Source organism: Rutilus rutilus (genome assembly GCF_951802725.1).
Source record: "Rutilus rutilus genome assembly, chromosome: 3".
NCBI classification, from domain to species: domain Eukaryota; kingdom Metazoa; phylum Chordata; class Actinopteri; order Cypriniformes; family Leuciscidae; genus Rutilus; species Rutilus rutilus.
Window position 1 is genome coordinate 6,894,894 of NC_140211.1, and position 72,089 is coordinate 6,966,982.

General features: G+C 37.9%; 4 protein-coding genes across 6 annotated transcripts in view; 2 read left to right on the forward strand and 2 right to left on the reverse strand.

The window, feature by feature from the left end:
- Window positions 1-297: 297 nt before the first annotated feature.
- On the forward strand, window positions 298-6,582 carry LOC311287078 (B-cell receptor CD22). 3 transcript variants are annotated; one of them, XM_084403668.1, is made up of 12 exons: window positions 298-369; window positions 1,415-1,450; window positions 1,640-1,894; window positions 2,195-2,485; window positions 2,522-2,623; window positions 2,993-3,244; window positions 3,351-3,623; window positions 4,726-4,830; window positions 4,974-5,042; window positions 5,405-5,497; window positions 5,635-5,694; window positions 5,798-6,582. In XM_084403668.1, the coding sequence occupies exons 1-11, from the start codon at window positions 339-341 to the stop codon at window positions 5,691-5,693; spliced, it is 1,566 nt and encodes a 521-aa protein (XP_084259794.1). In that variant the 5' UTR covers window positions 298-338; the 3' UTR covers window position 5,694; window positions 5,798-6,582. The 3 variants fall into 3 exon arrangements, with proteins under 3 accessions (XP_084259794.1, XP_084259792.1, XP_084259793.1); XM_084403666.1 differs by having other exon boundaries at window positions 2,195-2,623; XM_084403667.1 differs by having other exon boundaries at window positions 2,195-2,623; window positions 5,635-5,697; window positions 5,796-5,922.
- A 2,822-nt stretch (window positions 6,583-9,404) lies between these two features.
- On the reverse strand, window positions 9,405-17,869 carry LOC311287079 (uncharacterized protein). The gene is made up of 7 exons (XM_084403669.1): window positions 17,815-17,869; window positions 16,924-17,020; window positions 15,826-16,113; window positions 15,327-15,587; window positions 10,155-10,303; window positions 9,927-10,076; window positions 9,405-9,787 (listed from the first exon to the last, which is right to left on the reverse strand). Exons 2-7 carry the CDS (start codon window positions 16,961-16,963, stop codon window positions 9,623-9,625), a joined length of 1,053 nt encoding a protein of 350 aa, XP_084259795.1. The 5' UTR covers window positions 16,964-17,020; window positions 17,815-17,869; the 3' UTR covers window positions 9,405-9,622.
- A 7,104-nt stretch (window positions 17,870-24,973) lies between these two features.
- kcnj10a (potassium inwardly rectifying channel subfamily J member 10a) lies at window positions 24,974-51,112 on the reverse strand. Its single transcript, XM_084404682.1, has 6 exons — window positions 50,330-51,112; window positions 40,995-41,354; window positions 40,680-40,891; window positions 38,836-38,967; window positions 38,568-38,745; window positions 24,974-27,389 (listed from the first exon to the last, which is right to left on the reverse strand). Exons 2-6 carry the CDS (start codon window positions 41,350-41,352, stop codon window positions 26,995-26,997), a joined length of 1,275 nt encoding a protein of 424 aa, XP_084260808.1. The 5' UTR covers window positions 41,353-41,354; window positions 50,330-51,112; the 3' UTR covers window positions 24,974-26,994.
- Window positions 51,113-71,098: 19,986 nt separating this feature from the next.
- Window positions 71,099-72,089, forward strand: part of pnp5a (purine nucleoside phosphorylase 5a) — a 5,095-nt gene continuing 4,104 nt past the window's right edge. The window contains exon 1 of the mRNA XM_084404131.1: window positions 71,099-71,322. Within this exon, the coding sequence (XP_084260257.1) occupies window positions 71,300-71,322 (23 nt within the window). The 5' untranslated portion in view covers window positions 71,099-71,299. The remainder of the gene's footprint in view (window positions 71,323-72,089) is intronic.

Below are 72,089 nucleotides of genomic sequence, written 5' to 3' on the forward strand. Positions count from 1 at the left end.
GCCAAAATCAGATCCAGCATTGAAATTAATCACTTCTCATACAGTCTGATGTAGATTTGCATCCATTCCTAACAAACCATCGTTATAACATATATGAACATGCCTAATAAGACTTTTCTTAAAATTTATTCAAGGCTCTTTATGAGGAACTCTTTCACAATTTCTTAAAAGACGATATAGTTTTTGTTTCTCTCTTTTGTTCTAAATTCTTATTCGGTTCTGAAATCAGAGAAGTATAAGCAACTGAACTACGTTTTCTTCTGTGTTTGTTCAGGAAGTGTTGCGTCTATAAGACATATATAGCTGTGTGTTTGACAGCGTGTCATTAGTAGATCAGGATGGAGCTCAGTTCACTTCCTCTAATGATCTGTGAGTATTATTATCTCATTTATGGATAATTTTCACATTTTGTATAATGATCTAGTGAATCAGTGTTCATCTGTATTTCATCTTTTTATTGTGAATCTGTTTTTCATTTATGCTGCTAATAATTTGAGCATCAAATCAGTCTGTGGCTCATGATATCCACACTGTTGATTAAAATTCCTGGTGATTTTTTACTGTGTGTGTGTGTGTGTGTGTGTGTGTGTGTGTGTGTGTGTGTGTGTGTGCGTTTTATTTATATTACATTGTGGGAACCAAATGTCCCCACAAGGATAGTAAAACCTGAGATCACCTCCATTGTGGTCCCCACGAGGGAAATGGGTTAATAAAAATACTAAATTATATTTTTTTGAAAATGTAAAAATGTGTGTGTGTGTGTGTGTGTGTGTGTGTGTGTGTGTGTGTGTGTGTGTGTGTGTGTGTGTGTGTGTGTGTGTGTGTGTGTGTGTGTGTGTGTGTGTAAGTGAAAAACACTAGCTGAATGAGAGTGTATTGATCATTACTGTGATTCTTCAGTCGTTCAGTTTACGGTTTGTAATGGTTCATGTGTTGAATCACACATGCTGTCTTGTTCTGTAAAGTTACTTTGTTGTCTTCAGTAGACCTTCAGCATCTTATATCTTTAGCATAGTAGATCTTTAGTGTATCGTAGCATTTTTGTGATGTGCTGACTGACATCACCGACCAATGATGTCACTTCCTATATGAAGCACTGGTGGCACGCAAGATAAGATCTGCAGTCCAATGGCTTGAGCTTCTCTTCACTTTGTGGTTGTATCATGACAGAATCACGCAGATATTCTTAGCAATGAAGACGATTTCTTCACACTTCCTCTTTCATGCTCAATATCTCCAGTTATTATTGACTGCCTTATATAGATGTGAAAGACTACAGATCTCTTGCATCAAATCAACATTGTCACACCTTCTGTTTTTTTCTATTTTAAAAAAGTTTTCTGCATGTTTTAATTTATCTCGCCCACCTTTTAAGTGTGTGTGTGTGTGTGGTTTGTCTCTTTTTGCTTTTTAGTGCTGATTTCAAACATCCACCCTGGACAAACTCAAGGTGATTTATACATTTATATTTTATTCAAATCGTATATACAATAACACAGTGAAACAGAAAGCATGTATAGCAGCATCTCAAGTGTTCATGTCATTTATTGGGTCCTTATGATACAGCTGAGCTGTGTATGAAACAAATGTCTTGTATGATTAATGTTTAAACATCTGAATGTTTTGTGTGATGTTATAGAGAGACCAAAGGTTGTAGTGAAGACAGAGCCTGACAAACATGAAACCGTCACTGTCAGATGTGAAATACCAGGAACTGAAGACGACTGGTCATACAGCTGGTTTACAGACGGATCATCTCGGTCCTTCAGCTCTGACAGAGAATTCAGCTTCAAACCTGATGAATCTCACAGTAGCATCAACGTCACCTGTAGAGGAGAGAGAAGTGATGGACAGAAGTCAGAGATCAGTGACGCTGTTACACTGAATGTATCACGTGAGTCTGATCCTCTTCACTGCAGAAATAAGTTACACTGAGAAGTGATGACATGATAAGAAGGGCTTTTATTTGCACAGAAGAAAAGAAGTGGTTGTAAATAAAGTGAGGTTATCGTTCTCAGCGAGCAGGGCATGATGTTTCAAGAGGAACAGAGCGGTTAGATTTATTGATATTTTAATTGTATTGCACTATTACTGGACATAGACAAGAAATGCATACAATGCCATTTTCACTCTTCTTTTCAATCTTATTCACTTATCTTGGTTTATTTGTGTTTTATCACAACTTCTGTTGCAGTTACAGAGACACACAAGCCTGAGACACATAAACTTGACACACCTAAACCTGTTCTGACTGTTCAGCCTGAACCATCACAGATATTCAGAGGAGAGACTGTCACTCTCACATGTAACTTACAGGGAGAAGGATGGACATACAAATGGAAGTGTGGAGATAGAGAGCACGACTTTAAAGAGAACGGTGGAGATGATACACAGCACGACTATAAAGAGAACGGTGGAGATGATAAACAACACGACTCTAAAGAGAACGGTGGAGATGATAAACAACACGACTCTAAAGAGAACGGTGGAGATGATAAACAGCACGACTCTAAAGAGAAAGAGTTCAATATCACTGCAGAGATCAGACAGAAGTGCAGGTGTAGCGGCTGCAGACGATCAGGCTGCTCTGACTGGAGTGATGCAGTGACTCTGACTATGTCGGGTGAGTGATCATCACTGACTGACATCAGGATCTTGCTCAAATGATATATATGAACAATTAATAAGCTGCAACTAAAAAAAAAAAACAGTTCTAGTGAACATTTCTAGATGCTGCATGTTAGTCAGACTGAACTGTGAGTTACAGTAAGCATCTGATTTTACAAGCCATGTCTCTCAGGATCTGTATCTTTATACATCTTTATGAGAGCTCTCATTAGATCATAAAACAGCCATACAATTACATTACTCATAATGAGCTGAAGGGTGAGGTAAAATTAAGACGCATTAAGTATAAATGATAGAAGTCATAAGCAGTGATAGATGATGGCTGATGACTGTATATTAACACAAGATCATGAAATATTTACAGACAAACCCAGAGTAACTGTGAAGCCCCAGAGTTCAGTGTTCACTGGAGACACAGTTACTCTGAGATGTGACGTGACACTCTTAACTGGACAGAGGATTATCTGGTACAAAGACTTCCAGAGAATAAAATCTGGTAATGAGACAGTAACACTGAGAGATGTGAGAGTCTCTGATGGAGGAGAGTACTGGTGTGGTGTACTGAGAGAAAACAACTCCACAACACAAGGTCATAGAGTCACGCTAACAGTCAGAGGTAATGTGCAATCTGATTTAATAAGAGTAATATTATTCAGATTAATTTCATCCATCAACAGTATCATGTTCTGTCAGTTAAATGAAACACAGTTAATTTCTCACAGAGAGACCCAAAGCTGTATTGCGTGTTCAGCCTGATGGACGAGTGTTCAGAGGAGAGACGGTCACTCTCACATGTGACATACAGGAGACAGACGTCACTAGCTGGACCTACAGCTGGAATAAAGATGATTCAGAGATTCATGTCAGTCAATCACAGGAATACAGAATCAGTTCAGTTAGTGAATCTCACACAGGTAATTACAGCTGTAGTGGAAGAGAGACGCGAGGATCACGACACACACACACCAGTGATGAAGTTACACTGACGCTTTCAGGTGAGTGTGTTCAGATCAACTTCACATCACGAGTAAAAAACATCTGCAAATAAGAAACTGTACCAACATGTTGAAAAATAAAACAAGCAGTGAGTAATTTAACAGTAAATACAACAGAGAATAGATTGGGTGAATTAATGTTTAATGTATTGAGCTGCACTAGTTATTTAAAGGGATAGTTCACCCAAAAGTGAAAATTAGCCCATGATTTACTCGCCCTCAATTCATCATAGGTGTATATGACATTCTTCTTTCAGACGAATACAATCAGAGTTATATTAAAAAATGTCCTGGCTCTTCCAAGCTTTATAATGGCAGTGAATGGCTGTTTCTGTTTTGAAGCTCATAAAAGTGCATCTATCCGTGATTAAAGTGCTCCGCACGGCTCTGGCGGGTTAATAAAGGCCTTCTGAAGCGAAGCGATGCGTTTGTGTAAGAAAAATATCCATATTTATAAATATAAATATTTAATAAATAATTAATTATAATTATAAATATTTATTAACTTATAACAAGCTTCCGGCCAAACGGCCATTTGCAGTCTACTTGCGTATAAAGCGCAACTTCGCTTCAGAAGACCTTGATTAACCCCCGGAGTCGTGTGAAGCACTTTTATGATGGATAGATGCACTTTTATGATGGATATTTGCACTTTTATGATGGATAGATGCACTTTTTTGATGGATATTTGCACTTTTATGATGGATAGATGCACTTTTTTGATGGATATTTGCACTTTTATGATGGATAGATGCACTTTTATGAGCTTCAAAACAGAAACAGCCATTCACTGCCATTATAAAGCTTGGAAGAGCCAGCCCAGGACATTGTTTAATATAACTCTGATTGTATTCGTCTGAAAGAAGAAAGTCATATACACCTAGGATGATTTGAGGGTGAGTAAATCATGGGCTAATTGTCATTTTTGGGTGAACTATCCCTTTAATGGATAGGCCTATTAACTCTGCTGATAAGTAACGTCAACAACAGCAATTTTAATAAATACAAAAATATGATAATACTTTAAGTTAATAATAAAAATTGCAGATGATTAGCTACCCCAACCTTTTTTTATTTGACCTACTGACCTTTTATTTTAAAGCATCAGGATCTCGTGATCTGATCATTGGAGTGAGCGCAGGATTGAGCGTCTTGTTTCTGCTCATTTTCCTACTGGTCCTGCTGTGGCGCTGCAAACACAACAAAGGTTCCTCTCAACTCCTCAAAAATATACAGACAAAACTTCACTATTATGATCGATGGATTTAAAGATAATTTTATATAAATACCTGTGGGCAGGAAAGCCATTTTGCGTTTTGAAACTGCTAAAGTTTGTCTGTGTTTGAGCAGGAGGAGGATCTCCGTCTCCCTCGACTGAACATCAGCAGCAGAACATCAGAACAGAAGAGCAGAAGAAGAGTAGACATACCACAATATCTTCTGCAATTATCTATTTTGACATTTGAAATGACAATATACAGAATTATATACATCGACACTGACATGAACGGACTGATAGATAGATAGATAGATAGATAGATAGATAGATAGATAGATAGATAGATAGATAGATAGATAGATAGATAGATAGATAGATAGATAGATAGATAGATAGATAGATAGATAGATAGATTTAAACGTGATCTAACTAACCTATAAAGGGGTGTAGTTTATCAAAATTTGGTTTAATTGTATTTTCCATCATGGATAACAAAATAAGAACTCAATAAGTGAAAGAGTAAAACCAGAAAAAGACTCAATCTCACTCAATCTGTTTTCAGGTGCAGACTCGGTGAATGGCCCTTCTGATGTGACCTATGCTGAGATTGACCTGAAACCAGTGAAGGAAATGAAGAAAAAGAAAGGAAACAAAGGTATGGCCACACCGGACCTGCGGTGCGTGTTCTGCTTGTTTGATGTGATAATGCAGTAATAGAAACGCATACATAAATGATCGGTGTAAATAGTCATGTCATTTACATAGTGAAGACTCAACTCTTGTCATCTGTAGGAAAGACCAGTGAGAGTACTGACACTGTTTACTCCAAACTCAACATCAAAACAGTTTAAGGTGAGATAAGCGAAAAACAGCGCAAAATATCACAATATATCATATTATCATGCAATTACAAAAAAAAAAATCACATTTTATAGTTGTATTTGTATTATTTCAGGTGCTGGTAATGGATCTAGTCATATGACGAATGCTCAGATGAGACACAAAACTCAGTGTTGTGATCCAAAAGTTGGTGAATTGGAGATATTACCCTTATTATTAATCATATAGTTTAATTTAGTTAACATAATGAGTAAATATGCATAATCATGGCATCATATAAACATGTTTTGTGTGAGTTGAGGTCAGCACAACAGCACACGATTAACAACAAATCTGTAAAAGTCCGTAAAAGTTGCAAAAAAAAAAATCTCATCAATGCCATTTTTACTTAATAATGTGGTTGAAATGTTGTCAGTTTTTCCCTGTTAGTGGCATATAAAGTTAGAAAGTCTAGAGAACTGTAATGCTTACATATGCATTCATCTATTACTGTGGTTACTATAGTATTATGTATGTTATTACAGAATTCTGAATACTATAAGAAAAGAAAAAATAGCAAAACATTTGTAAATATTCTACAAGCTAACTCTGTATACCTATCATGTATTATGTATTAATATGTGTGAATCTATCCTCTCGTTGTCCACTAGATGTCCCCATAGAGACGATCTGGTTGTTTCATGTCATTGTGTGATAGTTTTTGCTTTGTACTTCTTTCTCTATTTACTATGTGATACTCATGCATTAATACCTGCATTACATTGTGCTTCAATCATGCATGTTAATTAAATAGTTTGATCTGCATAACAAATGATCACAAGTTGAGCTTTGGCTCCACAACAATGTAATTGAAGCGTAATTCTGAAAAGTAAAGAATAAACAGCGAATTTAATGACAATACTTTTCATTACAGTTTAGATTAAATTTTTAACAGATTTGTTGTCATAGTGTTTTGTAAACACTTTTTTTTATATATATATATTGCTGGCATAATGGTATTTAATTCAAATCATTAGCCTATATTTTAAATACGGCTTTTAAAAATAACAGATTTCTATAACATTTCTACGATTAAAATGTGCTGTTTAACTCGCTAACGCACGAGCCCCATCGTGGAACCATCATCAATAACTGAGTCAACTTAAACCAAAGAATAAGTGATGGACCCTGATCAATTCAAACTGTTTCTAACCAAGTAAATGCAAACACATAAAATTTAAATAAAACTAGTGTGTGATCAATATAATGGATGACAATTTTAATGCTGTGTAAGAACTGAACCAATCAATAATTTCACATGAAAGGTACAGACTAGTTCAATACAATATTATCAGTTCAATACAGAATGTGTGTGTGTGTGTGTGTGTGTGTGTGTGTGTGTGTGTGTGTGTGTGTGTGTGTGTGTGTGTGTGTGTGTGTGTGTGTGTGTGTGTGTGTGTGTGTGTGTGTGTGACATTAAAGCCTTTTTTTTATTATGAGTTGCACTCAAAAACAGAATGTTGGATTTATTCAAGACGCGCGTCAAGTGGTTCCACGCAAGTTGTAAGGACTAAATAAAGTACTATATCACTTGTGAAGTGAAACTAACCATGATGTAGGGACTATTTTACACCAGGGATACACCTCTATCTTTCTGAGAAAGACTCTGGGGTTTATATGAACCACACAGGTGCCTTTTACATTCCAGTTAAACATTATACTGGGCGTTATTTTAGTCGATCGGATCACAAGTAGACGAGGGAGACACACACACACGTTTACACCTGGTGTTGCAATCCGTCTCCATTGTCCAAAGAGAGCAGCTCTGACATCAGCAAGATCAGCCGAACGCTGAGAGTGTGTGTTAGAAATCAGGAATGGTGAGAAAACATTGTGTTTGGTACGTTTTTCATCTTCAAACCAAACTTGGGTCTCCAGCCGAAAAAGGCCCTGTCCCAAATGGCACCCTAATCACTCGCGGTCTTCCTACGAGTCCACACTCTGGTGACGTAACGCCGCTTTGACTGTAGGGAAGAAGTCTGCTTCAGTGAGTGCTTTAAAGTCACCATTATGGTGATCAGTGTTTACTTTAGTCCTTGACTTTTTAACATTAGTTTTTTTTTTTTTTTTTTTGGCTGCTGTAACTGTGTTTATAAGACACCTTTATTATCTGTCTATAGATGAATCATAATCATAACACTCAATGAATGTAAAACCAAACATTATTTGCTCTGAATTGTGTTTTAAAACCAAATTTAAGAACACCATCATTCACTTAGTAAAATAAAGATAAATGACTTAAATATAATCTGTAAGGCAAACTAAAGTACTTTTTTTTATTATTCCAACTCAACTTTTACTCACTTTTATATTTAAAAATTGAATATTTATTTATCTTTGAATTTTCTCTATGGCATTTTTTGAAGAAAAAAAAAAGTATCTTATTTCATTCTCCAAAAATAAATGTGAACTTCCTGTGTGTGTTGCCAGTGAAAACCACATCGTTTACATGCGGAAATCATTAATCATATGCCCTCATTCAGCTAAATACATCATAATCTGGATTCTACAGTTTTTTTTTTTTTTTTTTTTTAACTGATAGTGTAAGTTTTTATATATTTTATATCTTCCTTAAATGAAACAAGTGCAGCCAATAAATAACAAATAAACAAACAAAAGTAAAACCTTTATTTTACAAAAATAAAACCTTTGTACTGAGCAAATGAGACTCATTCAAACCGGAGCACCAAAGAAATATTAAACAAATCAAGCAGTGCGTTTGAGAGAATGTGTAACAGAGCAGACTCCATGATTCTCTTCAACATACTACCAATATTTTTGCAGTAGCCTATATACACTGTGCACTGTATGCAATTTTGTTTGCATTAAATACTTGGATGACCAACTGCATTTGCCAAAGATTAGCATAAGGTATCATCTGATCATTTCATTTCCTATTTGGAAAGGAATAACGAGAAATGAAAAGACGGATCGTTTATTTGTGTTTTCGTTTAGCTTAATAAGCGGAAAATGAGATTTCGGCTCGATTTCTCAATTTTCGTTTGTGGTTTACAAATCGGTTTATGGCTTTGATATTTCGTTCGCACACGGACCAGCTTAACTTTTCATTTCCAGTGTGATGAATGAACAAGATATTAACATTTGTTCCTTGACTCATCATTTGATAAAAAAATTCAAATATTTTTACATTTTTACACAAAATAGATAAACAATACAATACAATACAATAAAAAAATTTAAAAAATTGGCTGTATTAAACATGCTACACAATGAGGTCACTGGATAACGATATAGGATTGTTTTAAATGCATAATTAATCACTGAACACACTCTTAAAAATAACAGTTCTTTATTGGCCCTTTATTGGTTTCATAAAAAACCTTTAAAATCCATGGAATCTTTCCATTCCACAAAAGGTTCTTTAAATTGGAAAAGGTTCTTTAGATTTTTATAATATTCCTCACACTTAAACCAAAAATGGTTCTTCTATTGATAGTTTTTCACATGACATCACACCCTTATATAAATACCCATATGGAGGGCAAAACAAGGATTTATTAGATAAAATATTAATAAAATAATGATATTATGAGACCAAATTCAATATAGACCTTATTGATGATGCATAGGTAAAGAACACACGCAACCATTTAACACATTGCGTTCATATTCTGGATGTTTTGCCCTTCAGGTCTCCGTCACGTAACTGGAAACTTTGAATTGCATTGCTACAAAATTGTTTGGAACCTTTATTTTTAAGAGTGCAATGCATAATATTTCACAATCGTTTTAAATAAAAAGACAGGCAGCATACAGTGTATTTTGCACGGTATGCAGTAAGCATCATATTCAGTATTAAAAACACTCAAAATGTACAGTTTTTCCTTTTTCTGTGGTTTCTGTGGTTCTCCGTCTCTGACGTGTGCAGAATCTGTATGTGTCATATCTCTCCTAGTTTGCAGTAAACAGTGTTTATTTGTTCTGAATCGGGTTCTTCTGCCTTGTGTACTGTAGCTCTTACTTTAACAGTTCTGTCGTGTCCAGATTGCTGTTGCTCCGGACTCTCTATCATTAGCGTCACACTGTTTACTTGACAGGCCCTGGGCTGAGAAAGACACAAGCCACCAAATAAACAGTGTCAAACAGAGTTTCACTGCATCTAACCTGGTAATATCAGGCACAAAATAAACCTGTAAAAGGTCAAATCTCTCTATACAGTTATGATTCATCAAAACATAACATACATGTCGTGATGGAGTGTCATAGATGGTTGCTTCAGTGTTGTTTTCTGGAGGATTCTGGGATGCGCCTGGCTTTTCCACTGTGCTGTAGATCGTTTCATGATGCTGTTCAATCACGGTATTCATGCTACGGCCTGTCACAGCGTGACTGGACTGATACAGAGAAAGAACAGAGGTAAGAATGACAGTCACGACAAATAATTGCGTTCCGAGAGAGAATTTGACTGATACCTGCGGATGAACTTTTGAAGTCTTTCTTTTCTTGACAACTACTACAATCAAACCCATAAACAATCCCAACGCAACAGCGACGCCGGCGATGACGATCCAAGAGATGAGGTCTGGTGGAGAACGCGAATCACTTTGCAGTTTTTCATGGCCTAGAAACATTAAAACACATTTTAATGAAACAACAACAACAAACAGCTATTTATACAAGTATGGAGTGTCTATTTACACTAAGTGTGAAAAGCCCGGCTTGTCAGCAGAGGTTATTTACACTGACTCCGCCCACTGACGTCTGATTGGGCCACACAAGAACAGTAGCAAAAGTGTCGTGGTGAGGTGCGTGACATAAAGTTCAAATTGACCCGCGTTCGAATCTGCCTTTTGCTGAAATTTGTTTTACTCCCCTCACATATCAGATTAGAAAAGCATTTATTTCAAGAAAAAATTCGAGAATTGGAAATAAAGTGTTTAACGTGTGTTTAATAATAAAGTGTTTATCGGTTAATGGTAGGTGTATGGAGGGCTTTATTGTCACAATAACGCAGCATCTATTTAATCATTTTAATAAATATGAATAATAAATAAATAAAATAATTTTCACTATGTTATTGCATACTGTTTAATGTACAACAACAGTGAGGTATACAAGTGTAATTATAAGTATACATAGCATCTATTTTTTTACACTTATCTACACTTACAAAGAAAATACAATTTTAACATATTTTAAATAGTTGCTGCCTTATTATTAGGGGCCAAGCACTGAAAGTGTATGGAAGTCTATGGCAGCCCATAGAACCGCTTGCGGGAAAGTTATCAAATTTGGCACACTGATAAAGGACAGTCTAAACTCAATCCCTCTAGCGCCACCAACTGTCCAAGGTTTCACTCATGTTTATGCTAATAACTTTTGAACCATAAGGGCTAGAAACAAAATGTTAGATTTTGCATCAACATTGCATCATATGACGTAATTTCATGTAAATCTTGATTTCCGCTACTTTTTTTTAACTCGTCCTAGACGGTTGCTCCGATTTTCACAAAAACTGAACCAGATCATCTTCAGATCATGCCGACAAAACGTTATGGAATTCAAGTTGATTCGTCAAACCGTTCTCAAATACCGCGCAAACTAATTTTACGCAGCGCTTGCAAAAACAGACGTAAGGCTGTATCGTTGAAACACTTTATCGTATTCAGACCAAACTTGGTACATGTCATCACAAGCATGACCTGAGGCAACATGCTGCGTTTCGGCACAGCGCCACCTACTGGTCCGGAGATACGAAAGATGGCTATTTTTGATATAAATTTTGAACAGTTTGTCCAAAAATCATATAAGTCTTGTTAGATTTGGGGCGTAATGCAGAGTCAAATGATAACCAATTTTCCCAAATCGGCCACTTTGGGCATCGGCCATTTTGAATTTTGTACTAAAATGCTGTATTTTATGAACGCATGAACGTGTAGTTTCAAAACTTGGTATGGGTCATCGGCACGATGCTCTGAAAGAGACTGAGAAAAAATATTTACATGCTTATAACTTCGGATTTGGTTGACTTATTTTCACGGGAGTCATCTCCTTACATTCCTGAATCCTTGCCGAGTCCAACGATACCAAACATGCTAGATTTTGCCTTATGGTTAACGCAATGTTGTAAATTAGCAATTAAAAAACATTTGCCAGTATCTTCGAAACCATTAGACCGATGGAGACGAAACCACCGTAGGAAGTTCGAAAACATAGGTTATTGGCTAAACACTAATGCCCAAATGTCAAAATTGTTATAGTAAGTGGCAAAAAAAATCCAATCAAATTCGCTTTTTATGCTCTCATACATAAATGTATATAACTCTAAAACAAAATTAGATATAGTCACCAAATTTGGCACACATATATAGGCTCTGAGAACACATTAAAAAAAGGTTGAACTGCACCACTTGGTGGCACTATAATAGAACATAACAAGGACATTGCCATTATTTACAATATAATCTCATGATATTAAATGCTACATTTTACGAATGCATTGTGGCTCTTCATTAGGGGTGGCACGGTACATGAAAAAACATCCGAACCGTTCGGCTCGCTTGTCTCGGTTTGGTGCGTGTGTGCGTCGCACGGTTTGACTTCGACGCATGCGCAATGTAGCCTCATGCCCGTGCTAATACAATGCTAAATCATAAATCAGATGTATGTAGAATAACATTATGATGTCCAGCAATCGATTTAAATAGTACACTGGGTTTACTTAGACATTTAATGAGATCTACTCCACTATGTTGTTTTTTCACGTGAATAAATACATAGGTCGACTGTTTCACAAATGTAGCCTACTTTAATGGTCCAGTTGCAGAACTCTTGCCAAGCGTGTCATAGGTTCATCAAAACCGATTATGTTTATCAGTGGTTGTATATCAAGCAGGGACAGATTTGTGTGAATTTTGCTTTGTGATTTCACCGGAACGAATAGAGAGTCTCCTCAACAGATTGAAGCGCGTGTCCGAGTGAAGACTGCGGCGTGTGCGCGAACCACAAGAGAACACTGTATCAGCGCCACAGATCGCAGCGGCAACGAGCACTTTGATCATTTGATTAAAAAAACACATTTCAGCACTAGATTGCTTCTTATTTAACAAGCGAACGAAACGAATAATTTGCTAGTTAAAGGAGCTGTATGTAAGAAATGTATTTCAATTAATCATAAAATGGCCCTGATATGTCACTAGACATTAAGAAATCATGTTCATTTCAAATACTTATATCACTGACAACAGTAGTACGGCCAGGATATTGTCACTTAAAAAGTGAAGTTGCAGCCCTCAACTGATGTTGATGTTGTCATCTTGTGTTTTGGCCTGAAGCGCCACCCTCCACCTATCTACCAATCACGAAGTCAGTAATGTTTCGGCATCCGGGTTGCCAGCTCTGCTCTAGTTACCACAGCTGCAGCTACAAACGTGTCAGCCTACGTTCCTGCTGGATCCTGCAGCATATCTGGCAACCTCGAGTCAGGGGGGAGGGGGAGGGGATACACCGCTCTACAGTAATTTGAAAGTGATTGCAGTACCAGTTTTGGCCACAATCTTACATATGGCTCCTTTAACTGGAGATGTTTTATTTATTTGTATTGGTACATCCGTGCCGCGAGATGTTTCAAAAGTGGTGGGGACAATATCGACCCTGGGGTACATGTCCCACCCGCAAATTACGCCTATGATGACGAGACACGAGGAGAAATTGACAAAGAACTGTCCGACACAGCCCACGTAGCTCTCCAGATGGATGGACCTCCAGGGCCACTGAAAGTTTCCTCACGGTGACTCACTATATTACTTCGAAATGGGAAATGAGAAGCTGCGTTTTGCAAACGCCCCATTTATGAAATAAATCAACTAATAATTAGATAATTAAGCTATATATCATATGCTGAAGTACATTTTTGGAGTGTTAAAGATTAAAAGAAAAAAATAACAACAAGAACCGTACAGAACCGAAAACCGTGACCCTAAAACCATGATACGAACCGAACCGTGGGTTTTGTGAACCGTGAGCTAAGCTACATTAGCATTAAGATATCTGAGATAACCTAGTAAGATAACCTAATCTAGCCTTATCAAGCTGCAAAACCACATGCCACGAGCCCCAAACCATTCAGGTCGTGGGTTTGTATCTTGTGTGGCACATACCTAGACCGCAATAGGTACTGTGGCCAGAAGTGGTGCAAAAGTTGCTTCAGTTCCAGACATGGTGTAGTCTGGCTATCACCAGACCAAGCTCAATCTTTTAAGATTGAACATTGGTCTGGGGAGTCTGCTATGTATTTTCTACTGCACAAGAGGCGTGATCAACGGGCATAGGTCAGATGACTCTGTACGCAATTGGATAGTCAACCAATCAGACCAACGATCCAGGTGACGTACTTTGCAGAGCCACACGAGAACTCCAGGCAGGAAATGTGTAACCAAACGTGCTGATCAGCGGTTTGCAGAAGCAGCAATGGAATCGAGAGCTTTTTGCAGGTTATGCTAAATCAAACATGAAAGTTTGTGGTATTTACACCCATTCGAGCGATTGGTTTACTAAACTAAAGAAGCCATTGAGCATCGTTGAGAGGTTAAAAGGAATTGGATAGAGCCGTAACGGCTCTGGAATTGGATTAAACCCGCCAATAGCGCGCCAGGTGATTAAGCCAGTTTTTGATTGGTTCCCGCAAATATGCAAAGGAAGCAGCAGAGATAAATGTACTGGTTTCCAGCCAGAGCTGCAGGGTGAAATCAAATCGCCGGCAGATACGGCTGGGTTTACCCAGTCTAGACGTGGTGTCTATCTGAGAAGAAACTCAAATATGACATGGTGCATTTATAAAAAAAAAATCTTCATTTTGAGTTGATTCTCACTTGAAACGGTTTTTCATCGTGGAAGTTTTGCATATTTTATTTTATAATCCTGAAATAAGGGCTGTATCTGAAATCACATACTTCCCTACTATATAGTAGGCGAAAAACAGTATGTGACAAAAGTAGTATATCTGAATTCACAGTCCTCATCAAACTCATTAAAGGGTCGGCAAAAAGTACCCGGATGACCTACTACTTCCAGTAAGTGTGCATACGATGGATACTTCACTATCCCACTGACAACGTCCAGATTACATTCACACTATATAGAACATATCATGAAGTAATTACTTAACCCTTTATACTTTAGAAAAATAGTTTACACTGACAATTTGTAAAATAGTTTCAAAGAAGCTTTACAGAAATTAATGAATTCATGAACATTTGCAATACTTTAATGCCTGTCCACATTTGGCACTTTAGAGTTAGATAACAGGATAGTTATTGGGACACATATACACATATTTGTAGTTTGTGGTGCAAAATTGAATCCAGACATTTAGCCAATCAACCGCCTCCATGTTTACCTTATTAAATATTCATGCACTTTGTAAAGCCATGGAAACTATTTTTCAGCATCTGAAGGAAACAGTTATTAACTTCAGACAGTGTTATAAACACTCCTCCGCCGTCCTTCATTAGAAAGCAGAGGGGATTTACAAGACCATGTTTCCACAGATGTGACAGCTATTAAAACACACACTCGTTGCATGCAAATGTGGTTTACAAATGTGTGAAGTGTGAAACACGAAGATGAGTATTAAATAAACTTACAATTAATGTTGGGAGAGTGAGAATGATTCTTGCTGACGTGGTTGTTGACTTGGCACCTGAAGCTACTGCGGTCCAGAACAGCGACAGTGATGTTGATGTTGATGCTGATGTTGGACGCCCGTCTCCCCTCACACACACTCTGGTCGCAGTTATACGAGGCCCAGCTGCCATCGATGGAGCAGTTCACCGTGGCCCGACACACTCCAGCAGACGAATTTACATCAAGGGGACTCACTATGATTTCAGGCACTGAGAGAGTGTCTGGAAAAAGACCGTAGATGAGTTAGAGGCAACATCTGAGCTGACTTACTGAAGTATATATACAGGAATCAACATTTGAAGAGGATCAAAACCTTCCATCAAAGTTATACATGAATTTTGAACAATGCCCGTTCTTGTCTTAGGACAACTTTGATAAACTTTTTTGATCCACTTCAAATGTTGAGTACTACATCATGTAGCCTATGTAAATAAAGATGGATGGATAGACAGATCTTACTCTCCACTATAAGATTGAATGCAGCCAGAGTTATATCCTCCATGTCCGTAAGAGCCTCGTATAGTCCATTGTCATTTTCCTGAACGTTGTGTACGGTCAAAGACCAATCTGAGGAGTTTAAACTTATTTTTTCCCTAAAACCAGCTGGAACTTTATCTGACTTCGCAAGCAACTCTTTCCTGTTGAATCGTCGCCATATGACTTGAGACTGGTTTCTAGTACTGATGCTCAGACGGATGGATTTTCCTTTCAATCCATAATAATTCTCTTGGCATTTAGCTGCAAAATCTGAAGGAATGAAACACAATTTAAGTCTGAATCATCTATTACATATCCCGTTCAGTATTCTGAAGTGTAGTATCGTCCTACAATCATAGTGAAACAAGAAACTGAGCACTTTTTATGATTAACAACATTTGAACTTGTTTGTGAAACTGTTCTGCTGAAGTCAAAACTCCTGGTTTGTGGCTTTGCTGCAGTAATTCGCCTACAGCTGCAGCTCTTTAACTGGGGCATGGCATCAGCCAATCAGAAAGCAGTTTAAAGGTTCAGAACTTGACATTTCAAACTTTTGAAGGATGTCACTCATGTTCACTGCATTTACTTGATCAAAGAATACATATTAAAGTGTGATTTATTCCTGTGATCAAAGCTGAATTTTACTCCAGTCTTCAGCGTCACATGATCCTTCAGAAATCATTCTCATATGATGATTTGATGCTCAAAATTTTTTTTTTTTTTTTTTTTTTTTTTTGGTGAATAGAAAGCTTTAAGAACATTAAAATATTAATCTTTTGTAACATTATAAATATTTTTACTGTCACTTTTGATTAATTTATTTGCCATTTGTCAAAGATGAGTTTTGAGGGATAAATTATTGATTACAGGGGGACTTTTAAAACTTAATGACCCCAAAGTTTTGAGTGATACAACATGCTAAAGACAGTGGTCCACCATGACGAAAGAAATGTCATATGAGTTTGGAAACAACACAAGGGGTGTTTAGTGAGAAATATGTCTTAATCTGAACAAGAAACTGTGAGGGAATCTTTAGATTATATTTTGAGCAGGGAAATCCATCATGAAGTAGATTCGTACCTAAACTGAAGCCAAAAATACACAGCAGAAACAGTTTCATAGCTGTCAGCTTGACTTTGAAGACTGAAAATAAGACACCAGACTTCCTGTTGAGCACCTGCAGGGCGGAAACAGGAAAGAATAAGAGAAGTTATTGTCAGCAGAGCAGTTTTCTGCAAAACAAGCTTTACATACAGAGCATCAAACCGAAAATGAATATATATATATATAATTATATTTCTCATATCCACTATATATCCATCTCAGACTACTTCTGTAAAGCTCAACAAAATGAAAATATACACAATTGAAAATGAGCGATTATTGTACAGTGTGTGAGTGTGTGTGAGTGGGTGTGTGTGCGTGGGGGGGTGGGGTAAGTTATGCAGTTAGCAGAGCGTATCAGTGTAATTTTCTGCCAATTCTGGTGGAAAATCTGAATCTCACTGAATTTTCAGTGCTTTTTTCACTGTTTTTTTCTAAATGAGTCACAGACAGCAGAAAAGGTCACCTCCACCAACACACACACACACACTCGCAGTTTCATAGTTTAAGTCTCGACAACTCAATTTACTCCACAAGCAGATATTATAGATTCTGTATGTGAAATTTGCTCTCTTCTAAGTCATGCAACTGTTTATGTATTACACAGAACTAGGCATATAGATAGATAGATAGACCACACCACAAACAGCTCAACCTGCGAACACTTTACACTTCAAACTTTACACACTTTATAATGTACAAAACTGGTATGTTACTTGTGTTAAATCAGACATTGTTCAGAAACAGCTGTGCACAGAATGCAGTTATGAACTAAAATGAAACAGATTATGCACGCACTCACATTTCAGTTATTACATGTCGAATGTAATAAATTGATCACATGACGAGAGAGTTATAATATCTTACCTGCAAGCTCTGCTGTGGTAAATGTCTTGAACAGGATGAGAGACAGATGTGTGTGTTTCCACTCACAACTGAATTATGAACTCTTCCTGTTCATTTGCATATGAGCGAGTCCCATGATACAAACGTGACGTCTTTCGGAAACTCTATGATTATGATCTATCTATCTATCCATCCATCCATCCATCTATCCATCCATCCATCCATCCATCCATCCATCCATCCATCCATCCATTCATCTGTCTGTCTGACAATCTATCTATCTATCTGTCTATATATCAGTCTGTCCATCCATCCATCCATCCATCTATCCGTCTGTCTGACAATCTATCTATCTATCTATCTATCTATCTATCTATCTATCTATCTATCTATCTATCTATCTATCTATCTATCTATCTATCCATCCATCCATCCATCCATTCATCTGTCTGTCTGACAATCTATCTATCTATCTGTCTATATATCAGTCTGTCCATCCATCCATCCATCCATCCATCCATCCATCTATCCATCTGTCTGACAATCTATCTATCTATCTATCTATCTATCTATCTATCTATCTATCTATCTATCTATCTATCTATCTATCTATCCATCCATCCATCCATCCATCCATCCATCCATCCGTCTGTCTGACAATCTATCTATCTATCTATCTGTCTGTCCATCCATCCATCCATCTATCCGTCTGTCTGACAATCTATCTATCTATCTATCTGTCCATCCATCCATCCATCCATCTATCCGTCTGTCTGACAATCTATCTATCTATCTATCTATCTATCTATCTATATATATATATCCATCCATCCATCCATCCATCCATCTGTCTGTCCGTCCATCCATCCATCCATCCATCTGTCTGTCCATCTATCCATCCATCTATCCGTCTGTCTGACAATCTATCTATCTGTCTGTCTATCTATCAGTCTGTCCATCCATCCATCCATTCATCTGTCTATCTGACAATCTATCTATCTATCTGTCTATATATCAGTCTGTCCATCCATCCATCCATCCATCTATCCGTCTGTCTGACAATCTATCTATCTATCTATCTATCTATCTATCTATCTATATATATATCCATCCATCCATCCATCCATCCATCCATCTGTCTGTCCGTCCATCCATCCTTCCATCTGTCTGTCCATCTATCCATCCATCTATTCGTCTGTCTGACAATCTATCTATCTATCTATCTATCCATCCATCCGTCAGTCTGTCTGACAATCTATCTATCTATCTATCTATCTATCTATCTATCTGTCTGTCTGTCCGTCCGTCCGTCCGTCCGTCCGTCCGTCCGTCCGTCCGTCCGTCCGACTATCTGTCTGTCTGTCTGTCTGTCTGTCTGTCTGTCTGTCTGTCTGTCTGTCTGTCTGTCTGTCTGTCTGTCTGTCCGTCCGTCCGTCCGTCCGTCCGTCCGTCCGTCCGTCCGTCCGTCCGTCCGTCCATCCATCCATCCATCCATCCGTCTGTCTGACAATCTATCTATCTATCTATCTATCTATCTATCTATCTATCTATCTATCTATCTATCTATCTATCCATCCATCCATCCATCCATCCATCCATCTATCTATGTATCTATCTATCTATCTATCTATCCTTCCATCATCAATCTCTCTATGTATTTTTCCGTTCATCATCCATCCATCCATCTGTCTGTCTGTCCATCTATCCATCCATCCATCCATCCATCCATCCATCTGTCTGTCCGTCCGTCCATCCATCCATCTGTCTGTCTGTCTGTCCATCTATCCATCCATCCATCCATCTTTCTGTCTGTCCATCCATCCATCCGTCTGTCTGTCTGTCCATCTATCCATCCATCCATCCATCCATCCATCCATCCATCCATCCATCTGTCTGTTTGTCCATCTATCCATCCATCCATCCATCCATCCATCCATCATCCATCTGTCTGTCAATCTATCCATCCGTCTGTCTGTCCATCTATCCATCCATCCATCCATCCATCCATCTGTCTGTCTGTCCATCTATCCATCCATCCATCCATCCATCTGTCTGTCTGTCCATCTATCCATCCATCCATCCATCCATCCATCCATCCATCATCCATCTGTCTGTCAATCTATCCATCCGTCTGTCTGTCTGTCCATCTATCCATCCATCCATCCATCCATCCATCTGTCTGTCTGTCCATCTATCCATCCATCCATCCATCCATCCATCTGTCTGTCTGTCCATCTATCCATCCATCCATCCATCCATCCATCATCCATCTGTCTGTCAATCTATCCATCCGTCTGTCTGTCCATCTATCCATCCATCCATCCATCCATCCATCTGTCTGTCTGTCCATCTATCCATCCATCCATCCATCCATCCATCCATCCATCCATCTGTCTGTCTGTCCATCTATCCATCTACCCATCCATCCATCCATCCATCCATCCGTCTGTCTGTCCATCTATCCATCCATCCATCCATCCATCCATCCATCCATCCATCCGTCCATCTGTCTGTCTGTCCATCTATCCATCTACCCATCCATCCATCCATCCATCCATCATCCATCTGTCTGTCAATCTATCCATCCGTCTGTCTGTCCATCTATCCATCCATCCATCCATCCATCCATCTGTCTGTCTGTCCATCTATCCATCCATCCATCCATCCATCCATCCATCCATCCATCCATCTGTCTGTCTGTCTGTCCATCTATCCATCCATCCATCCATCTGTCTGTCCATCCATCCATCCGTCTGTCTGTCCATCTATCCATCCATCCATCCATCCATCCATCCATCCGTCCATCTGTCTGTCTGTCCATCTATCCATCTACCCATCCATCCATCCATCCATCCATCCATCCGTCTGTCTGTCTGTCTGTCCATCTATCCATCCATCCATCCACCATCCATCTGTCTGTCTGTCCATCCATCCATCCATCCATCCATCCATCCATCCATCCATCCATCCATCTGTCTGTCTATCCATCCATCCATCCATCTATCTATTACATTGACTAAGATATTATACAGTTTTTCTCAGTCGCTTTGGTGTATTTCTCACATCACTATTTACATTTGCACAACAGTTAATGCAGTTCTCAAAACAATTAGTACAAACTGCAAAACCTAGTTGATAACCTGCAAAAGCGAGTCACTTGCTCAAAATGGATAGCTCATTCCTCAAAAGCAAGTATTGATGTCAATGTGTCAGTGTCATCAAGATGAAAAGTCCTGACACCATTGTTTATGAACAAGATAAATGGCTTTGTCATCTTTTCATTATGACAGTTTACTCTGTAAATGTTTTCCAATGCAAAAAAGTCAGATCTTGGTGACACTACCTGAACATGCTCAAGACAGCACTATATACTATTTGCACAGCCATTTGAAAAATACAGTAAAGTTACACATTACTGTATTTAGTGAGGTAACTGAGTACAAGACACTGAATATGTATGTTTCACATTTTTACTGCATATGCTCTTTGCAATTCTAATTTGTTCACCGCATTGTGCAAAAGAAAAAATACACCCTTATTTACAACAAACATAAACTCCCTTTGGGTAGAGCTGTGCACAACTGTACACAATATTGCAGTACATATTGGAACTGAACATACAACATACATAGTACTGTAATCATTCATGCACATCCAGACATTCCTCATCAGTGAAAGCTGAGATTCACCTGAGAGAAACTGTTCAATTTAGGAGACATTTTCAGAAAAAAAAAAAAAAGATAAAAAAAAATGTGTAAAATTTGCTTGACAGATTTTGACAACTAGTTCAACATTTTTGTATGTAACGACTCAAGCAATGAAATGAGGACTATTAGTTTTATATGGAATGACTATTCAGCATTCACAAGTATAGTTCATTTTGACTGACATGGCATAAGCAAATGATAATGTTATAAAACAGCAGAGAGTTGTATGAAAGCAATTGATGCATGTCCAAAAGCATTTGCAATTTGTTGGAAGGAATGAGAAACTGCTACTATGATGTGCACACATGACTAAATGTTGTGGAGGTTGAACTAACTGTTGTGCAAATGTAAATAGTGATGTGAGAAATGCACCAAAGCGACTGAGAAAAACTGTAATACAAAATCATTTAAGCAGCATAAGTGCCAATAAGTCTTTAAACTGGTTTTGCATTCCATAAACAGCACACATAAATAAATATGCACTGACAGGACAGCAAAAACATCAACAAATATTGAGTAACAATCTTAAGTGTTTGGATTCTGTGTGTACATGTGATTGTTCACAGTTACGCAAGTAAAAAGCAAAGTTGTAAAGTGACTTCCCCGCAGACGCATCTGCATCTGCTTTAATCTTTCATTTTCATGATGCTGGGAATTTTAGGGAATACACAGCGGTGTTTTTAATACTCACCTCACAAGAGTACAGGTGTTGCGAAACTGATTTAACACCGTCCATTGAGCACACAGATAAAATCACAGTGCAACTGCTTCAAAACTTCTCATTTATTAAAAACAGTCATTTGAGATCATTAGCAGTTAAAGTGATGAAAGTCCAGTTCTGAAAGTGACTAAACACAAACGGAAATTCATGAAACAGGTGTTTCCTTACAGCCACAGTTAAAGACAGGCAAAATGTGCTTCAGATCAACCAAAGTCATTCTTTATCGACAACGTAAGCCATCTGATATAATAATAATAATAATAATAATAATGTGTTTTAAGTGGTTAACAGGGCATTGCTAAGTGGTTTATATCACCAAAAAAATGTAATCGCCCATCGCTTATAAAACTAATTTCATAAAACTATTTAGACTTCACCTCAAAAATCGGCATGATTTGAAGAGTCTGTAACATAAAAAGTGCAGGACAGATTATGTGTGAAAGTTCAATAAGGTCAGGGGTTTGTTCAAATCACTAACAATAACAAAAAAAAAAAAAACTCATTATTATTATTATTATTCATAATTCATAGGCACTTTGACTATATCCATTACTATAATTCAAAATATATTCTTTCACTCTTCTTCATTCTCTTCACATATAAAACAGACCATGTACAGTTAAGTTGGACCCAAAGAAAATATCAAAAATAAACCCTCCTCCTCGAGTTAAAGTGCTTTTAGTATTGTTAACAAAAACATCATTGCATTTATTCCAGTGACAAATGTTCAACTATAGGGAGAGAAAAAAAAAACACTAGATCTTTACCCAAAATAGCTCTATACTGGCACTGTTAGACACAAGATAAAAATCACATAGATGGACTCCAGTCTCTCAATAAGACACGCACAAGTTATTCACTCTAAATGTCGTACCTTCGCTCTATCATTAACTACAGTACAGTGGTTTAAATATTATGATTTTTTTTTTCAGTCTATGTCATGCAACCCTCCAGTCCATCGTAATCCATACTCCATCCGCAAAAATAGATCAATATCCACGTGTTTATAAAATCAGGTAATGTCCATCACAGTTTACAGAATAGATGTTCTTCTCAAAGTGTCTCAAATCTGTGGCGTCGCTACTCTTGGCCACAAGGTGGTGAACTAGTCCATCGCAGTGAGCGGCTCCATCACACTGTACGTTTTGTCATGTATAAAGCAGCAGATCTATGTTGAATCATCATTTGATCCCACATGGTCTAATAGTTTAGTAGTTTACAGTATTTTATGTCTGCGACTATGTTCGGAAAGGATCACTAGGAGACTGTGCCTACTGTGTGCACTGCATACTATTTTTTAAAAGCAGCATGGAAATTGATGTGCATTATGCAGTGATAAGCATTTCAAATAGTAGTGTTGTCAAACGACCTCATCACATTATGCGTTTAAGTCAGCGAGTTGTTAGCTGAAAACAATTAACATGCTTTATTTTGCCTTTTTAATTGCATTTTTATAGGCCTGTAACTTCTGGCAGTCCTAAAAAAAAACTCTGAAAAGTCAGGTTCCTCAACAGGTGCATAGAGTCTAGCTTCACACTACAAGCAGCTTTTGGGAAAACGATAAAAACCACGCAGGCGCGACAGTTCTGAAATCATGAGGCATGTTCGACTCGAAGTCAAACACACCTATTACAGCAAGTGTACTGCATTGTGGGATACATATCCGAGCGTGCTCTGGTTCAGTTCTGGGTGCGTCTTAGGGGGCGTTTACACAACAGTTTTTAACTAAAAACGGAAAATGTTTTACGCGTTTTTCGGCCGTTAATGGACTACTTGCACAACTACTTCCGCGCTCCCTCTAGTTACTACGTATCGGGAGTTGAGCGTTCAGCGCACCTCCATACATGAGAATGCAGATTATCACTATGTTTTATGGCTGCCAATTGATCAAAACAATGAATAATGATCTCTGTGTTAATAATCTTGAGCCTGCTGAAATGTTCCTATACATATATTTTCTTTCCAACTGTGCTGAATAATAATAGTCCAGTCATTTTATGAAAAAAAGGTTGAACAAATTGCAACAGAAGCAAACTCAACTGATTTTGTATCCTCAGTATGTCCTGAGTAAGGGGAAAAAAAGTCCCGAAGAATCCCATTAGGGGAAAGTTTCGAAAAAGACCCAAATATAGCCTATTCATAGGCCTATTCATTCTTTTTCTTACGTGAATAGGGTAAAGATTTTAACCTTTAGATATCACCATGAAAATTACTGAGTTGATTACTTACATCAAGACAAACAAAAAATGTATTACAAGTTTTTTTTAAATTGTTGTTAACATGGACAAACGGTGCATAATCTAATTACGTATGTGCTAATTTGCATAAATACCACAACAGATCTAAACATTGGGTATAGCCAGGTGAAAATGTCCTGTTGAATCGTGTTGACATATAACAGTAAAATACTTAATGTTCAGGTCTGAATGGAACCCATTTAGGCTACCCATGAGCATTAATACATAGAGGCAGGAAGAAGTACTTTAGAAACCAGCCTTTATTATTATTGCAGAGATGGGATTTGAAGCTGGGTCTGTCACTTTTTATTTTGCCTACCTTTTGTCTTCTGCATTCCCCTTACCATTGTCTCCTGTTCTTCCCTCAGACTCGTCCCCTAGAGACCCAGCCCCAAACCCCATCTCTGCAATAATAATTAATAAAGGCTGGTTTAAAGTACTTCTTCCTGCCTCTATGTATTAATGCTCATGGGTAGCCTAAATGGGTTCCATTCAGACCTTAACATTAAGCCTTTTACTGTTATGTGTCAACAAGATTCAACAAGACATTTTCAATTTCAATTTAAAAAAAACTTGTAATACATTTTTTGTTTGTCTTGATGTAAGTAATCAACTCAGTAATTTTCATGGTGATATCTAAAGGTTAACATTTTTACCCTATTCACGTAAGAAAAAGAATAAATAGGCTTAATAAATAGGCTAAATATATTTATCCACTAAGCTGCAGCAGTCCTATATGCTCGTCTTCTCATTAACAGTGTTTTTCTCTTTCTGACATTTCCTACCTGTTGCGTTTACATTTTGAAATGAAATTGACTATTAAAAGGATTGCTTGTGTGCGCTGGTGTTCATTCCAGTCCATAAAATAGCTGAATGAATGAATGCTCGCGAGGGCCTGTAACGGTGTTAAATAGGCTAGGATATTTTAATCAATAACACACACAGCGTAGAGCAGAATGACAGTCAACTACTTTGATGCACTACTTTTGCATTTGTTCAACTGATTGACCACAGTACATTGAAAGTAAACATTACCGGAAATACTATTTCCGGTAGTACCATTAGTACTGTTTCCAAACGGAAGTGCGTCACGAAGCTCAGTGCAAGTGGTCCATTTACACGACAATAGCGTTTTGGGGGCCTGAAAACTTAAACTATTGAAAACGTGATACAATCCGCACGGTTTTGAAAATGATACCATTATCGTCTTCGTGTAAACTACAAAAATGCGAATTTGTGAAAACGGTGACTATGCACATGTGACGTCTATAGAAGTGTAGTGTTTCTTTACAAAGTGACATCGCCATCTACTGGCCTGGCAGCAGAATACAGCGTCTTTATTAATCGTTTTCTTCGATCTGTTTGAACGGGAAACGCTTTGACAACGTTGTCTTCTGTACGTGAAAAACGCTAATTATTTATCTTAAATTATGTCATGGAAACTATGTATAAACCTTAATTTAACTATTTAATAATCAATTAAAAAGGAATTTATGCCTGTATGATACTATGCTGGACCAGCGCGGTTTGGAAAGTGGATGGATGTATGATTCAGCTGCGGCGCCATCTTCTGGTCAGATGTGGCAATTGATTTGACGCGTGACTCTCACAGTGCATTATTAGTATTTTCTAGCCGTTGAGCGTACATCAGTTGTAAACTTGTTATTGCGGTGCATTATGGGATTGCATGAGTGCACTCAATAACGTCCACTATGGTTTCAGACACCCCTACAAATGGCCGCTCCCTCAAACAGTGTCCTAATTAAGGGTATAGGGGACTCCCTGATCAGTGCCCTGACTACTGAGGGGAGCTGATTGAGGGTTTTCTAACCCACCAGGCTAGAAAAACGTGTTTGGGACGCATGATGTGGCGCATGACCAAATGAAACATCTGGTGATTGCGGTAAAAAATTAATGCACTATTGCATTTGAAAATAACGTAGGCCTACAACCACCAACCCTAAACCTCACCAATAGTGTGAGAAAAAACAAACATGAGGTACAGGCGCATTTGCTGAATCTTCAGAAAATCCACACATATGGAGCTGATTAAGTGATGCAAACATCAAAATGTATTCGTTTACAAATCAAGTACTATGGTGACGATGTATTTAGGTCGTTACATAGTAACGTGCAAGGAACCGCGCAAAAATAAGTCTTTATAAACGGATAATCTGCCCCTGTAATCATAATTTATGTGAAAAGGAATCAAATTTGTGTCATTTGTGTTCTGTTCATAGAGAAAACGGTCATGCTGTGCACAGTTTTCTGCAGAAACAGCAAGAGTAGTATGCTAGTGTGCTCTTCCGAACATAGCCGCTCTCTTTCCCTTCTCTATTTCATGCTTGCATGCCAGTGTATTTCAGCGCTAGCCAACTCTGCTGGCACGCTACCTAGTAAAACAGGTAAGCTCAGTGGCATCTAAAAAAAAAAAAGAAAAAAAAAAGTTGGCTAACGCTGAATCAAACGAGTACTCAAGCAGTTTATCTCCATCAGATCCCTTTCTCAGTCATTCATCCAAGCCGTTTTTCTCTCTCTAGACGTTACTAATGCGGACGCTGTGCTGGTCTCGGACACGCCCCCTCTCCCGCCCCCTTTCCTCCCGGTAGCTCTCCTCCAATCGCATCTTCTCCGTGTCATGGTCTCCGCTGCCGCTGCCTTGGTGTTGCGGAGACTGTGTGCTGGGAGGCGGGGTTTGTTTAAAAACAGGCGGGGTCTTGGTCTTGGCAACCTTGTCAAAAAAGGCAAAATCTGCTACATACTTTCCGGATGGAGAGAGGGAGACGACGGGGGGGAACTCGTAGCCCCACAGGATCTCGTCGGGCAGGTAAGAGGTGCGCACCTGGCACGTGGCCGAGGTCGGCTCTACGGTAGCGCTCATGATCACGAGCAACTCAAAGTCAGCCATTTCCGGATCTGTCCACCCACCACCTTAGAAGGAAAGATACGTAGAGAATCAGACTTAATACAGTTCACTTCATCCCATGCTGTTATAAACCTGTATGGATGGCGAATGAAAACATGGTGCTGCTCTCAAATCAGAAACTTACTCTGTCATATTGAATAGTTTTAGGGTACAGGGTCGCTATTTCAAAAGGTTGAAATACAGAAACGCATTAAAAGTTTTCTGTTTTCAGTTAAAACAGTGTTGTGTAAGCGGCCCCAAAGTGAATAAATGAAGACGTCCGATGCAAAAGCCTCTAAAAGCCAAAAAATGAGATAATAATATTGAGTGAATGCTCTCCGCACATAGTATACGATCACCAAATACTTTCACTTCAGACTCGCTGAATCCCAGCCTCAGCCCATTCAGAAATGCCGGTACTTGGGTAGAAACCTATACCTTATACATAGGAGCCTGCTAAAAATGTTAATATTAAACGAAAACTTTAGACGGACTTAGACGGCTTTTGCATCTGAAGTCTTGAAATAATGATTTTTGCAATGGAAGTGAATCAATCAAAAACTAACTTTAGCTGGACAATAACTTTATTCTAGAGCGGCTGTAAAGCCAAACAATCTCTGTCACTTTAATCTCCTATTATCACTGTAAAGCTGCTTTGAAACTATCTATATTGTTAAAAGCGCTGTATAAATGAAGGTGACTTGACTAGTTTTTAGGGACTTTTTCGGAGCTTAACATCCCGGTTTCATTACATACATGTTCATTAAATGTATATTCTTAAAAGACAAATGTCAATGGGTTTAGAACAACATGGGAGTGAGTAAATGATGACAGAATTCATTTATTTCTGGGTGAATGATTCCTTTAAAATTAAGAAAGCCTTTCACAAAATTTTCTAAAGATGTGCAAAAAGCCCTTTACAATAAAAACCGACACCATGCACACACACTTTGCATCAAAACAGACAGCAGCAAGACAAGTAGATAGTTTAACACAATTCAGAAAAATGTCTTAAAAAAATGGTGTGCAAGGAAACTTATGGCTCATCCCAGCAGAAATACAAATGCCTTAAATCGTAAACATGCCATTCACCCACTGACACACACTCTCTCACACACACACACACACACACACACACACACCTGCATCAACATCCCACATTCAGAGCAAGAGACTGTCATCTGTGAAAACAGTCTCTCCTTTAACCCAGAGCCAGTTCTGCATTCTGGGAGCAAAAAACATGGGGTTTCATAATCCATAAACACAAGATCACTTCATCATGCTCACAAACATTTGGCAAAGTGTGTTTCTGGAATGCATACACATTCACACACAAATATATCCAATGCATAGACGTATTTGAACACTTAAGTCACACTTATACATGTCATTGCATTAGATATTGCATTATAAATTATTTTACAAAAAGAATCACAAAAACATTTCAGAGAAGTTTGTAAGATCTGTATTGTTTTAGTGTTATTGCTCAAACAACAGAAGGCAAATGGTGTGATATTTTCTAATGCAATGACATTCAGACGGTAAGCACATTAAGCATCCGAAACGGTTTAGGGCCAGTATACATAGACAGAAGAATTATATAACATAAATGCTCATAAATTCACAGCATACTGGCTAATTAATGATAATTCATTGACGTGTGGTTCACACTCTGATCGTGGCAGAGCTCAGTGGAAAGACCCTCAGGGGCCGTCAGTGTGTTTTCTAGCCGATCTGATGTGGCCTCTGACTGTGTCTTTAATGCGTTTGAGGAAAAGACACGCTTATATATGGGTCATTCCTTGCAGTGCCTTTTCATGTCCCCATCAAATATGATACTGAATTAAGGAAGAAAATCCTATTAGTTACTTTTCTTCTATTACAGTATCATAAATAAGTAAACATAGTAAATGACTAATGCACTAAAATACACTAATTTGACACGAAAAGCTGTTTATTTATTAAGATATATTTCAGTATATCAATATGGTCACTGCATGGACAATAGTAGGAGGAACATTTTTCAAAACATCTCCTTTTGCAAACCTGACACAGGTTTGGGACGACATGAGGGGGAGTGAATGATGACATGATATGTCATTTTGTTTGAATATTTCTTTATCAATTTCAGCAGGACAGCTCAACACACACTGCTCTCATTTGAGCTAGGGCTGCACGATATTGGAAAATATGGTATTGCGATATTTTGTTTTTCTGCAATATATATTGCGATATGGAAAAAATACAGGAATTTTCAACAGATTACTTGAATAGATCCTCAATAATTAATTGTAGAATTACTGGGGTGATTTTGTTGGGGAGTGAATCTGTACTGAAAATAAAAACATTTAAAAAATGTTAATTAAAATCATGTGAAAAATGAGCGTACTTTTAAAGGTGCATTGCGCAACTTTTCATGTTAAAAATACCCGTTTTCTAACCCATACATGCTTAAACAATTGCCTGATGGGCTGACTGAGCCCTTCTCTGATCACTGCGATTGCCTCTATAATCCTGTACAGTAAAATAAATAAGAGGGATTCGGGTCGGAATCTGAGACTGGGCGTGACGTCATGCGCGTTCACGGCACGCTCATATGTCTGGCAGGTTTGTGTATGCGCCGACGCCGCCATTCTCCGTAGAAAATGGATTCTAAGAGACCGGCTTGTAGTTCATTTCAAACACCAACGCAAACTCCACGTAAGATAAAAAAAGAGAACTTTTGTCTAGTGCAACCAAAAGGTCCAAATTGGAGTCAGACAGGCGTCGGGGTAAGACGAGAGTAAACATAGGGAAGGCTTTCAACAAATGGAGAGATCTCCGGTCTGCTCTAGGGCTCAAACGGGATCCTCAGTTGGCTTTTTTCTTGATAAAAAGGTAAGATATATCCCATTCTCTAATGTCTGATACGGCCAATAATGACAATAAATGACGATCCATAAAATGTGTAATGCTTTAGCGTAAGCTAGATAAATGTACAATCGGAATAGGTTTTACTAACTTACCATTGTCAGTGATCAGGTTCAGAATGATTGTGATATAAAATGCTGATATATAAGTTAGATACTTAGACACAAATTTTGAGCAAATTACTGCTTAATTACGATGTATTGCTATTGGAATATGCTACTTAGCTGATCAATAAAACAGGCTAAACCCCCGCAAATCTTCGGCGGATTAGCCTGTTTGGCTTTTATGGTAACGTCATAGTGCCACTTGATTGTTTATTACCTTGAGACATTTGGGTGTACTTTGTTGACCGACTGTGTATGGTATGGTATCATGATTACAATTTTGAGCTTTTACAAAGTTATAACTTATATTGTTCATGAACGTGTTTCCATAATAATAGTCATAAGTGGATACAGTAAACACATAACACAGTTCAACATGGAGATAGATGGGAATAAAAAACGAAGTTTTCTACTACCCCCATTTTTTCCCTCACACATAAGTGTGTTATTTACTCAATTGCCTTTCCTTTCACATATTTTAAATTACTTGCAGATTTAAAACTTTATTACCTCTGAAGACATTATGATTGTAAACAAAAGATTTGTGCGGCTGATGCTCCTTGGGTTATGACTATGACCAGCTCGAGCTCGTGCAAGCGTGCGTGTGCGTGTGGTCCGTGAGCGTGCACACCTCTGGTTGCAGTTTCGCTTGCCGCCAGAGGGGGCGTAGTTCTGCGAAAACTCAGACTCTCGCGCAATGCACCTTTAAGGTTGAACGATTTGAGAAAAACCTGGAAAAGTTATCAAACCTCTTTCAGTAACCATAAAGTGAAAAGATTGAAAAAAAACTTTCCACTTGAGTTTTCCCACATTCCCAATGTTTTTGACACATTCAATATAACTAATATTAATTCGATTTTTTTTTTAATTAAGCAAAATAAGAAATTCTACAATTGTACTATAAAGTAAAAAACAGTATTTAATAACACTAATAAGTAATTTTATTGCATAGTACAATATAGTACAATGGTAAAATAGAAATACTAATATTTATGTTTTACACTGATCTTTTATTCTGGTGGTTTGTCTGCAAATAAATGAATGCACACCCCGTCAGCTCATGATACATAGTGTTTTGATTCTCAGTAAATAAACCAAGGCTGTCTGAGACTCTGAAACTCTATTGTCCGGTTTCATAGACGAGGCTTAATCCCAATCGCAGACTAAAAGGCATGTGTGAGCTTCTTTAACTGAAACCAACTTGCACTGAAATATCTTAAAATATATCAGTGCCATTGTTTTTTTTTTTCTTTTCTTTTTTCTCAAGATTCACACCAGTAAAGGCACATTTAATTTTTTTTTACATTTTTACTAATACGGCCTAATCCTGGTTTAATCTAAACCCAGCCTTGTATTTTGTAAATTACATCCAAAGTAATTTGACTATTGCATTAAAGCAAATAGAAAATATTCATTTACTCACCATCATGACGTTCCAAACCTATAAGACTTTGGTTAATCTTCCAAACACATTCAGATATTTGTTAACGAAACCTGAGAGGTTTCTGTTTCACCACTGAAAGCGAAACTTAGAAGATCACTTTATACGATGAACACATCTAATTTAAGCTTTTATTTACATCTAAACAATGATGTAATACATAGAGATCATCATGTATGGTAAACACATTATAGTATCATCATTGAACCAATAACTAAATTATTGTGCGTGACGCACGAGAACCAATAAGGTTTGTTCTAGCATGTGATGAACACACAAGCCCAAGTGTTTATGTGAATACAATGAATCTGTTCATATCTCTATACAAGACTCGGATTAAACTGAATCATTAAGCTCGATTCGACACCTTTATGACTTTTTTGGATCTTCTAAATTTGGTTTACCTGAAAGAGACAGAAACCTTCAAGGTTTTATTAAAAAATATATCTTAACTTAACTTGTGTTTCGAAGATTAACCAAAATCGTATGGGTTTGGAATGACATAAGGGTGAGTAAATGATGCCAGGATTTCAATTTTTGGGTGAGGTTAGGTCATTTTCCAGCTATTGTTTCTATTTGTGCATCTCTAATTTGATACTACAAGTCCTAATCAACAGAAGGCATCTTTGCAGAACACAATCTTTGCATACACCTCAGCAGGGACTCAAACATGTTCATGTTCAGTGGTTCATATGGCTTTAGGCTCCAGCACGCAGAGGCCCGTGTCTCTCCTCCTCAGCCTCTTACACAAACACAATGCCACATTCAACAGACGGGCACACTGCATTTAGGTTTTCTCTTTTTTTTACTATAGATTCACACACACTGTGGGCACACATCCACACACGTACGTTTACACACAGCCACTCATGCATTTACAGATTTAGACTGTAACGCAGCGACACGCTTTCGCACACGTTTTTAAAACCAGTGCCAGTTCCTCTTTGAGCTCCATTCATGTGCAAATGCGCTTCCATGGGAGCATTGTGAGTAGCTATTTCTACTTCATATTAATGTTATGGTCGACATACAAAAACAGAGTCATTTCTAGTTTGACGAGATGACACGGGAAGTCATCAAGAGTTTCATTTGGATTAGGTAGCATTAGGCGTAAGTGGGGTCTATTAAGTATAACCCTATACCGTATAATCCGACTACAGTCAATTACACTAGGGCGATCTGGCTAGACTACAGACCCGATGAGAAACAAGCATTGAGAAAGACACTATAAACAAATACACAAGGAGATGCACGTACAGGAAAACCCATAGATGTGCGAGATGAGAGTCGTATTCAGTGCAAACGCGGGGACCGGAGGGTCTGATAGCTTGGGCCCTCGATGGGGTAAAGACTGGGACCGTAACTGGATCCACGACCTGCGTGTCAGCACCAGGAACTGGGCTGCTTTGTGCTTCTAATGAGACGCTCTGGCACGCTCTCATACACGCATTCCAGCCAAAGAGAGAGAATGTATAAAAGAAAGAGGGATGGGGGACTGATAAAGCTACGTCTGCAGAGACAGTGAATGGGGAGGGGGGGTAAAAGAGGGAAAATGAGATGGAGGGAGGAAGAAGAGAAATGAGAAATGCAGCTCAACTGCCAATAATAGAAACCCCTAGTTCCTGTAAACATGCCCCGCTAACCTAAGCCATTATTACATTTTCTACAACTAACACTAAAACTTTGTGTTTGCTGCAGAGAGAACGTGAAATCTGCTTCTGTCTTTTAACCTCCAATTATTCAATAAAAAAATTCCCACAAAGGATTTCTATAATTCCCAAATTCCAAAAACCCAGTCTTCCTGTTTGACCAGCTGACAAATGCCCAAAAATCCATTAATAACCATCGAAACAGACGAATAGGCAGCTTGGCCAGGCTGCTATAAGCTGTTACTTTCCTGCATGGTCCTGATTTTTACCCTCAAACCTGCAAAGACTAATTTAGTGTTCACTTAGTTAATGGCTAAAATAACTTCAAACATCTTGTTTTATAATGCGGGGAGATCTGTTGGTCACCAAAACACCTGAGATATTTAGTCTCATTATCACTGGATTTGAAGCTGCCTCAATACATAATTACAGTCGCATCAAAAAAACAAACTGTTTCTTGGCTGATCACTTCTGATGCTGGATGTTTCTGATTGCCAAAGTGCTATTACTATTGCTTAAACTTAAGCGATGTGCGATTTTGGCCACGATTTGGCTGTCTGAAACAAGTTTTGGAAATCCTAAAAGATTCATCTGATCCTAGGCTTAAATCTGAAGTCTTTGGTCGTTAGTTTGACATGTTCACCGACAGCCGATTAATGACCGTTGCGATCGAATTTTACCTCAGACGAAATTCTGGCAGTGTCAGAAGAAATGACTCATAGTCCTGCAGTGTGACTTCTCGTACGACGACCATCAAATTGTCTTCGTTTTTCAAGACAAGGCCTGACCCAAATTAACGTTAGAGTTTTTTTTGTAGCCACCAATTTAATCCCGCGTATAACGCGCAGCTCACGGTGAACGAACGCGCCATTGATTGATGATGTAAAACTCCGGACAAGTTTTCTTGCGCGTGTCTGTTTTTAACGCGTCTTGACCGTCGTACAGTCTGACATCAATGACAACTGAGATCTTACAATGCGACATGGCTTACAGCGAGGATCTGACTAGCATCAGTCGTAAAGGACTACAATAAATCATACAGTGTGAACCCGGCTTTAGTTGGAGTTAAGTCAAGCGCACACGATTTTGATCCTAGGGCCTAGGCCGAAATCTGAAGTCTTTAATCGCTTAATGTTCACCGACAGCCAATTAATGACCATTGCAAACAAATTTGAGCTCAGATGAAATTCTGCCAGGGTCAGGAGATTTGAGACACAGTCCTGCAGTGTGGCTTCTCCTACGACAACGTCAAATAAAAAACCAATAGTAGCACACAAACTGATGATGAATTTAGTGCAACAACAACAACAAACCACCACTCGCTCCACACATCAGCTTCGTTATTTTTCCTTTTCAAGAAAAGTCACCACCAAATTATACGCAAGAGATTGTTTGTGTTTGCTATTCATGTATTCATCATCGGATTGATGATGACTAAGACGAGTTTTCTTGCGTGCGTCCGTTTTTAATTAATCTTGACTGTCATACAGTCTGCCATTAAAGACAACTGAGATCTGACAATCAACAATCATAAAGGAATATTATAAATAAGTGGCTTTAGTGATTTGTTGGCGTGCCATCACTTTTCTAAGCAATCTTGACTTGTGATTGTCACCTGGCTGGCAATTAAACAGCCTAAAATTAAGTTCTACAAACTAACACTGATGTGAGACTCTTGTTGTGCTCTCCTGCAAATTCGTATTCATAGGTTGGGAAGTCGTAATTATGATGTCAGGCGCGTTCAAATCACTTTGGTCTGAACAAGATGGCGATGTGCCTTTTCTACAAAGTGATGAATAGGATTTATTTTAATCACATTTATAAAGGTACTGCAAACTGAATTGTTTTATTGTATAATACTATCATATTTTGTACATGCAACCTAGCTTTATTGTAAATTAATAAAGTTAACATCACCTTCATTGAGTCCACTATGTTTTCTCACTGACCATTTCCCACTCACAATTATGACATTGTGGTTCCTTTCATTTGTGTTCAACTTCTAAATATGATCTATCCGACATGACTTGAACGCACCATTACATTTTGACTTGGGCCAGCAAGTAGGGCTGCACAATATATCGAAATTATTGAATTATCGCAAATGTATATATCGCAATATCGCAACGGCTTGCAATAACTGGAGTCATGAACAAAAGACGAAGAGAAAATCACTCGCTGCTCTTGGCTGAATAACTTTTGTAGCTTTAATAATAATCAGTATATATTTAATTCATACAGTGAAAACTAAGCAGTGTTTTATTTTTACATTTGATTATTCTGTTTCTGTTGTTAAATAATCCTATAGGCCTTTCTTGAAACCCTGAACCCCTGTGGTTTACACTGATGTTAAAATAACACTTATTCTGCTACAGTAAAACACTGCTGTTCACTTTCAGAAGCTGTAGGGATGTTTTCTTGTCTCAAAAAGAATGTGAAACACGTATGTTGGTTCTATAATTTTTAATATATTTTAAAGATAATTTAAGTTTATTTTACACACTTTAAGCATTATCATATCGCATATCAAATATTGCATTATTTAATGAGTTATCGCATTTTTCTTCAATATCGTGCAGCCCTACCAGCAAGCAAAAACCCAGAACACCACTAACAATTCCCTAGAAACCACCTATCAACTGTATAGCAACACCCTAGAATCGTGGCAGCAAGTTTTGCACAGGCAAACACTAAATGGACAAATCTAGTTCACATTTACCCTCATGATTAATCAAGTAGAGGCAAAGTGGAAACATAAATTGAGCCAGCTACGCGCACTTGATTCAGGTGTGAAGTGTCAGTGGAAACAGGGCACCAGCGTGTGCTCAAAGTGCCAGAACTCCTCGATCTTTCTGCCTGCAGCGTGACCTCAGCACTGAAACAGAGCTTCTCTGATGTCTTTGACACCTCTCCCCACACTGCTGTTTCACGTTTCTCTCGTGCGGCTCTCTATCCTCAGAGAAACTCTGCTGGAGCCGAACCACGCTGTCCCTGTTCTCAGGTGTATCCTACTGACAGTTTTCATCTGCCACCATACCTAGTGCCACCTCTGCACTCCCGCACAATCACAAAGAAGCTCAAATTAGTCTAAGCTAAAACACATTCATGCATTTGACAGACGCTTTTATCGAACGAAATTTATATTGCATTCACAGAATACATTTGATCAGTTCATGCATACCCTAAAAAAATCGAACCCTGCTCTACTTTTTGGGCATCAGGAATCTCAAAGATGTTGGTGTAACCCCTCCAGTTCTACTCGCACTGCGACGAGCATTTCCGTCATGGGAGGCGTGTGCGCTAACAAGGACGCTAGTTTGTCACTAGAGCGCCTCTTGAGATCAAGGGAGTGAGGTTTAGCTGCACATCTCTTACTAGGTGACCTCCGCTACACTCACCCCCCTAAACCTCACTCCCATCCGGGTCACGGCACCAATGTAACCCCTCCAGTTCTACTCGCACTGCAACAAGGAGGATTCGAACCAACATTTCTGGCATGGGAGGCGTGTGCGCTAACAAGGACGCTAAAGGCCGCAGTCTCTAGCGTTTGTCACTAGAGCGCCTCTTGAGATCAGGGGAGTGAGGTTTACTCACAAAGCTCTTACTAGCTGACCTCCGCTACACTCACCCCCCTAAACCTCACTCCCATCCGGGTCACGGCACCAATGTAACCCCTCCGGTTCTACTCGCACCGTGACGAGGGATCATTTGAATCTGTGTTACTGGTAGGGCTGTCACGATTCTTCGATTAAAGTCAAGTACTCGATTTAAAAAAAATCCTTGATTGTAATTTACCTGTGTCGAGTAAGCGGCAGAAAAACGGAAGTGGCGTGTTCCACGGACTAAAATCCATGAACAGCATTATTAGACCACTTTATAAGGCTGCACAATGTATTAAAACCATTTTAAAAACATACTAAGGCATAGATAATGCCACTGAGTGCTTTAATCATTTACATGCGTGTAGGTTACGTGTGTCTCAGAGTGGCTCCGCGCACAGATGCTGCTCCACATGAACTGCTATCATTTACATGCATGGAACGAGTCTCAAACTCCATCTCTGCAAATGCTGTGAGTTTAGGTTGCTTATAATGTTCATCTGGGAACGCAATGTGCGCCATTTCATCAGATTTGTAAGGTGAATCATTTATAAACCTACGCCAACACGGGAGAATACATTTCTAAATATGCGAACTGTTCTTTGCGATTTCAAAATAAAAGTCTAAACCCTTTGCTCTGAGTTTGCGTGTTTTGATGTCCACATTTTCTTATTCAAGAAATTACAGTGGCTGTAGCATTTCTATTTAAAAGATTTTGCCAAATATTAATGATTAAGTTAACATTTGAATTAAATATTGTTTAGCCGAGAATTAACAAGTATTTGATCAACTGTAAAGTGTCACAACACCAGACCGTTGGCGCCCTCTGCAGGCATTTGTTATAATACATAATATACATTAGTTGATTGTCTATATTATGTATACTATATTTTCCATTTTAAAAGTGTTTTTCTATAAAACTATAATATGATTTTGATACTTTATTTGAAACAATTATTATTTCCTCATTGTAATTATTTATATATGTATTTTAAGTCATTTTAAAGGCTATTGTTTGCTTAGGTCTGTTTTTATTACCACAAAAAAATGTCCGATTACTCAATTAATCGACAAAATAATCGATCAATATACGTTAGTGACAGCCCTAGTTTCTGGCATCGGAGGCAGGTGCGCTAACAAGGACACTAAAGACCGCAGTCTCTTGCGTCTGTCACAAGGGCACCTCTTGAGGTCAGGGGAGTGAGGTTTACCTGCACATCTCTTACTAGCTGACCTCCGTTACATTGGCACCACCAACCCTTTGGTCGACACCTAAGGTTGCACCAGCTGAAATATTACCTCTTCTGTTCTGTCTTACACTTACACAGTTGGCAAATGCTTAAACCAAGACCTAGTTGAGCTAAAGATACCAGCTCAACTTCCATTAAAAAGTAAGGAATATGTTTTCGGATGGGACGTTCTAGACTTAGGTTTTCATACTGCAGTTTGGAATTCCAACATCATAACATTTTATTGCTCTAGTTCTTCAAGGCTTGCGTACCTTTGGCGGCCCAGGCCCGCATTGGGCTGTTGTCATCTATAATGTGGTAGAAAGTGAGGGGCAGAATGAGGAAGGGACTGTCGCTGGACGTGTCCACTTGAAAGGCTACATTCCTCTGGTCCAGACGTACCGTCTCACCCTCTTTAGTCACTGACGTCTGCAGGAGCTTACCTGTCACCTGCGAAATCAGAGATATGATGAGCTGCACGTATACGATGAATATGAGATTCACCATTCTTTCATCAGAATTTGACAGAGATGTGTTTACCTGGCAGCCCAGAAGGAGGCTCTTGCGCATGTTAGCGACACGGATCATGAGACAAGGTCGGCCCTCGTGATTGGCCACCACAGCATGCTGACTGAACTTCACCGTCTCGCCACGTTTTTTCGGCCGAGCTACCTATATATCACAGAATAAATGTAAAATTTTAATCAGATATTGTTCCAGATCTAGCCATTGATTTAGTTTCGGTTAATCGCAATAAAACCTAAAATCAGTGCAATTATCAGATTGCAAAGGCTGCAATTAAATTAAATACATATATGCAGTGTTTGTTTTAGAGTAAAGTACAGTAATAATAATTATAAAATTATTATTACTACTATTATATTTTCTTAAATATTTAATATTTACACACTTCAATTAAATTATTATTTCATATTTTTATATACAAATAATAATAATAATTATTATTATTATTATTAATATGATCATATTGATATATAAATCACAAAATCTTTGAACAAATTGTGCAGCTCTACAAACAAGAATAGCAAACCTACAGATTTTTTTTTAATCAAAATTTAGAAAATTAAAAGAAAATTAGCAACTCGATTTTTTTTCCAGTGTCAGGGCACTTAAAGGGATAGTAATTGTAATTTTACTGTTGTTCTGTAAAATAAAATTAAAATTAAAAATAAATTAAAAATGGTTACGTTAAAAGTTATTATTATTGTTATTATTATTATTATTAATTAGGTTTTTCTTCTTTTTTGTCTTTAGCTGATTAAAAAGCGATACGCAGTTAGTAGAACGAAAAAAAGTGCAGGGTCTAGAGACGCGTTTTTTAAAAGTTGAACTTCTTTTAACTCGAGCACCACATTTTCAGGCCTGTGATCAGCTAAAAACAAAAAAGAAAAAAACTAATAAATAATAATAATAACAATAATAATAATAATTTTTATTTTATTTTATTTTACAGAACGTACGGTAAAATTACAATACTAACATTATTTGTCTTAATTTCTTTGCTTTCAAACGTTAAACCACTGTCCTTTTATTTTGGCGGGAAACCGTAGGGAGATCTTAAGCTTCTCTTTGTTGACAACAACAGATTAATAAATGATTCTCATTACAAATTTGGGAAGATAGTTGGCACATGTTGAGTTCCAAATGCTAATTATAAGTGACTCAAACACACAGCGCTTGCAGAGTATTTACTGTGCATCAATCTGAAAATGAACACAGTGCTGTGCTTTACTCTGAAACACGCAGCGTGTCAGACTATATATTTATATAATTACATCACAACCATTGCGTTTTGATGACTGCACTAAAGCCATATCACATTCTCAAAACCATGCATTGTCTTAATTAATAAAAAAAGTTACCAGGCAACTGGCGAGTAACACAGTTTCAACTCAGATTTTTACTCGCATTTGGCGCTTTGAACCCAGACCAACATGCTAACAGTGTCCCGCAGATGGCGGCGCGAGCTCGAGCAGCGCTGTCGGGAGTAATCCGTGCATGAAATAAATGTATAAGAAAACGAAACATTTTGCAGTTTAACTGTATTAATTAAGTCCATTTCATGATTTCAATCATCATACAGTAACCAGCCAACCCCCAACACCCCCTTACTTTTATCTGATTTACGCAATTCTAGTCTTGTCATACTTTTAAGGTCGGAAAATACGAAAATCTGTATAAATGGGGAAAATTCACATCCCTGGTTTTTAGGAAGCTGTGTCATGCACCAGAGGCTGCAAAAGACGTGAGACGCGAGTGCAATGGTTAAAGACGTCCGTCTAGCGCATTTACATTAAAAAACATGACAATGTGACTAAAATGACAACTAAAATACTGTGCGTTTATCCAAATTTTAGTTGTACCTTAGCAAGGAAGGTTCCAGTGATGAAGATTTCCATCACCATAGTGATGACAAGCTGGACGATAAGCAGGATGATGGCAAGCGGACATTCCTCAGTGATGCAGCGAAAGCCGTAACCGATCGTAGTTTGCGATTCCAGGGAGAAAAGAAACGCTCCCGTCAGAGTTTGGACCTGCATCACACACGGCGTGTGATTGGATGGAGGGTCAAACTCTGGTGAGGAAGGACAAGACCCAGAAATAGCAACGATACAATATCATATCAATATTTATGTACATAAAATGTGATTTAAGGCACAGTTGAGGAGCATCCTCACCTAGCAAATCTCCATGCACTAATGCCACCAAGTACCACAGCACTCCAAAGACAAACCAGGTGCCAGCGAAGGTGGCGGAAAACAGGAAAAGCTTGTAGCGCCACTGCATGTCCAGAAAGGTCGTCCACAGGTCACGCAGGTAAAGCGCCCCTCGGCCGCTGACGTGTTCGATGCGAACATTGCTCCGCCCATCTTTAGATAGCACCCGTCGACGACGCCTCAACGCCGCGGGTCCGTTTCCCGGTGAAGCCCCGCCTCCTCCGCCCAGGAGTGGCTTTAGGACGTCTGTCTGAGTCTGGGAGTGGCAGACCTTCTGAGGGGAGGGGCTACGGGAGGAAGGGGGCGTGGCGGAGGTCATAGCTGGGGGGGGGAGACATGCTTTAAAGTGTGCGTGTTCACTGATCATGGTAAATGAAAAATCTCTATTTAGTTTATTTATAACTCAGAGTATAAAAGTATGCAAATGAACTCCTTTAAAATGTATATACACAGTAAAAATGTATATCATTTTAACTGTAAAAGACTGTAGAATGCAACAGTAACATATATGGAGAAAAACAGTAATAGATCTAATCTTACATTTCGTGTAAATATATACAAAAATATTTGGAAGTAAACAGAACAAATCAACTTATAATTTACAGTGACAAACCGCAAACTGATATTCCCACAATGGGAAGAGAGACATGCTTTAAAGTGTGCATGTTCGTTTATTTATAACTCTGAGTATAAAATTATCGAAGCAAAGTCCTCCTGTGGTGAAAATCCAGCTTTTAATGTTGTTTATATGTCTATATGGTGTTTTTAATATGCTTTAAGACAAACCATGTGTAAATTCATAAGTCGACACCATTGCTGAGTATTTTCTCCTTAAAACTGCAGTGAACCAAAGGCAGTCTCAAAAACACGCTTTGAAATCGCTGGTGTTTCTGACGTCACAAACTACCTTGTAACCAATCAGATCAACGTGTGATCGTCAACGAGTGGACCTCTGAGCTGAGTGAGTGAGTGGAGGCGGGGCTCATTTGCATATTCATAGAACCGCGTATACTAAATGAGCCAAGGGTGTCGAGTTACATTCAAGATATTTTAAGGCATGAGGATTTTTTTAAAGTTTAAATATGTCATTTTGCTGATCAAAGATGAGTTTTAAGGGATAAAATGATTGACTACAGGGGGACTTTAACTCCTTTAAAATATATAGCTAATATTGATTGATGGTGAAGTTGTTCAGTTCGGCATGAGTTTTACATTTTTACAATCTCTCGGTGAAGCAAACTATTCACCATATTAAACAGTTCACAGACACTTCATAGCACAGTAACTTCATTCATTACAAACATAGTGTACGTTTTTTACTCAGTCAACATGGCAGGTTTTCATACAAAAGACATTAAAAAATAATGTTTTGCAGAAAGAAAATATAACCATGTTTTGTATTGTGGCATTTTTTTCAAGACAATTAAGCATGTTTATCTTAATTGTCTTAGAATGTAGTCTGGTATTGCCATCTCATTATTTTCAATGATTTTCTTTAAAGCAAGAAAATGACATTAATTAAAATAGTTCATGTTTTATGTTTTAAAGGTATTTGCGGGGTCAAATGTAACCCAGACATCTCTTTGTTTGAGTGTTCACTGTCCAGGTTTTGCTGTTATAACAAGTGTATTACAGCATTACTATTGCGATCTTTCATTTCTTTTCATTTAATTGCCATTTACACTTTGCTAATAATTCCACTCATTTCTCTCACTTATCTGGGCAGCATTGGACGTTATCAGATGGGACTCATGCAAGCCACAGTAGGTTACAAAAAACTAGTCTCAAGTTACTCTGACATAAAAAGTTGTTCTTTTTAACGAATTAACGGATCCAACAGTTATCTTCCCTGTGAGAAACCTGTCACCTTATCGCCTTCTGTAAAAACTAGGTCGTCTCGTAGCATTATAGAAGAATGGCACATGGGAAGAGAGACGGCTCTATCTCTATCTGAGCTCTATCTGAAAGACGTGCATCGTCCAAGTAAAGAGAGACACATTAGGGACACATTAGCGAGTATCTAAAAAACGTATTCTCTAAGAGCTGAAATGAGGAAAGCTGCTTTCTCAGCGATCTTTATCATGGACACGTGAGCGCATCCTTCTCTCCCGAGGATTATGTGTGCCAGGCAGGGGTACAGGGCCGGGTTTGGGGGGCCAACCGACTGTGGTGGTCCGTTCCTCTTTCTTAACTCTACATTCAGACCCTCCAGCTGCCCAAGCGCATTAAATGCCCCTCATTCACACAGTGGAAGCAGCTGCCCTTTCTCATTTAAAGGCTGGTCGTCAACGCAGACCGACTCACATGCCGAGCTCGCTTGAAAAAAAGGCCGACTTATTCACCGTCCAAAAACACAAAACTGCAGGAAGGAATCAGAGACGGAAAGATATTATTCACTGCATTCCTCTGTTACACTGAGGATGACGTTTCCCAACCGTTCACCTTTGGAAACTTCAAGGTAGATGCTCCTTGGACAGCTTTTCCAACGGTTCCCTCGCTTCTTCTACGGCTTTAGCTCCAACGTTGTGTGTATGCAAGCCAAACATTGTCTATCTGGATGTTGTTAATCCCAAATTTTACTTCACAACACAATCATACACTAGTCAAGAACCAATAGCATAGGAGAAACTTTTCAAGCTCCATCACACAACTACTTTTGCTTTTCTCTAATAAATCTACGGTGGCCTCAAAAGTATTTGGAAAGTTGAGACAAAAATGAAAATGTTGTCATCATTTCCTCACCCTCAAGTTACAAACCTGTGTGAGTTTTCTTTCTTCTGCTCAACACAAAGGAAATGAAGAATGTTTATAATCAAACAATTGTTGGACCCCATTGACTTCCATGTTTTTTCCATTTTATTATTATTCAATGGTTCCCCACAACTGTATGGTTATAAAGATTCTTCAAAATATCTACTTATGTGTTCAAAAACTCATACAGGTTTGGAACGACATGAGGGTAAGTAAATTATGACAGAATTTACATTTGTGGGTAAACTATCTCTTTAAGCAATTCTTTGAAACAAGAATTCCCAAAGTTTTGACAAAACCTCTTTGACTTCTGTAAATACATGAGATTTTAGATTAATATTTAAATTATTTAACAACACATTTGCAAATCCACGGTTCTCTAATTCTCAAGTCAATTAATGGTCGGTTACATGACATGCACTGCAAAAAAAAAAAAAAAAAAAAGTTTCTGCCTTAAAAGTTTAAGTAGAATTAACTTGGATGTTTAAGTAATTTCAACTGAAATGACATTAAACTGACTTTAAAAATGAGTGTGTAAATTTAAAAACGCAATGTAAAAACACATGTTGTCATAACTTACTGATCATATACTTTTTAATGCATCATCTTTCATTTTGAAGCGTTTTTTATTTGAAAATTATTTATTTATATTAATTTTGACAACTGTGTGAACTGGTGGAGAACTAACTCCATACATCCACTGAAAAAAACACCAGCTGATTCAAACACACTGATATGAAAATGATGGAGAAAGGTGTTTCTCCTAAGAAAAGAGATGCCAGTCTTCTCTAGTGTTTCAGAAGATTCCTAGTCTGCAGTCAATTAAAACCTTAATATGAGTATATATACATGAGTATCTTAAAATCTCATTTTTGTATATAATATCACCCAGCGCTATATTATTTTGTATATAAAATAACCCATAAAGTATGTCTAACTTTACCTGCACGCATGTTACTTTACAGTAACCTCATGTAAAGCAATATGGCAAATCTCAACTGCTTGATTGCTTGTATCATTGCAAAAAAAAAATTGCCCAGCTGTAAAGTGCTAAATGCTACTGTAAGGTGTGAAACCCTAAGGCATCTTAAACATTAACATCATGTTTTTCTGTAAAGCTGCTTTGAAACAATGCGTGTTGTGGAGAGCACTTTATAGCCTAAATGTATTTGGCTCATTAAATTCTTACAGGATCAATGATCTGAGCAGCTATAAATTAATTTCTATTTATACTATTTAGCCCGCCTTGTTGGCAGAGGCTATTTACACTGACTCCGCCCACTGACGTCTGATTGGGCCAGACAAAATTACAACTGGATTGTGAGTGTATGGCTAAGGTGCGTGACAGAAAGTTTTGATGCAAATCGACCCGCGTTTGACTCGGTTTACTCGCTTTTCCCAACACATATCAGATTGAAAAGGCATTTATTTTCAATAAAAATGAAGAAAATATTTGAAAAGTGAAAAATAAAGTGTCTAACATGGGTTTAAAAATAAAGTGTTTATCAGTTGGGGTTAGGGTTAGGTCTAGGCAGGGCTTTATTATCCCAATAAGGCGGCATGATTTATTTAATAATAAATCCATTTGAATAAAATATAATAATTTACACTATGTTAGTATTCCATACCATTTAATGTGCAGCAATACTGAGGTGCAAATAGTATCTGCCACAATTTATAAGTGCATCTAACTATTTACACTTATTGCAAAGAAAATACTGCATTTTTTACATATTTTAAATATAATTTTAGTGTAAATAGAATCTATTGCTATTTTCACTATAGTGTAAATAGCCGCTGCCTTCATTTTATGGCTTTATACACTTATTGGATGTCAAACAATTGAATCATGTGCTTCATCTGTGAATTTTAGGACAAACTGCAAATACAAAGTTAATATTTAAACAAAAGCATAACTAAAAACTCCATCGAGTCTCCTGAAATACGGACAGCGGACGATATCTTAGTGAGGTTACACACAAGGACTGACTTTCCATTCATGCACTATGTTCAATCTCCCTCTCTTCTCGATCTCCCTCTCTTGTTTAAATGTCTAAGTGGTAGTTTAGTCTCTCTCAGCTTCTGCCTTCCGCACCAAATAAAATAAATAAATGAAATGAATGAGTACCAGGGCGATCTGATACGCTCTCCCCTCTCTGACCTCTCTCTCTCTCTCTGGACTCACACTGAGAGAATGAATAGGTATCTGTCTGGCTCTCTGTGCTCTGAATACTAACGGGACGAGGCGGTTCCTCGTCGAGACACGTGTTATGAGCAGAGTGTACACACAGCTGACCTCTGAACCCCGGCGAGTACGCGCCCACACGCGCGCACACAAGTACAGTACATACAGCAGACACTGAATGTGTGTTTCTCATGCTCTCAAAGACCTTTTGATCTAAAGGCATAAATAAATGCTTGTACATTTAGCCTACGCGTGAATATTTTACTATGAATATAAAGTGTCCAGAATGCATGCAAACTCCTTCAATACTACTTAGAGGGACCGGAGAATTCTGTCAGCATTTACATATTTCAATTTGTTATTTTATGACTTTATTGATGTCCCACAATGTGCAAAACAGTCCTAAAGAATGAGGAGGCGTGTCCAGACTCATATTATACTCAAATACGCACTGATGTGTGCTGACATGAGAGCGTCAAAAACCACACTTAAATAAGCCATGATAGTTTCACTGCGCAGTTTACAAACTGTCTTTGACTTTTTTTGTCACTCTTCCTCTCCTCCCTCAATCTCTTTCTTTCTCACTCCCTGTCCTGTATACACAAGAATCCTTTTGTTCGGAGAAGAGATGAAAGAGACAAAAGCCACCATTGAAAAATATAACACTGTGTTTGTGTGTGTGTGTGTGTGTGTGTGTGTGTGTGTGAGAGAGAGAGAAAGAGAGAGAGAGAGAGTGTAAGACTGGAGAAACTGGAAGAGAGGGCAACTCTCTGAGAGAACAAAGGAAATTACCATTTGAACTCACTCTTGTGAAGGTAGCATCACCATTCGAGACGCAGGTCTCACCTCAGAATCATCCTAATCTACATCTCTTTCCCTCTTCCCCCATTCCTTCTCTCTCATGCTGAGATCACCAAAATTCACCCAAGAATCTATATGGTTTAATGTGAATAATTATCATACAGTATTACACATGTTTGGTATCATTTGAAATGTCTCAGTGCGACTGGTACAAAGGTTTCATTCCCACAGAAGTAAACCAAAAGGTAATAAAGTTTTTAAGAGTTTAGAGATAACTCGCACACAGAGGAGGGTGGGTCTTCCAGGCGAATGGCATCCTGCTCTCAAAGGTGTAAACTCAATGTAAATTCACATTGTTAGCAAATGTTTCCATGTAAATCAACCTCTGTCCCCAGTAAGTCTGGGACGGTGATTAATGCAAATTCACACTGTGAACTCATGTTTACATCGCTTGTGGCATTTTGTAGCTCAAATACGCTCTATGCATGAACGCTGCTGACGTATTTCCGGTAGAATCTCAGCCAGCGTCTTTACTTCCGCATAGCGCGTTCTATAGCGAAGTGTACTAGCGGCAAAACTTTCATAAAATTAATTTTCTCAGAAACGGAGACAACGATTTTAGAAACCGATTCGCTAGTCGGATTTCGCATGATATGAGAGAATACTCGCCCTCAAAGTTGTTGATGTAGCTGGAAATATATAATTTAAAGCCCTTCTCTTTCTTACTCTTAGGTGTGACAGCTAAATGCCTCACAATATTGTAAACATCATTCACGTTAACAGATGGAAGTTCTTGTAAACAGCGAGTGTAATTTGCCATTATCTCCACCGAATGCAAAAACGGCTTCCGACGCAGCACCGGATGTAACTGGGCGGGCTGAGACAAAACGCGGAAGCGATCGTGCATTAGCCCGTGATGTATTTTCTGATGTCAGGCTCACAGAGCATTTGATGTTTTGTATTTATTATCTTTGAACTGATTATGAAATTGGCATGATTCATTTACCTGTTCATAATAAATTTGTAAACATGAAAACATCTGATTTTATTCCGACTGACTCTGAACTTGTTTTCCCAAATAGATTGAACGGATTCGTATGTTCCCGCAAGTTTTGCGTCAGATTAGTGACGACTAATATTTGGCACTAATTGAAGTGTACTTGGTTTACAAAGACAAGAAGTGAATTTCATTTTAGGGCAGCAAATGCTGCTTGACCAATCTAAATCTGGGTGTGTCTTACCTCTGTTTTAATTTAACTAAGTGTACGTGGGAAACCACGGCATGGCCAATCCAAAGCTATTATAAGAGAAGTAAAGTTGGTCAGCTTATATCTGTAATAGTGGCCATACCTCTACTGAAGTAAACATTAAGTTAAATTCAAGTGCAATTCCATGGGGGCTACACCACAGTATCTTTGATTGTGTAAGCGTAAATGTGACCCATCTCAGGTATACAGCAATTACCTCTGTTTGGTGATCAAAACTGATGAGCTTGTGAACGTGAGATCTGCGTTAAACAGAAGACGTGAGGACCACTGAGCGACAGTTTCCTAATCTGGACTGGGTAAAACATACTTAAAGAGTTAAAAAGAATAATCAAACATTCGCTCACTTTTAATGATGCTCAGATATCATTAAAACCTTTTTCATTTATGGAGTCAGATGAAATAACGATGTAATATATATGAGAAAATGTATTTCATTTAATCTTGTTGTGTTGCGTAAAAGGAAAGACAGTAACGCGCAGAAACCTTCCCCGTATTATTGGACCTTTAGTCGGGCTTACAAGAGAGAGAGAGAGAGAGAGAGAGAGAGAGAAAGGAAAGAATGACATTGAGAGATGGACAGACCGAAAAACAGACCGATATTAAAGTCTCTCATCAGTATTCTGTGGCTGTGCAAACTTTTACTTTCCTCTATTCACCAGATCCAATCCAGCTCTCACAGTCACAGTTAAATGTGCTTGGCGTCTTTGATCCAGTGCAAAGTGTTCTGGAAATCACTCTGCCAACAAATCGAGACACTTAACAGATCAACATTTCCTTGACCATTTCCTTGATCCATTATCTCTATGAACTAATCTATTGCACATTATATCTATGCAAGCAGTCTGGTCTATTTATTTCATTAATAGATTGGTTTAAATCTCCAAAATAACCAGGTTGAAATGAATGAGGGGGGGGGGGGGGGGGGGGGGGGGGGGACAGTCCAAAGAGGAAATCCAAAAACTTTGCCAGTTGTAATGTTTGCCAGAAAGAGCCATGGGGAGCGTATCAGATCAGTTGAAAGAAAAAAAAAAAGAAAAAAGAAAAGACCCACGCAATGTTGTGTTTCAGTCAAAGCCTATGAAATGATTTGATAGTGGCAGATATGCCTCCTCTTTTATATCTCTGCATCAGTAAATGTTATTTCTCTGCAGCTCATGAAACAGAAGCAGCGTTATTTAATTGAGTGAACTGTAACTGAATTTAAAAGCTTTAAACACTGAAAGTTCTAGTTATAAATCAATCTACTTTAAAAAAAAAAAACAGGTTGCACATTATTTGGGAACACTTTATTTGTCCTTGTTACATGTACTTACCATCGTAATAACAGTAAATTATGCATAATTACATGCAACTAACCCTCAACCAAATCCTAATCCTACCCTAACCCTATTAGTAAGTGCATGTTGTTAATTAATATTACTCAGTAATTAAATATATAATTGCACTGTAACAATGACACCATAAAATGAAGTGTAACCCATTATTTTACAGTATGTGCACTTACAGTGTACTTCCCTAAGAAAGTACTGGTAATATAAGATAACTACATGGGTTAAGGTTAGGTTTAGGGGAAGTTCAGGGTTAGTTCCTAGTTATTACACAGTTATTGTAATTACTGTAATACGTACATCGTGGGAAACAGCAGGACTGTAAAATAAAGTGCTACCAAAAAGCATGATATTTAAATGTCTAAAGTGTTGTTTCATTTCAGACAAATGCATTCGACAAGACCAAAACCAATACCAGGCAAAAAAAAAAAAGAGCATTTGCAAATTTCAATTTCACAGTCAAATTTTTCATTAAGTTAGGGAATCCATTGTTTTTAGGGTAAATATATTTTGCATTAAAATATGAATACAAACTCAAATATAACTAAAGTAATCGAATATTGACTAACATAAAGAGAAAATGCCTAATTTTAGCTAATTAAATGACAAATTAAACATGTAACAGGACATTTGAATAACCAGTCAGCAGGCTAAACAACTCAATATTCAACACATTATATTATCTGTACATTGTCACCCTGATTCTTATTATCAATGATATATGCTTTTACATGAACAATCATGATGCATCTTGTTGACATGCACCTGTTTCAACGGTCTCATATTGAGTTATCTACCTTGCAAGGATTTTCTTCAATCTCTTTACTTATTTGAGGATGAGAAATGTTGTTGGATTCAAAACTGCACATTTTTCACATAAACGGCATGCTTATGGCTTCATAAAGATGAACACAATCTCAGCACACAACCGCTAGGCCTCACAAGGTTTACTTCAGCACTTACCTTTAACTGAGGACTTGAACGCAGAGCTCTATTTGTGATTTGCAACAGTTTACTGCTGTTTTCCGATATCAGGACACATCAGAGGAGAATTTGAGGCGAAAGTTGAGAAGGCGTTCAGAATGAAGATAAGCGCGTGCCTGACAACTTTGTCAACATCATCATCATCATCCGCGCCAGGAGAGTGACAAGCTGCGGAGGTCTCATAATTCTACATGTTAATATTCAATAAACAAACTGGAAACTATTAACACTATTTTTAAAAATGCACTACCTAAACTGTCATGCAATCGGTCAAGCTAAAAAAAATTATATATAATCGGTTCGACCCCAGTAATAAGTGTCAGTCGGTCCTCGTCCCGGTCGAATGTTACCGATTTATTATGTAATGTCCTCCTCTCTCTCTCTCTCTCTCTCTCTCTCTCTCTCTCTCTCTCTCTCTCTCTCTCTCAATCCTCCTCTCTATCTTTCTATCTCTTGTCTTGTCTTAAGTGGAACTGCTCAAAAAGTTTTGTTAGCAGCTCTATCTGAAAACTTTCGCCTCTCGTCTCAGTCCTGCCTTTCATAGTTGATGAAAATACGTACTTTCAGCGCCTCAGCACTATTTAATTCATTAATTCAGTGGCCCTCCGCTCCTCCTCCTCCGACTGTAAATAGAGCCCTTGTTGAGCTCCTCCGCTCTTCAAGCCTTTGTCAACTTTTCTGCTTGATTTAAATATGTCGAAATGAACAAACTGTATGTTGCTATTGTTCGGACGACACGTTCATTATTTATACATGCGACCTCGGATGTTGAATTTGTTCTGTGGCGATTTTTTCCCCCTTTATTTCTTTATCCAAGCGGAATCTGCGACTTTTAAAGTGACATGACTTTGAAGTCGATCCAAGTCCGCATGAATAACTGCGCAGAAAACAGGTGCAAACCTTTGAAAAGAGGCGCTGAAAGGGGCAGAGAAAAACAGAATGACTAATTATTAAGTAGCTATTTGTATTATGTAGGCTAACACTATTTATTACTAACACTACAACTAAAAGAAAAGAAAAAAAGAAAAAAATGTGGGCCTATCAAAATTGTAGTCTTTATCATTTAATTTAAGCATAATGTGGAGATTATTTTAGTAGACCTTTTTTTTTTTTTTTTTTTTGAAATACTAGGGTCTAGATATATAGCCTATATATATAGGCCTATATATATATTTTTTTTTTATTATTATTATTATTAAAACTTGTCTGTAGGCTAAAGAATAGAAGTTGAATGGTACAAGGGCCAATGGGTTATAAGGTCTTATTTTCACACACGCGTTTGTGGGAGGAAAAATAGCCTAAATACATTTTTAAAGATCGAGCTAATATTTATGTCACATATTTGTTTGTTTGTCAGTAGAGTGTATTGGGTTCATTCTATGGAAATGTCCATTTTTCTGTCCCTAGCCTTTACAGAAATATTACACATAAAAAAACACTTTAGGGTTACAATTTCTTTACATTTTAAAATAAAACAATATGTTATTTGAACAATTACACCTTCTTGAGCCATCAATGTGGCAATATTTGATTTGTATTAATTATATAGAATTCCAAGCACCACAGAAGTGCTCGTCCCCACAGTCGTGTACAGAGGGAAAATGCTTTATTTTGAGGTTAATAACAGGTTTTTACACCATTTAAAATACAATAATGTATACATAATATCAAATATATTATGTAAATGATATAAAAAACAAAATGCAGAATAAATATTATACAATTTATAATGAAAGTAGTGGTCCCCTGGAGTTGTGTCACTGGTGTTACCATTAAACAAATATCTCTTATTTTGAAATAAAAATCACACTGATGACATCACTTGACTTCCTTCTTCCAATTTCCTGAATATCTATGAAGAAAAGCCCATGGTAGATCCACTGTCTCTTTTCAGTTATCAGAAATCTTCTCATTTATCTCATGATTTCATATAGTTGAACTCACTGGTATGACCTAATTTATTGTTAGGTCACTGTAAAAAAAAAAAAAAAAAAAAAAAAAAAAAAAACCTACTATACAAATGGATTAAACTACTTAATTTAGTTAGTAGCCTATAGACCTTATGCACCAGAGAAACAAGGGCGCCGCCATCTTTAGAATATTGTCTTTTAACTTCCGTTTTTGCAGTCGCTCTGTATATTTCTATGGCATTGCTGTCCAGGAGTAATTAGCTTTTGAAGTGGATTTACAAAGTTGACGAAAGTTATCATGAGGATTGTAATGTTTAAAGCAGATGTCTTAACAAATGTCAGTAGACCGGGAAGATTTTAAAACGAGCCGTTCATTAATAAACACGCAAAATCGCTGTGAAAATACAGACCGGAAGTCAAAAGACAACGAGCGCAGCGCTGAAAAGGGGCGGGGCTACATAAGGTCTATACCATGATTGACAAGATGTGGTTTGATACCTTGCAGCAGCCATTTTGTAAAATGAATTTTTCATGAAAATTGTCACTGGTGTTACTTTTCTTATGGGTAACACCAGTGACTCACATTTATAGATAAACTTTATTCAAAGCTATTAATTTAGATTATATGCCAAATGTAACAATTTAGTCTCATCTACTTAATTATAGTTGAAGAATAAGGATCTTTGGTCTTATGTATGTCATTGGTGATTCATTGTGTCACTGGTGTTACTGTCTTTTTTTTCTGTCACATTAAATACAATGTCACATGTGACATAATAATAATTTTACATCCATTTAATTCTGCTACACTCAAAAGTTAAGATTTAAAGGATTGCATCATTAGCCTACTTGATTTTAACTGGTTTTCAAATATTTTCATTGTTATAGCAAACACATGGTTGCGCAAACGAACTAACCTCATTCAAGCACACTTTTAACAAACCTGATTAAAATAAATAAAACAATCTCCTTATTTGTTCCATTATTATTATTTTTCGGTAACTCTGACTACATGTGCTGAAAAAAACTGAAATAATATTTTAAATATTAATATAAAATATTAAAATATTAAATATAAAAACCTTTAATAGTGCCAAAGAAGTAAGGTAACACCAGTGACAAAAAAAAAATGGTATCCTACATGCACAAAAAAAATATTAAAAATCATTAAGCTGTCATTTATGCGTATTCATAAAGTCAAAGGGTAATCTAATAATGTAAGTTTAAATGTTAGAAAAAAAAAAGACATCTTGCCATACCAAAAGTGGACGTTTCTGTAGAATGACCCACTGGCAAAAAACGTAAAAATGGCGTCGCGTTTGATTTGAGGTCAGCAGACAATGTAATAATGTGTATTTTTATTTTTTTAACAAAAGTTTTTCTAAATACGGTTATCCATCACACATAAAAGCTCTGTAGCGGTTTCATTTATGTTGAAAGGCTATTTGTTGTTGGCGTCATCTAAAAACTAGGCTGAACAATAACAAGTGGCTGTCATACCAACTAATGAAATTTAATTATTTACACTCTAAACTAAAGGTTATTTCTGAAGGCTGGACAACATGCTGAAGCTTGTTGTGGCGGAAGTTAAATTTACCGCGTGCCCTATAGACGGAGCAGACACATTAATCCTCACGAGACTCTTTTTCACACGCGCATCAATCTCGAGTTCCCGCCCATCTGCCAAAGCGCGCGATTTTCTTGGGCCAGAAAGAACCTGAGGGTCGGTAAGTTTCAATATTTATTTTGAGAATCAACGAAATCAAGACCTCATTACTTAAGTATGAAATCTACCCTAATCGACATAATATTAATTTAAAAAAAATTATCCTTAAACTAAGTAGCCTATCCTAAGGTGTTTTCAGGTTGATTTTTTTTTTTTTTTTTTTTTTTTGCATTGAGGTGTTGAGAAAAAGTGTCCCAATCAACCTGAATCACCCAGTCAGGGATGTAAGATGCAAATGAGAGGATGTAGATAAACAAGAGAAGAAAGGATGGATGGAAAAGAACAGAATGAGGCTCAAAAGGAAGCAGAGGTGATGTAAGTCGTTCAGGACTCCTTTTGGCTCTGTCGGAAGAGGCTTTTTTCTCCTTGTTCCCTCTCTTTGTTGACCCTTTTCTCTGGCATCACACTCCGTTTGTTTACTGAACACATGGTTCACTTGCTTGTTCCTACTCAACTTCCGTCCCTCTCTCAGTTTCTCTCTTAAGTGTCTCCTTCTGAGCCGTTGATATTCAATTCAGTATCATACCCTTTCTGCAGTTCAGTTTATACCTCCCAAGCTGAACTTTATAGTGAGTTTCAATGCTTTTGTATAGTCCAGTCCACAAACACACACACACACACACACACACACACACACCGAGCTTTGGGACTTTCATTCAGGATTTTTATTCAAAGAAAGAGGAAACCAGGGGCGTTGCTAGACATAAAGCTCTATTGGGGCACAGGTCCCCTGTCTGAGATAGCAACAGTAACTAAGGAGGCTGTGGCTTACTGATAGGTCAATTAAATATACATTTCATATCAGGAAGAATGATTCATTGTTATCACAAACAATCAAAGACAGTAGTACAGAACACAACAATGGGTTTTTTTCTGTGCTATAGTGCTGCAGGCAGAGAAAATTTGGATTTCTTGGACCTACATATGTGTATTTTAAGGTGCTTGAAGGCCAAAAAATTGGATATACAATAGTTTTAAAAGTATGTTAGTGGGCAGCATAGCATAAATGATTTATCAAGCAGACTGAATGGTCCGCACTACAAAATGTTAATGTGTATTGTCAACATTCAAAACTATTTTAACTTGCGTAGTAAAACATAAACACACAAACATAAAATGATTAGCCCACATACACACCAAACTACACACAGATATGAATTATGTAAAACACTACTATCTTGTGTCTATTGCTTGTTCAGTGTGCAGTGGAGTGTATAGGAGTTTGTCACACATACATGTATGTGCATAAATACACTGTATATATTATACAGGATGTTTAATGAATGTTATAGTTATTGAACTGAACTGAATCAACACTGAAGTGACTATTAACTGAATATTGACACTATTGGCTTGTTGGCCAAGCTGCTTATATATATATACGGATCTACACACACACACACACACACACACATACTGAATATGAAAAAATGGCCAGTCAGAAACTCAACTCTATTTCTAAAGCGCTGTGTGTGAGTGTGTGTGTGTGTGTGTGTGTGTGTGTGTGTGTGTGTGTGTGTGTGTGTGTGTGTGTGTGTGTGTGTGTGTGTATGTATGCATGTATGTTGCATTTATGCATATACGCATAAATATATAGAAATACATTTAGAAATACATACGTTGCACTTTCTCCCATTCATAGTAGGCTAATGCGAGACTAGTGCACTGTTTTTTTATTTTTTTTATAAAAAGTCTTTGCCTAATGTAAAGTGCAATGCCCATTTCTTGGCAGAGGTTTTTCATATGGGTTTTTCTGAGGCTTGATGCTTTTGCATCTGATGTCTGATGATGTAAATTGTTTATCAAGTCTTACCTCCCTCAAACTCATCATCTCTCCTTTCTGCTTCCCCTGCGGACATGGATTTCTGTCACGCGGGTCAGCTTCTGTTTTCGGTTTAACTACGTTGCTTTTACAAGCGTTGATTGTTTTATTACTGCGTTGCAAATAGATAGTTTATATTACCCTATAATATAATTTCTATTAAATACACTGACAAATAAAATAATTTGTTAAACTCAAACTTCAGATTTATACTGGGGCACGTGCTCCAGTAAAAGGGGTCTAGCAACGCCCCTGGAGGAAACCATTAGGATGTCTGGGATAGCGGTGCCCATCTTCTGTCCGAGGGAGCCGCTCAGTGAAGTTTTATGCCTTCAGTCAGGGAAGTTTTATTTGGACAATCAGCGAGGGAAGTTTTATTAGGGTAATAATCAGTGCTCTGACTGTGTTAACTCCTGTAACTTACAGCTGGCCTCATGGTTCAGCCAAGGGATTCTCCTCATGTTCCTCCATTCCTGCGATCAGCTCCCTGGTCTCTTAGGAACGCTTCGCTCTAGAGCCCTCCTGTGGCTGTAAAGAGACCCTTCCAACTGGTAGGAGTCCATTCTCTGTAATATTAACTCAGACTATGGCCTGGTTTCACAGACAGGGATTAGATTAAGCCAGGATTAGACCTTAGTTCAATTAGGACATTTAAGTAGATTTATTAAAGGGGTCATATAATGCCATTTTTGTACAAGTTAGTATGATTCTTTAGGGTCTAAATGAAAAGTTTGCAATACACTTTAATTAAAAATTCTCATTAGTATTGTAAGAAAACACTCATTTTACCTGGTCAATAACAGCTCTGTTTTCAGCACGCCATTTAAGTGCATGTGTCTTTAAATGATAATGAGCTTTGCTCACCCCGCCCCTCTGTTCTGTGCCTACACCGTTTAACACAATAACCATAACGCGTTGTTCATTATAAACTTGGGATTATGAATTATATTGAGAACGTTGTACATAGAAAACATGCCGTAATGTACCCTGAGTGTAAACCTTAGCCGCATTTATCGTGAAGCGTGCAAGCGATTTGCAAAGATTAATATAAAGGTTAATAAAACGTTACACTCACTTCTTCTGGAGGAGGAACACGAAAGGTTGGTACCGATCCTTTTTTCAGGAGCAGCTTCTTAACAAAACCAGCTTCATACTGACCCTCGTTTGTAAAGCAGTCTGGTGAGAAATGATTCGGGTAAACATGAAAGCATTGACGTTGATCGTGGGGAATATTCCCTTCGAAAACAAAACTCAGCCACTGCGTCTTCAGCGGTTCGGATTTAGGAACATCAAAAAGACTGCTGTGTGCCTTATTACACCCAAGAACAGGGGTCTCATTTATAAAACTGTGCGTAGGAACCTTACTAAAAGTGTACGTGCGCCCGAAAGCCAAAAATGACGTACGCAAAAAAAAAATTCAGACTTATAAAACCGTTCGTACGCCAGAACCTGCGCAGAATTCACTTTATAAATCCCAGTCAGCGGAAGATTGTGCGCACATGCGTCTCCACCCCGAAATAACCATATATGGAGCTTACAACGCCTAGTTTTACTATGCAGATCCTCATCTGCATATCATTTGCATATGATTATTCATCCACGTGATAACGTTTAACGGTACAAGACACATTACATTAATAAAAATCATGTAGTTATCCTTGCCTTGTTTTTGAATACAATATCAAATAGTGTAAAATACATTTCAGAGAAAGTTTTTCTCAATCTTTTCCACTGGCTGAATTGTATTTTTAATTGATTTATATTTTTAATGGAAATAGGCCTTGGGCATTATTTGCACGAAACTATTTTCTCAGACAATCTGGTAGGCTATCATGATAAGCAATTATCTCTGTGGTTAAAACATTAAAACACAGCACGCCACAGGAAAAGTGTTCAAAAACATCGCATCCACAACAAATATTTTTATTGATTGAATATAATTTTTTTTTTACTTTTCAGTAATGATTTCATGTTTAAGTGTTGAACTCCATTAATTTGAATGGCATATTTAATCTAAATGTTTATATCAGAAGTAAAACATAGTTTAAATCATTATTTTATTTATTTAAACTGTTATTTGCGTCAGTTTCATTAACCCTCATGTGGTGTTTATGTCATTTTTACTGGAGAAGATTTTCTTTTTCCTGAAAATACTAGTTAATGTTATCGCATTGAACTGAAACTTAGTGACTTTGTTCACAGAGACTATAACAACTTGTCCAATTTATTTTTTTATTTTTTTTTTTACTTTTTTTGTGTTGTTTTTTTCACCTTGTTACACTTATGGTGTTCCTGGTCAAAAATGACAGGCCTACACAAAATAGCTTATAAATCCCTCGTTATGCTATATTATCCCCAAAAATTGGATTCAATCTTTTTATCAACTTGTTTTCTTTCAATTAGGACTGGTTTTGTATTCAATTTTCAAACAGTTTAATTGTAGGAGTCATTTATCCGAGCTTATGCACCTCAGTTTTTGAGTGAAAAAAGCATTATTTGTTAATAATTTTGGCAATATTGAGAAAAATGCCTACTATCAAATAAATGAGGCCTATGAATAATCAGATGCAAATATAAATATAAAACCAGTCCTAATTGAAAGAGAACAAGTGGACAAAAAGATTGAATCCAAGATTGGGTGAAAATATGGTATAATGCGTGATTTATAAGCTATTTTTTATAGGCCGGTCATTTTTGACCGGGAACACCACAAGTGTGACTATGTGCCATATTTTTTACAAAACAAAAGTTTCAAAACAAAATTCCTGGTGAAATATTAGAGTAGACTAGTGTGATCAACAGTAGCCATTTTTTTCATTTTTTTTTTTTCATATTTCCAAATTTACTCATAAATTATTTGTTTTTTACTCAAAAAATGAGATGCCTACTCTCAGATAAATGAGGCCCATGATTAATCAGATGCAAACAGAAATATAAAACCAGTCCTAATTGAAAGAGAACAAGTAGACAAAAAGATTGAATCCAAGATTGGGTGAAAATATGGTATAATGAGTGATTTATAAGCTTTTTTTTTATGGGCCTGTCATTTTTGACCGGGAACACCACAAGTGTTATAGGGTTTTGAACACCACATGAGGGTTAAATGGCCCAGCGCGGTGGCGCGGACATTTAAGAAGGGATGGATATTTGCTTGGCTTGGTGAGTGAAATTATATTTGTATTATCTTTCTGTAGATGTTTAATTTTCTTTAGATTTTCTGTCTAAAAGTGACCAAAAAGACATACTCCAGCTCACCATCAGTGTCGCCAAACTGCTCCATCTCCAAAACGTTCGTACGCATGGGTCAGAGTTTGCGTGCAGGTGCGCAAATTTTCCCGTCAAGTTTGTTTTTATAAATCACAACTTATGCGTCGGAAGTGGCGTACGCCTCTTTCAGGGCCTGTTTTGTGCGTACGCAACGGTTATAAATGAGGCCCCTGAACACCACAATCGCTTAGATGCCATTCTGCTCCAGCATATCAACAATGTCCGCGCGGACTATGATGACAGCTCGCTCAGGGCGGGTCTGTGTTGAAAGCTGTTGTCAATCAACAATCGTGGGAGGGGCGTCCGACCGTGTGACGTCACAAAAATCGAACGGCTCAATTTGAGACAAGGAAAACATATGAGATTAAAAAAAGACCACTGGATGGATTTTTATCATTATATGATGGTTGTGTACAGACACTGCCAACACACATTTCAGTACAATCAACTTGTAAAAGTGCATGTACCATTATATGACCCCTTTAAACATGCAAGAAAAACATTAGCATATTGAGACAAAACAATGACACTGACATATTTTAAGATACATCGGGTCAAGTTGCTTTCAGATAAAACAGCTCAAACATGCATTTTAGTCTTAAACCTTGTCTGTGAAACCGGGGGTAAATGTTCAATGTTGCATCATAATATTTTGTCATGCATATAGTTGACAACTTGGCATTAACACTTTTGGGAAGCACACATGCTCTGTGGTGTGACATGCAATACTCTATTAAACAGCATTTTGCTAATTATTTTATAATTGTGCATGCAGCTTTTATGACTTGCAGGCTAGTGGTGAAAAAACAGCAACAGAAAAAGAGTTAAGAATGTGAACCTCCAGTAGAGGGCGGTACTGCACAAATAATCCCCAGTATAGACAGAATCAAGAGTACTTGGAAACCTAGGGTATGACTACTGGTATGTTTGTATTAGCACACTAACAAACTGCTTACTATTTCTGTGTTATGTATGTATACAATGCATAGTATGCTATTTGCATTTTGAATGAATTCAATTAATTAGTTTGCTTCTCTTTTTTCATCACACTGAAAAGTTTTACTCTTTTACACAAAAATGCGGGGGAAAAAACGAACCAAAAATACATAAATGAGAAAATAGCTAACTAATATCATGATTTATACATGCAACCCAGTAAGGTGTACCATGTTTATGGTTGCATGTTGCGTACTGCTTAACATACTATTTAAAAAAAAGTATATACTCTGCAATTCGAACATCCTGGCGCCTCATAAACAAGATAATTGCACATCTGGTCTTGTCTGCCTCTTTTCACCTAAACATTTTAAAAGGGTTTAGCAAGTAGAGACAGGATGTCAGTGGGGCTTGGCTCATAACCTGAATTGGGATCAAAGAGGTGAAACATTGAGGTACACAATGTGAAAAATGCAGTAGCTTATTACCAGTGAGTGATGACTGCTGTCCTTCACATAAAACTGTTGTTTTTCAGTAAAATTGTGTTCTTCAAAACGTTTCCTTTTTTGTTTTAGCCAGTTTCTTTATTCCATTCCAGATTATGTCAAATGCATGAGCTGAATGCTGTTATGATTTATGTTAAGATTAAGAATATTGCTGCAACACAGTCCATAAGTAAGAATGAAACATCCAATCCCTTCACATAAGATGCTCTTCATCCTGAGTCAAGAGTCTCCAACACATTCAAAGCCTTGTTTTTTAATGACTGTTGTCTTTTTTTATTGTATTTATCAGGCAGAAAACAGTGACTGAGAATCTAGTCTGTTCATTTCAATAACCAGTAATCACCTGCCACCAGTTAGCTGTATGTTAATACATGTATCTATCCATTTCAGACATTAACACTTCAGTATTTTTATGTAAAGCTGCTTTGAAGCGATGTACATGTTTAAAACTGGCCTGACTTGATGTTATAAAGATCTCACATTTACAATCTGTCTTTTTAGGTTTGTTCTGCAGTTTCCTCCATGTTATTGGTGACACATGTCCACTCATCTAATTATGAGTTCAAGGAGAATTCAGAATGCATCTTCTTTTTCCTGAAGGCCTGTTACTGAAACGTCTCACTGTTTGAAAGGAAAAGGCAGCAAGATGATTTCTCACGTGAAGAATCAGACGATAGAGGTCTTTTATCTCAAGTCATCTCTTTCTGCTTTTCTCAGTTTAACTGCTTTCTGTCTTTCACGTGCAGGACACGTACAGGTTTGCATTTTGTCCTCGACTTGTTACACCTAATATGAAACGGCACGTCCCCTCAAATAGCTCATCTGATTTTCAGTTTCAGGAGGAGCACGTTACAACAATAAAGTCCTTCAAGTTCACTCTTGTGGATGTCACCGGTTTCACGCGTGACACTGGAGGGAGATTCTCCAGATATGATCTCACATATCTCACTCTGATCTACAAAGATCGAATTTATGTCTGAGAGAAAAACGAGAGCATGTACAATCTCTGACATCACGAACAACGTCAGTGTCCCCTTCATTGATGACTAATAGAGAAAACTCTGTTCTTGTTAACAAAGCGTTATGTCCAGTGTGTTTTCCATTATCTATATGACTTTCTTTCATTCTTTCTATCTTTTCATTAATGTTAAAGGGGACCTATTATGCTGAAGGCTGTGGCTTCTGGAATGTATATGTAATGAGTGATTATAATCAAGGTATTAATCAATATTTTTCCTTTTAAATATCAAATGAGTTGAATGACATCTCTGGAGATTTTACTTTGTTATAGAAGTTACCAGTGTGATTACTGAAATGTTCTTTTCATGTATTCTCTAATGTCTGTATTTGATATCTGGATGCAGTAACAGTGCTCGCTTAATTTAGCCTGGCTTCCAGAAATGAAATATGGACTTGGTTTGTGTTTGAGAAAGGTCTTCAACGTGTTAAAACATACAGGGGTCATTGAAGCGAATAGTTTAAGGGACCATTTCTTTGTTAAAGTCTTACTTTCCAGTTAGACTTAAAGTCTAGCTCTCCTTCAGAGAAAGAACGTATAAGCTTGATATTTTGAGACGACTCTCCTGTTTATAGTTAGAGTCTGGCCAAATCCAACCTTGGAGAAGCTGTGTGTCGGTGTGTGTGTTAGTTTTCTTGGTTACAGGTTAAGGAACCACTGGCATTATTGGAGATTGACTGAGTGTTTGTTCTGGACATGTTGGCGCCCGGCAACCCAAATCTGCAACCTGGAAGGTCACGGCGTACCTAACTTCAAGGTCTGAGTGCCAGATGCATAATCGATGGAGATATGCTTCAGTCTATCTGTATATGTGTGAAATATTACTATAGCCCCTTTCACACAGCGCGATGATCCCGGGAAATGGCCGGTAAATTGCCAGAACGCCTTCTGTGTGAACGCAAACACGACCCGGGAATGATGCCGGCATCGATGCCGGGTTGGGGACCTAGTAGCCTAACATTACCGTGTTCAGTCCCGGAACGCGCGCTGTGTGAACAAAAGCCGTAATAATGCCGTGTCGTAGTGATGACGCTGAAGCCGGGATCGTTCGCCAGCTGTGAAACGGTACGTAAATGCGCAAGTTTATGATCGAATCAGAGCAAAAAATGCAGAAGTGTGGTTTCTCATGAGAGAAATCGCAGCTCACTTAAGACGCTGCTGAGACATTACATGTCACGTATGTCACGTGTCTTACGGGATTTGTAGCCTACGTGTTGTGTGTGAACGCACTCTCTGATTCCGGAAAATCACTGGCAGTATGAACCAAAATCAAACGAACCCGGGTCAAATCCCGTGTCACTTTATCCGTGTATTTTCCGGAATCTCTGTGTGAAAGGGGCTTATGTTTATCTATTTCTTAGCCAATCAGACACTGCAACTTGAAGCAAGGACATAGTTCAGAACTTGGTGTAGGGAATAACTGCTGTGTGTGTGTGTGTGTGTGTGTGTGTGTGTGTGTGTGTGTGTGTGTGTGTGTGTGTGTGATCTTTGTAACTGTAAGCGGGGACGGGGGGACGGACAATCCAACCATCTCCATTGACTTTGCATTGCGAAAAGCTGCCACCTTGTCATTTCTGACTTAGGCCTATAAGTTATAGCAAAAAAACATAACAATGTCTAAAAGCTGCTATATGACAAGGTGTACAGCAAAGAAGCTAAAAAAAAAAACAGAAATACGTTTTTATAAGCTGTCGACCCCAAAAAAATTAGCGTGTGCAATAAACATTTTGTCACTGTATAAGTGAAATATCCACATGTCAGTTTTATATATTATATTTCTGTAAACTAAGCTATCCTGTCGCCGATTACGTTCCCCTCCAGTGAAGTAGTTCTCAGAGTAATATGACACGTTGCACATTTACTTAATTGCCTATCCACTTTCCACTATAATTTTTTGGGGTCGACAGCTTATAAAAACTTATTTCTGTGTTTTTAAGCTTGTTTGCTTTACACATTGTCACATAGCAGCTTTAGACATTGTTATATGTTTTATAAGTCAGAAATGACAAGGAGGCAGCTTCTTGCAATGCAAAGTTAATGGAGACGGTTGGATTGTCCCCCTCTGTGGGCTTGGCGTAAATGTGCTCTGTCTCTATTGTCTCTGAGACTGCCCTGCTCTCAGTAATTGAAGCTCTAAGACTGGCAAGAGCAGCTTCCAAATCCTCAGTTCTCATCCCGCTGGATCTGTCTGCTGTCTTTGACACAGTTAACCACCAGATCCTCCTGTCAATCCTAAAGATGAAGGGCATCTTGGGAACCGCACTCCAATGGTTCAAGTCTTACCTCTCAGGTAGGTCCTTTAGGGTATCGTGGAGGGGTGTGGTGTCTAAGACCCAACATCTAGCTACTGGAGTGCCTCAGGGCTCAGTGCTGGGACCACTTTTCTTCTCCATCTACATGACATCACTAGGATCTGTGATTCAGAAACATGGCTTTTCCTATCACTGCTACGCTGATGACACACAACTCAACCTCTCATTCCAGCCTGACGATCCGACGGTAGCTGATCGTATCTCAGCCTGCCTGACAGACATTTCTGGCTGGATGAAGGACCACCACCTTCAACTAAACTTTGTGAAGACAGAGCTACTTGTGGTCCCGGCCAACCCAACACTTCATCACAACTTCACCATTCAGCTAGGCTCATCATCCATAACTCCATCAAGGTCAGCCAGGAACCTTGGAGTGGTAATTGATCAATTGAACTTCACAGACCACATTGCTAGAACTGCCCGGTCATATAGATTTGCCTTGCACAACATTAGGAGGATCAGGCCCTTCCTATCAGAGCATGCTACACAACTCCCTGTCCAAGCGCTAGTTCTATCCAGACTGGACTATTGTAACGCTCTCCTGGCTGGTCTTCCAGCTTGCACGGTCAAAACTCTGCAACTGATCCAGAATGCTGCAGCCAGAGTGGTCTTTAATGAGCCGAAGAGAGCACGTCACTCCTCTCCTCACAAAATTGCACTGGTTGCCAGGTGACGCTCGCATCAAATTCAAGTCACTGACGTTTGCCTACAGAACAACCACTGGCTCTGCTCCCTTTTACTTAAACTCATTACTTCAGACTTATGTGCCATCCAGAAACTTGTGCTCTGCAAGCAAACGACGTCTTGTGGTGCCATCTCAAAGAGGCACAAAATCTCTTTCTCTGACCTTTACCTTGACTGTTCCCTGCTGGTGGAATGATCTAACTCAACCAGAGCTGCTGAGTCCATAGCCACTTTCAAGAAACGTCTGAAGACGCTTCCTTTTCGACAGCACTTGATACAGTAATACTAACACTGTCTCTTCTAAACTGTAAGTTTAACTGCTTCTATTGTTCTCATTTGTAAGTCCCTTTGGATAAAAGCATCTGCTAAATGAATAAATGTAATGCAAATGTTTCGACGCTGGAGGAGCTGTATGTCAGAAAGTGTCCCGTAAGCAATTAAGGTGTTTTGTTGTTGGATGTAAGAATGAACATCGCAGTCATCATTTACTCCCAACATCTGAACTGCTGAAGACACAGTGGATTACTATTGTTTTTGAATGGAATTCAAAATCAGTGCATCCTGACACCAGAGCACGAGCTCTTAAAGCTCCGCCCTCTTCTTGAAAGGGAGCAGCAGCTCATTTGCATTTAAAGGGACACACAAAAACGGCGTGTTTTTGCTAACCCCCAAAAAGTGGCAATTTTAACATGCTGTAAAAATCATCTGTGGGGTATTTTGAGCTAAAACTTCACATATACATCCTGGGGACATCATATACTTATTTTACATCTTGTAAAAAGGGAAATAATAGGTGCCCTTTAAGCATTGCATGTAGGCCTACCTTGGTAATAATATTAACTTTCTGCTTTGATTCAATGCAAAACGGTTGCTTGGATTAAACAAAGTCATGGCAGCATGCTTTTAGGCAAAGTATCTCTGTATTATGAATGAATAAGCCCTTTTAGAATTGAACAATGGGATTTTTGTCTTTGAGTGTGTTCATTACATCTGCAACCCAACCGATCCCTAAACTTAGTATACAATGACTTGCAAAAAGCATAAAGTGTTGTGCAATAGTAATCGAAGAAAACAGTCTGTTAAACTCAGAGTTGAGGGAGGGACATGCAGGACATTCACTTTTATTCTCAAAGTGATACGAAACACCACCCCTGGATGCGCCAATTGCTGGCGTGCCGCACAGTTCCTTCTCTTCACATCTGCACTGTGCGTTGACTGACCTGTATAGGGCCTTGGCCTAAATATTTGCTAAAATAAACAGTGTCTGCACGCCATATGTCAGCGGCTGCCCATTATTCTCTCATCAGATGTCTCAATTTGGAGTTTAGAAATGCTAAAATGACGCCTGTGTTCTTGTGATGGTCTGAGTTTCATAATAGATTTGTTACAAAACTGTAAATTCCAGCTAGTTTCCACTGTTGACCAAGTCTAATGTGTGAAAGTGTTTTATGATGTACACAAAAGAATGGCTTATTGATAACGCTTATCTTATCATGGTGTATCACCCATTTCCTTATTTCTCTCTCTTGTTATCCCACTGTTTCTTATAAGGGTGATAAGAGAGATAAGGACGGATTGATGGCTTGTTCTAGAAGGGAATGGTTGGCACAGTGTCCACATTCTGATAGTAGGTGGGAGTAGATGACTCAGTGAAACATTTCTCATGAGACTGATGAGGCACAACATCATTTGGAAAACCTAATTATCTTCATGGGAAAGAGTTTAATAAGAAAGATAATACTTGATCGCTAGCATTTAAACCACCCTTCCTTTTACATCACTTTTATAAAGTCATCAATTTCCTCATATGTTCCTCAAAATGTTCTTCCTCTTCTACTTCTTATTCTAAAGGTGCCAGAAGTCTTTTTTCAGTTCAAATATTCTATATTAAATTCTCAAAAATGCCAAAGCAGTTCAGCAATGACTTTTGTACCCGTTTGTATATTTACTAAAGCTCTGTGTGTTTGCTGCGCAGGAAATTCAACATTTGAAAGTCATTCACGAAGGACTGTGAGAGAAAACTGAGGTTAAGCCTACATTTACTTTGGCCTGAGTCCAAATACGTTTGGCTGTCAATTTCTGCAGTTTAACTGACCCAAACACACATTACATAACATTTTAAAACACATTCAACTGTGTTTCACAGTCCCACCATATCACTCTTAAAAAGAATGTTCTATAGAGTTCCATATGGTTCTTGACTCAATTTTAAAGAACCCTTGATGCCAAAAAGGTTCTATAATGAGTCTTAAATGATTTTCATGTTTAAGAGGTGATAGACTATGAATGTGAGCTGTTTAAATGTTTATAAAAATTTAATGAAAATGAATGAATCAAAACTAAATCAATAAATTGATGGGAATCCCTCAAAAGTTATATAAACAAAGCTGACAGAACCCTTTATGGTTCTATATAGAACCCAGACAGAAGATTCTGACTCGACTGCAGATCACACAAAAACATCTCAATGCTTATCAGTTCAAGAAGCAACACATTAAAGGTCGTCACTCATGTACTGGGCTGTTTTATTTCCCTGATTCTGCCATAAGCCGCTCTTCATTCATTAAATCGGGTGCTTTGGTGCAGGACAAAACGATTCCACAGGTTCTGCAGTCATGTGCTTGTGTGTCAATCTGTAGATCATAATCAGACAGGGTCAAAGATGAAGCCCAGTGGCCCGTTACATAAGATCGATAAGAATTGGAAAAGTAAGATGGTTAACTGCTAGTTGGTCAAACTAGTTCTGAAGACACAGTGACGCAACTGGCCACAGAACATTCTAGATCCTTGATTCTCATACCGAGTTACAGACATGACGGTTTTGCTCGTGACCGAGCTCTTCTACAACACTGTGTTGGATTATCAAAACCACATATTCTTTTCTGGGCGTGGCAGTTAGCCAGGCTCAGAAGTAGCCTAAAGCTAAACCATTAAACTCACACACACTCTCTCTCATTAAGAATAATGGGGTCGCTGTGTCGGATGACGACACATGTGACTTTCATGCACACACTTGAATGAACGAGTATACTTTGCAATTGACCCTTGCAGGGAGTTTGATTGACAGACGATCTGAGCGTGGACTTGAACTTGAAAAACGGTGTGTATTGACGACTTTCCGCAAACAACATTCCTTCTGATGTTCATTCATGTTTATGTGATGATATAAATTAACTAGAAGGAAGAGATGATCGGTTCACGAGCAGCTTTAACTGAGGATCTGTCAGACACATTAAAGAGCCACAAAACGGTATTTATTGTTTAGATTTCTTTTCTTTCTTTTTTTTTTTTTTAAAGACCACATTTGAAAGGTGAGACTTTGTTTCATATCAAAAGTAAGCTGGTCTGTCCTGTCTCTCTGCTCCGCGATGTATTTCTCACTGCGTCAGTGACTGAAGGGGGCGTGTCTTTGGCGCGGATAATGTTATTATCTCTTGTTTATTCAATATTTTCTCAACCATCATTTCCACAAGCAGCTTCTCTGGCAGCACAAACGTCCACACTATTCCACAGTTCCCCATTATCCGGATCCCCGTGGCAATTACTGCAACGAGATCCAGGTGGTCATTTTGCACTTGACCTACTTACTTGTCTCCCGACTCTCTCTCTCTCTCTCTCTCTCTCTCTCTCTCTCTCTCTCTCTTCTCTCTCTCTCTCTCTCTCTCTCTCTCTCTCTCTCTCTCTCTCTCTCTCTTTCTCTCTCTCTCTCTCTCTCTCTCTCTCTCTCTCTCTCTCTTGTCAAAAAACAAAACAAAAAAAACCGTTGCAATGGAGTAAAATATCATGGTGCGTAGACTTTGTGTGTTTAGTGTTTTGGCTTTCAAATAATGTGTAATCGCTTCAGATCATAAAAGTGGGAAATGACAAGGGCCGCCGGACCTTGTTCTGCAGAACTTGTTGCTCAATGAACTTGGCATGGTGACAGACATGTGAATATTTTTATTGATTCCTACAAGGGCTCTGGAGGAAAAGGCTCGATTGTTTTGTGGCATCGTGATCCAGAGAGGCCACGCGATTGGTCAAGATGCAGGCGTGTCAGTCAGCTTGTCCAGGGAAATACCACAAATAAGAGTCATCCATGTAGTCCACACCTGTTATTTCTCTTCGTTATGTTTTTGGGTGGAGTCCCAACAGAGACGGAGACGAAAACAAGGGCCCTTAACAGGCCTTATCTTATACCAGAGTGGAAAAAAACATACCTAAATGTATTTAAAATATATTTATTTCATACTAAGTATACTATAAATCCATGAACATATTTACTGACATATCACTTAAACTTTTTTATTGCACAATGCACATTTCTTCATTTTAATGCTAAAATGTGTTCAATATCACTATTAGTAGGATAATTTGATCTCTATATAATATCAGTCTTTAAATGCAAGATATTTAAAGTGTTCCTAAAATATGCTTGCAATATTCCACTTTAGCACAATCAAATATTAAGTATATATTTAGCTGGACCTGAAAAGTTTTTATAAAGTATTTATATTAAGTATGTAATATGTAAATGTATTTATAGTATACTTAGCATTAAATTAATTCATTTTAAATGTATTTTAGTATATTTATTTTTCACTGTATAGGTGAGGTTGTAAATATTATGCTTATCTGTTGGCCATTCACGTGTGTACCTTGAACCTGCTGATCATAACAACAGGCTGCATCAAAAAACAAAGTGATGCAATGAATTGAAATGATGCCAGTCTTGGTGCCACAGTTACAGAATGACAGGAAGAGGTTATCGCGTCAATTAATCATTACTGAAAAACATTCTTCTTCATCGGTGGCCCTGAGACTGTTTTGACGGATACGATCATGTGCGGGAAGTGAGGTGCTAATATAAATAGGATAACTCTACCTAATGTGATATGTTTGAGACAGGTCTTAGGTCATGACCTTTGTTCCTGAGGTGCCCTGGTTGGACATGTTCTTAGATTAGGTCTAAAATAACGTGTGCTCGACCATTCTAACATGTCGTTCTCCAGTAATTTGAGGTGGCCTAAATGAGGGGAATGTTGAAGAACTGAATTCTTTGACTTGTTATTTACTTTAGGCATTTCTGAAATGTTGACTCAAGACTTGTCAAAGTGGGTCAAAATATGTTACATTCCAACAACATTCCTTTTTTTTTTTTTTTTTTATATATATATATATATATATATATATATATATAGCCTATATAGGGGAGCGCGGGGCACAACGTAACACGAGGCTAGTTGTAACACACTTGTTTTAAATACGTCCACTGTCCACACATGCTAGCATGACGAAACTTGGTGTATTTACTAGTTGCCATATCAACACTATATAGAGAAAAAATTGTGGCAAAAATAAATAAATAATAATTTTTCATCTCTATTTTTTGTGTTTATTTAAAATTAGACAAATCTGATATTATTTTAATCTCCAATATGTTATTTAACAGTTGAGATAGTTCTTTAATGCTTCGCTCACTAGCAGAAGACACTAGCCGGGTTTGAATCCCAGTTGTGCAGGTGGGGCATGTTGTCACACTGCGTTAAAATGTGCCCCTATTAGAAATATGCTATTATATTCTATACTTTTATTAATTCAATTGAGAAAACATGAGAAAAGGGTGAATAAAGACTGAGAGTCAATGTTCAGAAATTACTAATTATTTATTTGTTTTGAACTATGTTGTATAGCTGTGTTTTCCTGTGTTCATAGTCAAAATTCAAAAATGAGTTTATATTTAATTATTAAAAAATGCCATTATTTTATTGAGAAAATATTTTAGTTTGTCTTTTTTTATTAGATCAGATAACATTTTAAGCTGTCATATGGTCATGTTACAATGTGCCCCTCACATGTTACAATGTACCCCACCTATGGGGCATGTTGTCACATTGCACTTCCATTCTTTTGGGGTATATCCAGAAAAAAGTATATACTGTATTAATAAAACCAAAACACATAATTGTAGTAGACATGTGTGAAATTAATGTGGGGGAAAATAAATACTCTGAACCATAAGTAGATTTACACAAACTGAGAAAGTCAAAAAGCGTTACTTTGTGCCCCGCTCTGCCCTATAGGTTGCGCATAGCATGTTTTAAAATACCCTAAAATTCCCTAAAATACCCTAAAACTCACCCTAAAATTCTAAATAGGAAAAATCCTTTTAAAAACTGAGTTTAATTTTCTACATGATTTCATGATGGTAAAAAAAAAATCGTGCGTTATTGTTGATATTACCTACGCACCACACACTTCTTCAGTAGGTCTGGCAAAGATAAAAGGTAATTGTCGTGATGTACGTATGTTCACGATTTCCTTATCTAAAATAAATCATTGTGAACGAGATTGAATATGCCAAATACACATTGACCCAGTGTTAATATTTGAACGACTATAGTCTCATGTGTTTGTTTTGTTCGACCATCCATAAATCTAATCTTGCTGAAATCTCATTTCCAGTATATCAGCTGTTTCTCGTGTTGTTGGCCCACCCTGACCGGGGGCGATGCGTTAGGGCGCGTTGCGTCAGGGGTGTGTGTGTTGCGTTCCGCTTTTCATTTGCGTCAGAACGCGGGGAGGAGCGGCAGAAACAGAGGATCTATAAATCACCGGCGACCTGCGCAGCACTTCAGGAATTATTAAACAGTTATACTGGCTTTGTTTGAATCTCCGTTATTTGTTTTCTTGGTCGTTCGTCGCACAAGTTCCCTCCGTATCCGTCGCTATAGAAACATCGATATTTCCGTTCCGTATTTGTGAAGGATCTGACCAGCGATTTTGAACATGTTTCCTGAGAGCAGCACTGGGTATACTATTATTATTATTATTATTATTATTATTATTATTATTATTTTCAGATCTAACTATTTCTACATTCTTTATTTTGTCTTTTAAAAGTGTATCCCATGTTTGAATTCTATTTCGTTGGTGAATGCAATATAATCGCTCCATGGCTCCATAGCACAGGGGTTGCATAGTTAAAGCTGATCTATCATAATTTATCCATTCATTCTGTCATAATCAATGTGAGATGGCATTTAACCGAATCGTCACAGTGAGGAGCACGTGGTGATGCGCGTGCGCGCTGCGTGTCTTGAACAGCTGCCAGAGCACTGAGCTACAATGCGGCGCGTTTCGGTACCGTTATATAAGAGGACGTTTCGGATTTTAAACGGGTTTTCTTTGGAAAATTTGGCTATTTAGATTTTTTTTTTTAACTATGTTGACTGTTGATTGTATTGGAATTATTTTGAAAATGTATATTTTCTACAATAAAATGGTAAAATACGTAACGCACACATGCATATCATATACAACAAAGACACAATATAACCTGCAACCCTACTCTCTAGATAAGCTTAATTATTCAGCCATAATATTGGTCAACCATTATCCTACTAGTTGTAAATTCTATACAATACATCAAACCAAAAGGAAAAGGGACTGACATGTTTAGTTAAAAGCATTAAAAAATATATATATATATATAATTTTTTTTTTTATAATATATATCTTTTTGGACCTGCACTATTTTCACATTCTTTTAGATTTTTTTGACAATTAATTTGTTGTA

Coding starts and splice junctions, on each gene's coding strand:
- LOC311287078 (XM_084403666.1), top strand. CDS start 339: ATGGAGCTCAGTTCACTTCCTCTAATGATCT. Junction 1,451..1,639: donor CCACCCTGGACAAACTCAAG/GTGATTTATACA, acceptor GTGATGTTATAG/AGAGACCAAAGGTTGTAGTG. Junction 3,245..3,350: donor AGTCACGCTAACAGTCAGAG/GTAATGTGCAAT, acceptor AATTTCTCACAG/AGAGACCCAAAGCTGTATTG.
- kcnj10a (XM_084404682.1), bottom strand. CDS start 41,352: ATGACCTCCGCCACGCCCCCTTCCTCCCGTAGCCCCTCCCCTCAGAAG. Junction 38,746..38,835: donor GCCTCCTTCTGGGCTGCCAG/GTAAACACATCT, acceptor CTGATTTCGCAG/GTGACAGGTAAGCTCCTGCA. Junction 27,390..38,567: donor GCGGGCCTGGGCCGCCAAAG/GTACGCAAGCCT, acceptor TTTCCTTCTAAG/GTGGTGGGTGGACAGATCCG.
- LOC311287079 (XM_084403669.1), bottom strand. CDS start 16,963: ATGAAACTGTTTCTGCTGTGTATTTTTGGCTTCAGTTTAG. Junction 16,114..16,923: donor TATTTTTGGCTTCAGTTTAG/GTACGAATCTAC, acceptor TCATTCCTTCAG/ATTTTGCAGCTAAATGCCAA. Junction 9,788..9,926: donor ATGACACTCCATCACGACAT/GTATGTTATGTT, acceptor TGTCTTTCTCAG/CCCAGGGCCTGTCAAGTAAA.